The sequence below is a fragment of the Henckelia pumila genome, chromosome 1, assembly GCF_033568475.1.
Source record: "Henckelia pumila isolate YLH828 chromosome 1, ASM3356847v2, whole genome shotgun sequence".
NCBI classification, from domain to species: domain Eukaryota; kingdom Viridiplantae; phylum Streptophyta; class Magnoliopsida; order Lamiales; family Gesneriaceae; genus Henckelia; species Henckelia pumila.
In genome coordinates this window covers 114,747,351-114,819,439 of record NC_133120.1, presented here as the reverse complement: position 1 = coordinate 114,819,439, position 72,089 = coordinate 114,747,351, and the positions used below count along the sequence as shown (strand labels likewise).

Here is a 72,089-nt window from a genome sequence, read left to right as displayed (position 1 = left end):
AGCGATCACGCCTCTGGGATTTGGTTCAGTGTTACTTGGTAAAGCTCCAGCAGGCCGGGTTGATAATTGGGTTGCGATCTGACTCATCTGAATTTCCAGCTTCTGCAGCATGCTCTCCTGATTCTGCAAGCGAGCCTCAGTACCCGCCACATACTTCATCATGATCTCCTCAAAACTCTGCTTCTTCTCCTCTTGCTTAGGCTGCCAGTTCGGATCTCCCAGGCTTCAGCTGTCGTCTTCCTGAACAAGCATCCATTAGCCGCAGCATCCAGCATAGATCGCACTGAAGGATCTGCTCCATTATAGAACGTCTGGGTTTGCTGGCTTTGCGTGAGATTATGCTGAGGACACATCCTCAACATCTTTTTAAATCTAGTCCACGCCGCATGTATAGATTCTCCCTCCTTTTGCTTGAAAGATATAATATCTGAGAACAACTTCGCCATCTTAGTAGGAGGGAAATACTTATTCAGAAAAGTCTGAACAAGTTGGTTCCATGTAGTGATGGAACCCGCAGGTAAATCATCTAACCACTCAAAAGCTTCGCCTTGAAGAGAGAATGGGAATAACCGCAGTCGCACTGCATCAGATGTTACCCCATTAACTTTGAACGTGTCGCAGATCAACAGAAAACGCTTCAGATGAGCGTAGGGGTCTTCCACAGACGTACCCCCAAATCTAGCTTGCAATTGTATTAGCTGAATAGTAGAGGGTTTCAGCTCAAAATTGTTCGCCTCAACAGCGGGGCGAACGATGCTAGATCCATAACCTTCAATTGGCGGCCTAATAATATCCCAAACAGTACGGTTGTCCGCCATCTCTACTAGCACCTGCACCTGAAAGTTACAAAGAAAAGAGAGGAATTCAGAATTTAATAAAAAAAAATTAAAATAAAGTCTAATCTCAAGAGAAACAAAAATTCTGATATCAAAACAGTCCCCGGCAACGGCGCCAAAAACTTGACCGCGTTAATCGGTGTGAATAAATTCAACTGGCAAGCGTACCAGGTCAAGTAATAATATAGTGGACAAAGGTCCAAGTGTCGAACCCACATGGACTGTATAAAAATGATTACCAAAATATATTTATTTCTACCTAATCTAGACTAATTAAAAGGATGATTTCAGATTTTAACTAACAAATAAAATTGCAAATAAAATTAAATAAACTAAAACGGAGCTGGAAAATTTGGATTTAACTCAAATTTGGTAAAAGTTCGATCAAGGACTCACGTAGGTACCAGACAATTCATGTAACAAGAAGTCGATCTAAGACATCAGACTTAATCTTAATTCACGGGAATTTTCCTAATTTGTTCGAAGGACTATTTCTACAACAATCAAACATATTCAAATATTGATGAACTAATCTTTCGTAATTCTAATCAAATTTGAATGCATAACGAACTGTGAAAATTCAGTAAACACCTAAACCGCATAATGAAATCGAATTCTATTTCTAGTCAGTTTTACATTATGTTGAAAATCAAAGTGATCGAATTCGAGACCTCCTCTGTCGACTTGGAATCGATTAACAAGCAAACAAATAACTGGCCAAAAAATTTGTAAGACAAATATAAATTCGACTAACAATAAATTCAAATTAAGTCTGAAAATCTCAAATAAACAAACGAGTTTTATACATAAATTGTCTGGCCCAATCACGTGGCCTTGATCAAAAAAGAAAACTACTCAAGAATCAATTTCATAATTCAAACAAAGTTTTTGATCATGAATTGAAAATAAAAATAAGAAAAGAAGAAGAAATGAGAAATCTTCTCTCCCAAGGTGTAGTAGCCGCCTCCTACCTTCAAAGCTGATGTGTAACCTTTATTCTGCTGATAAGAATCATATTTATATGCCCAAGGGTCTTCAAAAGTTGGTATCCTTCCCGAGTAAGACTTTCCTTTTTTAAAAACTCTGCGCGCGATTCTCGCTCGAGCGAGCATAGGGTCTCGATCGAGCGAGCAGTCCTCTGTCCGGGAGATAAATTTTCCAACCTTTCTCACTCGAGCGGGCATATCCTCTCGCTCGAGCGAGCCATCTTCTATCTCGGAATCCTTTTTGCCCCGTCTAGCTCGCTTGAGCGGGCGTAGCCTCTCGCTCGAGCGAGCAACCTTCTGTCCAAAAATCTAAATAATGCCAAGTTTTCCTTCAAAACAGACCAGGAAGAGTATTTTGCAAATAAATGAATTAAAGATGCTAAAACTAACTAAAACAACCACAAAAACATATGAATGCATGCAAAATAAAAATAAAAATAACACAAACTAATGCATACAAAATGCACTTATCAGCCGAGCTCCGAGCTCCCGAGCTGATCTCCCGACCCGAGCTGGGAATTATGGTGGGGGAGCTTGGCCGAGCTCCGAGCTCCCGAGCTGAGCTCCCGACCCAAGCTGGGAAATATGGTGGGGGAGCTTGGCCGAGCTCTGAGCTCCCGAGCTGAGCTCCCGACCCGGTTCTGGTTGATTAGGGATGTTCCTTTTATATTAGGGTCATCGATGAGCTGAGGTGGTTTTCTCCTCCGGGTATCACAAGTCCCTCCCATAAAAGTCGAATTGAGGTCAAAGACTCGAAATTCGTTTTTATTTTGAGATGACCCTAAAAGAATGCCGAGCTGAGGTGCTCCGCCGAGCCCAGCTGTCACTCTGACAAGCACTAGGTAACGGTAACATTTCCAAAGAATATGAGCCGTACACCTGTCTAAATTCAACGGTTCGATTTAACCCGGGCTTTCTATAAATAGCCCCTTGCTGTGAAAACTTCATTTTCACTTTCTTCACTTCTTACTTCTGTAAATTCTCTCTCGAATTCCTTTTTTCAAGCTTCCTCGCTTTCCTACCTTTCTCCCAAGTTTCCGAGCTTCCTAAGTAAGTATTCCTTTCATGGCCACTTCTTCCCGAGCTCACTCTGGAAGCTCAGACGAAGTATTCCGTGAGGTGGATCAATTTGATTCCCTCGCTCTTACTCCCGCATGAGAGCCTATAGGCCAGGAACCTGCTCGCCCCTCGACCTCAGCTCAGGATGTTGACTCGGGCAATGACCCTGATGTCCCTGCGGCGCCGTGGTTTGAGCTGTATCCTTCCGAGCTAGATGCTTCGGACGAGGACAAAATAAGAGTTCTATCCCATGCTCCCAAGGAATATGAGTTAATTATTCCTGACCTTGATGACCGAGCTGACAATCCCCCAGAGGGATATTACACCTTTTATGTAGATCAATTAGAAGCTGGTCTTAGGTTTTCCCTGCCCCTCATCTTCCAGCAACTCAGCCGTTATTATGAGCTTCACTTAGGGCAGTTCACCCCTAACTCCTTCCGAACCTTGTGCAGCTTTATAGTTCTCTTCAGAACATTAGGCTTTGAAGTAACTTGTTTTACTATCTGTAACTTTTTGCTCCCCAAATGCTCTGAGGAGGGCCCTTTTTACTTCTCTTGCCGACCTAATTGTAAATTTTTTAAAGGCTCTCCCAGTTCAAACAAAAACTGGAAAAACTCTTTCTTTTTTGTTCATCCCTCCGATGCCTGGGACATATGATCAACTTGGAGGGAAACTCTCCCCCTCCTGCCTGTTCCTACCTCGGGATTTCTACAGGGGGAGTTGTTTACCAGAGCCCTAAGGGCTATAGGGGGAAGGTGCTTCGATACTTCTGCCCTTCTGGCAGAAGATCTGCTCTGTCACCATGGGCTCAGCTCGGCTATCTTTTTTTTTTCTTTTTTTTTTTTTTTACTGACCTCCTTTCTACTTTCTCAGAAAAAAGAGTCATGAATGCTGCCATGAAGAGGATGCTAGAGAAGAAGAAGACACCAGTTTAACCAGGGAGCAAGGCTGAAGCTACCTCGGGCAAATCCAAAGTTGCTTCGCCCCACGCTGCTGCTGCCTCCGAGCCATCCTCTGCCCCTTACAAAGGCTCTAAGAGGCGTGCTGTATCCAGCCCCCACCCCGAGGTAGTAGAGCTGGATTCGGGAAAATCTACCATTCCCGAGGTAGTGCCTCTTCGACAGTTCAGGTCGGAGAAGCCTCAAACCCCTGTGGTCCGATGCCGCTCCAATTTCTTTGACATGTACCATGATAAGCTTCGGATAGTGGGGGTAGGTCCTACCCCAGCAGCAGGCTCAGTCCTTCGGGACATGCTCTCTCAAGCCGATGCTGACTTTGTGAAGAACCTTGGCTGGGCTGAGCTCCTACAACGCTCCAACACCGCTTCCACTGAGGTGATTTATACTCTATTTACTTTAAGCTCAGCACTTTATACTCAGCTCAAAACGATCTCTGTCCTATGCCAGGCTACCGCACTGAACGCCGAGGTGTCCCTCCGAGCTTCCATTGCTCATAAGAAACTCATCAAGGACACCAGGAGTTTTGATACTCATCTTGCTGAGCTGAACCAAGAGCTTGAGGTTCTAAAGCTGCTCATAACAAGGAGGTGGCCACTCTCCGAGCTCAAATGGAGGAGATGCGGATGGGCTTCCATGCCGACCGGCTGAAGCAGTTGAATGACCTCCGAGTCTCTGAGGTGCAGAAGGAAGCCCTGTAGGGTGAACTTAAAGGTTCCCAGGATCAGCTTTCTCAAGCCCTCCAAGAGCTAGAGCTGTCCCGAACCGAGCTGGCCAAGGGAGCTGAAGGCTTCAAAGAAGGATTCCTAAAGTCGGACAAGTTCATGGATGAGGTTGCTGTCCAAGCCTATGGCTACTTATCGAAAGGGTTCGAGGGCTGTACCCAGCAGTTCAGGGCGGCAGGTTACCCTCCTGAAGGGTTTCCTGTAGATTTTCTGGATTTGGATGGGTTTGCCCTCTCCCTCACCTCAGGAGAGCCAGTTAAGGAAGGTGAGGGCGAGGCTGAGCAGGGTGAAGGGGAGGGAGAGAATGAGCATTGATTTTTGTTATGAGGGATGTAAACATTTAACTTCTCGCTTTACTATGCAAACTCATTTATTACATTGTTTCTCTTTTATTTATCTGAATTGACCTACAAATGGGAAATAAGAGCTGAGCTAAACTAACACCCAAAGGTGCTAAGTTCAACTAACACCCAAAAGTGTTGAGATGAGTTGAGCTCCTTGAATGGAGATAAGATTAACATTTAAAAATAAACTAACACCCAAAAGTGTCGAGCTCCCTAAATGGAGGTGAGATTATCACCTAAAAATAAACTAACACCCGGAGGCATTGAACTGAGCTTAGCTCCCTAAGGGGAGCAAAGTACGTATTTAAAAATAAACTAACACCCGAAGGCATTGAACTGAGCTGAGCTCCCTAAGGGGAGCAAAGTACTTATTTAAAAATAAACCAACACCCGGAGGTGTTGAACTGAGCTGAGCCCCTTAAGGGGAGCAAAGTACTTATTTAAAAATTAACAAACACCCGGAGGTGTTGAACTAAGCTAAGCTCCCTAAGGGGAGCAAAATACTGATTTAAAAATAAACCAACACCCGAAGGTGTTGAACTGAGCTGAGCTCCCTAAGGGGAGCAAAGTACTTATTTAAAAATTAACCAACACCCGGAGGTGTTGAAGTGAGCTGAGCTCCCTAAGGGGAGCAAAGTACTGATTTTAAAATAAGCCAACACCCGGAGGTGTTGAACTGAGCTGAGCTCCCTAAGGGGAGCAAAGTACTGATTTAAAAATAAACCAACACCCGGAGGTGTTGAACTGAGCTGAGCTCCCTAAGGGGAGCAAAGTACTGATTTAAAAATAAACCAACATCCGGAGGTGTTGAACTGAGCTGAGCTCCCTAAGGGGAGCAAAATACTTATTTAAAAATAAACCAACACCCGGAGGTGTTGGACTGAGCTGAGCTTCAGGAGCCGAGCTGAGCTCCCAGAGCCGAGCTGAGCTGCCGTAGCCAAACTTCCGACCTGACCTGACATATGTTATCAGATCGCCTAAATGGGCTCCCGAGCTCCCGAACTCCCAAACCAAATTTCCTTGACTCCCAGCTCATCTAAATGAGAGCAATGTGAAGTGACCCCTCATAATTACCAAGTGCGTGTTTAATTAACCTGCTAACACCATATGTACTTGAGTATCTAAAATGGGCTAAGGCCTGAAATCAAAGTGTTGTAACTGAGCTGAGCCCAAAAATCAGGGTCGAGGTGACGTGACTAAGGTAGGGAGCTGAACCAAAGTCGGGCCTAAGAGGCGTGAAAAAGGTAGTGAGCTGAGCCAAAGTCAGGGGCCTAAGAGGCGTGACTAAGGCGATGAGCTGAACCAAAGTTAAGGGCCTAAGAGGCATGACTAAGGTGATGAGCTGAACCAAAGTCAGGGGCCTAAGAGGCGTGACTAAGGTGATGAGCTGAACCAAAGTCAGGGGCCTAAGAGGCGTGACTAAGGCGATGAGCTGAACCAAAGTCAGGGTCCTAAGAGACGTGACTAAAGGGATGAGCTGAACCAAATTTAGGGGCCTAAGAGGCGTGACTAAGGTGATGAGCTGAACCAAAGTCAGGGGCCTAAGAGGCGTGACTAAGGCGATGAGCTGAACCAAAGTCAGGGGCCTAAGAGGCGTGACTAAGGTGATGAGCTGAACAAAATTCAGGGGCCTAAGAGGCGTGACTAAGGTGATGAGCTAAACCAAAGTCAGGGGCCTAAGAGGCGTGACTAAGGTGTGTTTTCATCAATATTTCTGAAAGAATAACTGCTTATAGATAAAAGTAAAATGCAACTTGCATGAATTACAACTTAAAGGAAAATTGTTCTTGCAACATTTAAGAATAATATTTGCGTAAATTGTAAGCACTCCATGGTCTCTTCAGCATCTTTCCCTTTGAATATTCTAAGTAGTAAGCATCCGAACTGAGCCTCATCACCACCTTGTACGGTCCTTCCCATTTAGGGTCGAGCTTCCCTACAACCGCATCTTGAACTCTTCTGAGTACCAAATTCCTACCTGGAATCCCTTCCTACGCACCCGACGATTATAGAATTGAGCTATCCTGCTCTTGTATGCCTCCATTCTGATGGCAGCAGCTTCTCTCTTTTCATCCAAAAAATCTAAGTCTTCCATTCTCCTTTCTCCATTTTTCTCATCATAGAAAATGATCCGAGCTGACTCTTCTCCAATCTCTGCCGGTAGGACTGCCTCATTTCCATACACCAGACTAAATGGGGTCTCTCTTGTCCCAATTCTAGGCGTAGTACGATACGACCATAACACACTGAGAAGCTCTTCCACCCAATTTCCTTGGGCTTTTCCCAAGTGCGTCTTCAAGCTTTTCACCAAAGACCGGTTAGTCACCTCCACTTGACCATTGCTTTGAGGATAATGGACAGATGTGAAGTGTTGTTGAATTTTCATCTCTTTACACCATGCTTGCACCCGAGCTCCTTGAAATTGTCTCCCATTATCAGAAATGAGCTTCCTAGGTACCCCAAATCTGCATACTATATTCTTCCATAGAAATTTCAGCACTTCCCCTTCAGTAATTCGAGCCAGGGCCTCCGCCTCCACCCACTTAGAAAATTAATCAATAGCGACCAACAAGAATTTCTTATCGGCTAGGGCCGGAGGGAAGGGACCCACAATATCCATTCCCCACTGATCGAAAGGACACTCTGCCACGATTCCTTTCATTAACGCTGCTGACTGATGCTGAAGTCTGCTATGTCGCTGACAACTGTCACAAGAAGTCACCAAAGCTATGGCACCTTTCAAAATAGTAGGCCAAAAATATCCCGCTAAGAGAACCTTACGGGCTAGAGAATAAGACCCCAAGTGATTGCCACAACACCCCTCGTGTATCTCCTTCAAGATATAATGAGCTTCCTTAGGGCCTAAACACTTGAGAAGAGGTCCAGAAAATGACCTCTTATAAAGAACTCCCTCTACCATCACAAAGCGGAGACTCATCTGCTTCAACCGATATGCCTTCTTTGGATCCTTTGGTAACTCGCCCTTCTCCATGTATTCCAAGAGCTCTCTTCTCCAGTCACTCTCTTCCTGAGCTAATGGTGTGAGCTCAGTAGAAGGTGTTAATTCCACTTGCACGACTACGTCTCTGTTCTTCCAGTTATGAAGTGAGCTAGCCATCTTGGCAAGATAATCTGCTTTTTCATTGCTCTCCCTCGGAATTTGTTCAAACATTACCTCATCAAAGAGGCCCCGAGATTCCTCTATCGCCCTCATGTATTCCTTCAACTTCTCATTTTTCACTTCATACGTTCCATTAAACTGCTGAGCTACTAACTGTGAATCAGAGTAGAGATGCACCCGAGCTGCCCCAGCCTGCTTAGCTACTCGGAGGCCGATTAACACAACCTCATACTCTGCCTCGTTATTAGAAGCTCGAAAATCCAACCTAACTGCCAATCTGATCTCATCTCCACGAGGAGAGATCAAAAACACCCCCACTCCACATCCTTCATTATTAGAAGAGCCATCAACATATACTTTCCACAAATCCTCTGCTTCCACATGTCTTGTTTCGGCCAGGAAATCTTCCAACGCCTAAGCCTTAATGGCTGACCTTGGTTCATACTGGATGTCATACTCACTGAGCTCCATAGTCCATTTCACCAATCTTCCCGAAATATCAACTCGCGTCAATATCCTCCCAATAGGGATGTTGGTCAGTACCACAATAGGATGTGATAGAAAGTAAGGTCTGAGCTTCCTTGCTGTCATAACCAAGGCCAACACTAGCTTTTCCACCTCCGAATACCGGAGTTCTGCACCCTTAAGGGCATGTGAAAAGAAATAGATAGGGTGTTGAGCTACTCCCTCCTGCCTAATAAGTACTGAGCTGACTGCCCCTTCTAAAGCTGATAAATAGATGTACAATGGTTCACCAGGAATTGCCTTAGCCAACACAGGGAGTTCAGCTAAATAGCTTTTTAGGTCATCAAATGCCTTCCCGCATTCATCATCCCATTCAAATTTATTGGCTTTACGAAGCACTTTGAAGAAAGGTAGACTTCTATGAGCTGATCTTGATATAAATCGAGACAAGGCTGCTATCCTTCCTGCCAACCTCTGAACTTCTTGCAGATTATGAGGAGCAGACATGGATCGGATAGCCTGCACCTTCTCAGGATTGGCCTCTATGCCCCTCTCAGTAACCATGTACCCCAAAAACTTACCTCCCCTAACTCCAAATACACACTTCTCCGGATTAAGTTTCACCTGATAAGCTCTTAAAGTCGAGAAAGTCTCCTCAAGGTCGGCCAACAATCCCACATCATCCTGAGACTTCACCAGAATATCATCCACATAAACTTCCACATTTCTTCCAATTTGGGAGGCGAACACTCTGTCCATGAGCCTTTGATAAGTGGCCCCTGCATTCTTCAAACCAAAAGGCATCACTCTGTAACAAAAAGTTCCATAAGAGGTAGTGAAGCTTACTTTGTCCTGATCTTCCTCCGCCAAAGGAATTTGGTGATACCCCTGATATGCATCCATGAAGCATAAGTACTGATGACCTGCCGTAGAGTCAACCAACTGACCGATTCGAGGCAGTGGATAACAATCTTTGGGGCATGCCTTATTCAAGTCTCTAAAATCGACACACATCCTCCACTTGCTTGAACTCTTAGGGACCAAGACCACATTTGATAACCAAGTAGGGAACTGCACTTCCCTAATGTGTCCTGCCTCAAGGAGCTCATCCACTTCTTTTTTAATAACCTTATCCTTTTCCAGTCCAAAGTGTCTCTTCTTCTGTTTTATCGGCCTCACTCCCGCAAGAGTGTTGAGTCGATGAACCATAATTTCCGCACTAACCCCTTTGAGCTCTGACACAGACCAAGAAAAAACATCCTTGTTCTTCTTCAAGTAGTCAACCAATCTTTGCTTCATTGATGGGACGAGATCAACAGCTAATTTAACAATATGAGCTCCCGGGCTTAATTCCACCTTCTCATTACCTTCTTCAGACATCAGAAGCACCTTCTGACCCCAACACCCTCGATGTCCGACCTACTGAAACTATTCCTACTTCCCTCCTCTTCTTCTTTGCATCAATCTTCACCTCATTCACATAACACAACCGAGCTGCCTTCTGATCACCCCGAACAACCCCCACTTCTCTTCCACTTGGGAACTTTAACTTCTAATGATAGGTGGATGCCACGGCTCAGAAATCACTCAGGGCAGGGCGCCCCAATATTCCATTGAAAGAGGATGGTGCATCCACCACGGTGAAGCAAGCCATTTTGATTACTCTCTGCTCTTCATTTCCAAGAGATAATGGGAGCACTATTTGTCCCAACGGTTGCAAAGCATGACCCGTGAACCCATACAACTCCGTGGTGATTGGGTCCAACTCAAATCCTTCCAACTTCATTTGATCAAGGGTTTCTTTGAAGATAATGTTTACTGAGCTACCAGTATCAACAAAGATGCGAGCCACATCATAATTGGCTATGGTCAAGGTGACCAATAAGGGATCATTATGAGGTACCACCACATCCTTTAAATCTTCCCTTTCGAAACTAATGTTCGGATTAGTAGGACAGCTAAGCTGAGAATTTACCTCAAAATTTTCCAATCTGTGCCCGTGAGCTTTGCGAGCCCTTCCTGAATCTCCATCTGTAGTGCCTCCTAAAATCATATTGATCATGCCCCTATGAGGGTGATTTTCAATTTGCTCAACCCTATCTTCCTGACCATTTCGTGGAGCTCTTCTTTGATGATCAGGTTGGTTTCCCCTTACTTCATTTCCCTGATCCCTCCATTGAGGAGCTCGGCCTTGACGAGGAGGATTTTCCCTCCGAGTCAGCTCAGCCCTGAGTCGAGCATCCTCAGAAATAATTCTCTGCACCTCCTCGCCTAGCCTCTGGAAGTCATTAGTGATATGCCCATACTCCTGATGAAAGTTGCAAAACTTGTCGGATGGCGGTAACCGTGGGCCTTTCTCAGCATTTCGAGGCCTCACAAGAGCTAACCTATCCTCACAGACTTGCATTGCCTTCTCTAGGCTTACCGAGAGTGGTACGTAAGGGTAGGGTCCCTTAGCCCTGTTCATCTCTTCCGCAACCCTTTTTATTCCAACTTCTGCCTTCCCTTCTACCTTTGCTCCTATCTTGGTACTTGGATTACTCCCAGACGTTCCTTCATGTCTCCTTTGCCTCTATGCATCCTCCAAATTCACATACTTCTCAGCTCGACTAAGGAGCTCATCATAAGTCAAAGGAGGCTTCTTGACCAAAGATTTGAAAAACTCTCCTCCCCTCAACCCTTGAGTGAAAGAGTTTACCAAGGTATCAGCAGTGGCCGTAGGTACTTCCAAATCTGCTGTATTGAAGCACTGAACATACTCCCTCAAAGGTTCCACCTCAGATTGCTTCAGATTAAACAAACTAAGAGAGGTCTTCAAATATTTTTTTGCTACTCGCAAATTGGTGTAAAAAGGCTGAGCTGAAGTCATTGAAACTTCGAATGCTACCAGGCTGTAAAAGGTTGAACCATTGCTGATCTGATCTCACCAGAGTGGTGAGGAATACTCGGCATTTAATTGCATCCGTATATCTGTGCAACAGGGCTGCATTTTCAAACCTTCCCAAATGTTCCTCTGGATCTGAGCTCCCATCATACTCCCCTAAGGTGGGTTGCTTAAAATTCGCAGGGAGTTCTTCATCTAAAATAGCCCGAGCAAAAGGGCTTTCCCTCTGTATCGGCCCAGTCCGACCTCCGACTTGCCGACCCAATCTCCTGATCTCTTCCCACATCGCATCCATTTGGTTTGGCTGACCTCCAGGTGGAGGGGGAGGAGGTGGTGGATTCTGACCCATGGCTATTTGCACCGTTTGAGTGATGAACTAGCTGAGCTGGTCTACAGTCATGTCTGCCACATTTCCTCCTCCCCTCCCTCTTCCTCTTCCTCTTCCCGCCATATCTACGCCTTAGCTTAAATTTTCCACAGACGGCGCCAATTGATATACCTCAATAAAGTGATCTTCTTGGATGAGCTAATTAGCCGCGCTAACAAAACTCCTCCAATAAATGATGACCTGTTGCTGACCTGAAACCACAAACAAGAGTGTTAAAGGGGGGCCGGAAGGTGTTCCGGCGTATCCCCTCCGACGCTCAAGTCAGATGCTAGGATAGCGAAATATAGAGAGTGGTGTGTGTACACGAGTGAAAATTAGGATCCAAATAATGAAGGTGAACCTGGAATTTATAGGAGAGGACTCCGAATCTTACCCTTATCTTCCTTATCAGGAACCCGAGAATCCCGAGATTGCAATCCCGAATATATAGGCAGATATCTCGTCTGAATCTAGCTTGACCGTGAAAATATCGACATGTACATTTTATCCAAGCTGACCTGTCATCACTAAGACACTATATTGCTGCTCCCCCAGGGGTCATATGTGTAGTGACCCTTACCCGGATCACCTACTAAACAGAACTTAGGCATGCAATTAACTTAATAAACAGATATCAGAATAAACTGCGGAAACATTACTAAAATTACAATCCCAAGTCAAGGAATCTGTAAATATCCAAAATAGATTATACAACCAAATAGAAAGCTGTATCAACCCAAAACAATAGAAATAAACCTAGACGAAGCTCCAGCTGACCAACCACTGCCTAGCCCCTCTTGGAACCACCCGCCTCGTCCAATCGCAAACCTGCCCCATGGAATAGGGTGTTCAAAAACACAGAATACGAGACGTGAGCATAAAACGCTCAGTACGAGAGTATGAGTATACATGCATGGAAAGTGAACTCCCTATAAACTCGAGGTCAAGGATCAGATAACAGAGACAGACCGGGCCCTGGTATGTAGCACGTGAAAGAGTGGGTGCCCAGTGAGCCAACTTGTGGCTATGGGCTTTGATGACTCTTTGTACAAACGATCTTTTGTTTAATGTAATTTACACTTTTATTAATGGCAATGACTTTATCTTTCTTTATATTGTTATATTATGATATACTATTGTTGTTTTGATAAAGACCTTGAATATACTATAGTGTATGTAAGATGTGGTAGAACATGGGGATGTCTATCATGAAATACATCTTATAGTCACTGTATATTCTAAACTGTTCCTAGTCGATTGAGCCGTCCGATAATAAGGATAAGGATCGCTCGAGTTTGAGACTAGCATTTGCGATGCGGAGTACCACGTTTCATTGGTAGGGAACATGGAGATGTTCGAAGCATGCAAATGGATATTCATAGGATGAATAATCGAACTACCCTATCCGGACTTTCCAAGTGGTTATCACTTATCGAGTGGATAAAGTCCGCGGTTTTGGTTGTACACCATTAGTCCTTACTACTTGAAACATCATGGAGACTCTATATGCTAGTACTGTGCTTTGACTCGTTTACCGACTCTATGGGGGTCATCAGGTGTCGGGATTGGGTACAGTTACAACACATATAGGAGTCGATGCATTGTTGTCAAGGATTCACCACATACTTGCGAGTGTGGATATCCTATGCGATCTGAGGAGATATTAGTGTGACGAATCTCTGGCCAGAGTACTTGATGTGATTTAAGAAATGGTTTCTTAGTAGCACATGCGATGTCACTAATTTGATCTTCAAGATGTATTGCATAGTTATCGAATCTTGAGCGACTCTCGATATACCAATGGTTGTTGATTCGATCGGGATATATGGATGAAGGGACCGTACTGTACGCTAACCAAAATCTACTGGTTCTTGTAGGCACTATCAGTGATACCTAGGGAATCATGGGGCGATGTTGCTAGGCGCTTTACCATGATTCGTTGGGCAAGTCGGAAATCGTTGTTCCGAGTCACAAGGAGTTGTGAGCCCACGGCTAGCTGTATCCCTGAACCATTGAGGGTCACACAGTGTAATGGAGTTTTAATCCCCGTTGAGATAGTTAAATTTAAAGAGTTAAATTTAATGAATAAAGAAGTTGGACTTCTTAAATAAGAGTAAGGGAGTAGGATTTCCTAAAATGACATAGGGATGTACATTTTTGGAAACCACTGAATTCGGATTCAGGAAAATTTATCTTGACTTTAAAATGTGCAGAAATGGTTTCTGTGCACATTGGTAAAATCGGTTTATCAATCGGAGTCACGATGAATTTTATATTAATTTCTGAACATGCGGGCTTTGCTTGTCGGGCCTCAACTTATGACTAATGGGCCCTAAGGTGTTAGTGGCCTGCATTATAAATAAGTTATTGCAGTACAGAAATTATATACAACAGGTCATAATTTTGAGAGAAAAATTTCGAAACCCTAGCCTCTCTCTCAAATATTTCGGCCGAACACCCTCCCTCTCTCTGTCTGAGAAATTCCGGTCTGTGATTTTGAATTGCAGTCTGGAATAGCGAATCAAATTCGTTTATTCTCTTCGCAGAAAACTTCTGATAGATTTTCTAGTGCAATCTATCAGAGGGATTAAACCTCCATTCGTGGACCTGATTGAAGGAGTTCATCAGTTCCTGGGAGAGACAACAAGAGCAGAGAAATCTGTTGGAGTCCAATAATCTCGCTTCGAGATTGAAGGTAAAATTTAATAATTGTTATTTAATTTTACACACACTTATAATTTAATCTTTAAACGGTTGATACCCACACTATGGAATTGTTCCATAATAAAATTTTTAAACTTCCGCTGCACCGGGTATCAATCGTGATTGATCTGAACGCCAGTTTTCCAACAGTGGTATCAGAGCCAGGTTGCTCAGATCAAACGATTAAATTAATCGATTGTACAAAAATTTTTGAGTCTTGGTTTTTTAAAACAAAATAAATATTTTAAATAAAAAAATTTTTTTTTTTCGGGCAAAACGGGCAGCGATCCAATCGCTGCCCGGGCGGCGCACGGCGCCGCCCAAAGGGGGCGCACAGCGCCGCCCACGGCGGCGCACGTCACCGCCCAGGGGCGGCGCTCAGCGCCGCCAGGGCAGCGCTCGGCGCTGCCCAGCGCAGCGCAGCGCAGAGCGCTGCGCAGGGCAGCGCTCGGCGCTGCCCAGGGCGGCGCACGGCGCCGCCCAGGGCAGCGCACGGCGCCGCCCTGGGCAGCGCCGAGCGCTGCCCCGGCCCGCGCCCACGGGTGCGGGCCGGCCCGGGAGTGTCCTGGGCGGCCCGCGGGAAAAATTATTTTTTTTTATTTAAATTAATTTTAATGTGTTAAAATTTTATTTTTGGTCCGGTCAAAAATTGTTTTTGATTGGTTCACGAGGCATCGGATCGAATTGTTCGAGTCCGAAAATTTTAAAATTGATTTTTGGATAAATTTGAATTTTTGGAAAATTTTAATATTTTATCCTTAAATTGAATTTTGAAATCAATTATTTTTGGTACAATTGATGATAAGATTTGATCTTATGTATATATTAAGTAAAATATGATTTTATCTATAAAATTAGATTCTGTAGATAAAATATGATTTTATTTAATAAAAGGTAAAATATGATTTTATATGTAAAATATGATTTTATATATAAAATATGATTTTATCCTGTTTAAATTTAAATTGCCATATGCATGATATCCAATAAATTAATTTTGAATTAAATGTTATTGGATAAGGATGATCGATTGCCATGACCAATTTTGTAGGTGTATGTTAGGAATTTACATTTGTTTTATTGTTGTTGGTTTTATTAATGGGCGTGGTTTATGGCCCAATATGAATGTCATATGTAATAAAAGTGGGCTTGGTTTATGGCCCGTTCCCACCCCTAAAATGTATCCCCTACTTGTCATTGCTATTTATTGTAAATACATTAGATTTAGTGGGAGATCAAGATTTGAAGATGGTGGGCCCAGCAGACAATAAAGACGAAGAAATGTAAATTGGAAGCTAATGTAATAGGATTGCATTGCATACTGCATATTACCTAGGATTGGACTAAGACTCGTGATTGGCAACCACGAGTCAATTAGAAATGGAATCGATCATCCTATATATAATATATGATATTATGATTGTATGCATGTTTTAGACATAATTGTATGAATCCGGCAAGCATACAATAAATTGAAAAATGATGAGACAAATTTTCATAATTAAAAATCCCTCATTTTAAATATGATTTAAAATTGATATCAAGATAAATAAAGGAAATTTAAATTTGTTTAAATGTTCCTACCTTCCATCAACGGTCAATGTATGTGATGCTACCCGCGGATACGGTCCGGCTCATATTATTGGGGGGGCCCGTCCGTCGGAAAGCTGTACATTGGATCGACACATGTTGTAAGTTGGGTGGAACTCCCATGGGATCGGCTCATATTATTGGGGGATCCACATGGCGACCGTCCATCACAACTTAATATTGATGGGTCATCTTGACATGTCACTATAAACGGCGTCATATTATTGGGCCCTTATTGGACATGAGGTAAATACATGGGGGTTGCTTTGGAAGCAATTGGGCTCTACCTTTTGAGAATTATGGTTGGCTGATATTATTCGGGACCATAAGTTTGTCAATTGGACTCCATGTTCTCACTAAGGAAAAAGTTTCCCGTTTTCACTAGAGGGTAGTGAAATCGTTAAAATAGTGGGAGTGAGATTCATAAAATTAAATTCGCCTATTTTATGTCTTAGTAAATTGCTTAAACAATCATTGATATATGTCTGTTTTTTCATTTCAGTATTTCATACAATGAATTCGCGTAATCCATTATTCTCGATCCTCGAACAAAACAAGTTGACTGGCGCAAACTATACGGAATGGTTCCGGAAGTTGAAGATTGTCTTGACTTCGGAGAAGATGCTCTACGTGTTAGAGAAATCACCTCCGAAGGAAGCACCAGCTGACGTAAGTCCGGAGGAATTGGCCAAACTTGATGCATGGTGGGACCATGACATCAAGACCAAATGCTATATGCAAGCCTCGATGTCTGATGAACTCCAGAGGCGATTTGAGGACACCGTGAATGCTGCTGACATTCACGCTCAACTCAAGGAACTTTTTGGGGCTCAATCGAGGGCTGAAAGGTTCGCTACTGTTAAGGAGCTAATGACGTGTCGCATGCGTGAAGGGACTTCGGTCCGTGATCATGGGGTACGAGTGATTTGGCTCATACAGAAGTTAGCAACTCTTGATTTGGTGTTGGAGCATGAACTCAACGTGGATTTACTGCTTCTGTCTCTTCCTTCTTCGTTTTAACGGATTTGTGGTAAATTTTAATATGAACAAGATAGAGGCCACCCTTGAAGAGATGGTCAATATGCTTGTGACATATGAATCCACACTAAAGAAGGATAAACCAGCTTTCTTGGTGGGCTCCTCATCTTCTGCTAAGAAGGGGCCAAGTACAAAGGGTAAGAAACGTTCTGCCCCACCCAAGAAAGTCGAACCCGAGAAGAAGCACAAGACAAAGGCTTCAAACAATGGAAAATCCAAGGATGTTTGCCATTACTGCAAGAAGCCCGGTCATTGGAAGCGCAACTGCAAGGAATATCTAGAGCAGTTGGGAACTGCAAAGGGTATGTTCTATATTGAAATAAACATTTCACTTAATACTACTTCTTGGGTATTGGATACCGGATGTGGATCTCACATTTGCAATGATTTGCAGGTGATGACAAGAAGTCGCAGGCTTAGAATGGGTGAGACCCAGCTGAGGCTCGGGAATGGTTCCAGAGTTGAAGCTACAGCCATTGGAGATGTTTGTTTAATTTTGCAGAACGGTTTTAAGTTATTTTTAAGAGATGTTTTATTTGTTCCGGATTTAATTAAAAACATTATTTCTGTTTCTATGCTAGATAGAGATGATTATTCTTGCAATTTTGTGAATGAGATTTGCAATATTTACAAGAATGAATGTTTGATTGGAAATGGACAACTTGAAAACGATCTATACAACTTAAAACTAAAAGACGTTCCAATAAATTATGTTGATAAACCGGCGACAACAAACAAAAGGAAAATCGATAGTCAAAACCCGGCAAACCTTTGGCACGCTAGACTAGGTCATATTTCCTCAAGGAGGATGAACAAGCTAGTGGGAGAGGGCATGTTTGATATGTCTGATATTAACTCTCTACCTACTTGTGAATCCTGCCTAAAAGGGAAAATGACTAAATCTCCTTTTAAGGGGAAACCTGAGCGTAGTCAAAATCTGTTGGATTTGATCCATACAGATGTTTGTAGTCCATTTAGAGTTGGGACTCAACATGGCCACACCTACTTCATTACCTTTACTGATGATTATTCAAGGTATGGGTATTTATTTAATGAAATATAAGTATGAAGCATTTGAAAAGTTCAAAGAATTCAAGGCTGAAGTAGAAAATAAGCTAGGTAAAAGTATTAAAGCACTTCGATCGGATCGAGGTGGAGAATACTTAAGTACCGATTTTTTGGACTATCTAAAAGAGAATGAGATTCTCTCTCAGTGGACTCCTCCTATGACACCACAGCTTAATGGTGTATCGGAGCGTCGTAATCGAACTTTGTTGGACATGGTTCGATCCATGATGAGCTTCACTGAGCTTCCACCTTCGTTTTGGGGCTATGCGCTTGAAACGGCGGTATTGTTGTTGAACAACGTCCACACTAAAGCAGTGGACAAAACACCATACGAGTTATGGAATGGCAAAGCTCCTAAGTATTCGTACTTAAGGATTTGGGGATGTCCTGCTTACGTGAAGCAGACAGTGGGAGATAAGTTGGATAGTCGATCCAGCTTATGTTATTTTGTAGGGTATCCGAAGAATTCAATCGGATATTATTTCTATTATCCTGCTGAAACAAAGGTGTTTGTTTCTAGGAATGCCACCTTCTTGGAGAAGGAGTTCTTATTGGATAAGAAAGGCGAGATGATGGAACTCGAAGAAGTCCGAGAAGAACCCGAAATACAAAATAACGATCCTACGCCTCAGGAACCATTACTGGACACGCCTGAACCTAGAAGATCCGAGAGGACTTCTAGACCTCCTGTTCGATATGGTCTTCTTCTTGAAGGGGATCAAGATGAACCCGACATTGGATGTGATCCAAGAAACTTCAAGGAAGCAATTTCTGATGCGGATTCAAATTTATGGCTTGAAGCTATGCAGTCTGAATTGGATTCAATGCATACAAACCAAGTTTGGTCTTTAGTAGATCCTCCTGATGGAATTGTTCCAATAGGGTGTAAATGGATCTACAAGAGAAAGCTTGGGCCTGATGGTAAGGTATTGACCTACAAGGCGCGAGTGGTGGCGAAAGGTTACACTCAAAGACAAGGAGTTGACTATGATGAAACCTTTTCACCAGTTGCAATGTTCAAGTCCATAGGAATCCTTATTGCCATAGCTGCATGGTATGACTATGAGATATGGCAAATGGATGTGAAGACTGCTTTTCTTAATGGAGACATTAAGGAAGAAATCTATATGAAGCAGCCAGAGGGGTTCACATCCATGGGAAGCGAGCATAAGGTATGCAAGCTTCAGAGATCAATTTATGGTCTAAAACAAGCATCAAGAAGTTGGAACCAGAAATTTGATGAAACAATAAAAGATTTTGGTTTCATCAAGAACCCGGAGGAACCGTGCGTGTACAAGAAAGTAGTTAAGGATGCTGTGACATTCTTAGTACTTTATGTTGATGACATCCTACTCATTGGGAATGATGTAGGGATGTTGCAGTCAACAAAGATATGATTATCAGGTAGATTCTCGATGAAGGATTTGGGTGAGGCATCCTATTCTTGGGATACAGATCTATAGAGATAGATCTAAGAGAATGATAGGACTCACTCAATCAACCTACATCGACACCATATTGAAACGGTTTTCAATGGATGGGTCCAAGAGAGGACATCTACCCATGTGTCATGGAGTTTCTTTATCCAAGTCTATGTGTCCCAAGACTGATGCAGAGATAGAGAATATGACACATGTACCATATGCGTCAGCTATAGGTAGTATCATGTATGGGATGATATCTACCAGACCGGATGTAGCATTTGCTCTGAGTGTCACGAGCAGATATCAGGCTAATCCTGGTCAAATGCATTGGAAAGCCGTGAAGGACATTCTTAAGTACTTACGAAGGACTAAGAATATGTTCATGGTATATGGAGGACGAGATCTGAAATTGGAAGGCTATACCGACTCTAGCTTCCAAAGTGACGTGGATGACTCGAAGTCAACCTCTGGATTTGTGTTCATGCTCAATGGCGGTGCTGTCTCTTGGAAGAGTTCCAAGCAGGACACCACAGCGGATTCCACCACTGAGGCTGAATACATTGCAGCATCAGCTGCTGCTAAGGAGGCCGTTTGGATGAGGAAGTTCGTCCAAGAGTTGGGCGTCATTCCTGAATTTGTTGGTCCAGTCCCGGTGTACTGTGACAACACGGGTGCCGTTGCTCAAGCAAAGGAACCAAGGTCTCATCAAAGATCCAAACACGTACTGAGGAAATACCACATCATCCGGGAGATTGTGGAAAGAGGAGACATCACTGTCGAACGAGTGGCCTCTGCAGACAATATCACTGATCCGCTTACTAAGCCCTTGCCAGGACCATTGTTTGACAAACATCGCGAAGCAATGGGTCTACGTAGTATGACTAGTTGGCTATAGGGCAAGTGGAAGATTGAAAGAGTGGGTGCCCAGTGAGCCAACTTGTGGCTATGGGCTTTGATGACTCTTTGTACAAACGATCTTTTGTTTAATGTAATTTACACTTTTATTAATGGCAATGACTTTATCTTTCTTCATATTGTTATATTATGATATACTATTGTTGTTTTGATAAAGACCTTGAATATACTATAGTGTATGTAAGATGTGGTAGAACATGGGGATGTCTATCATGAAATACATCTTATAGTCACTGTATATTCTAAACTGTTCCTAGTCGATTGAGCCGTCCGATAATAAGGATAAGATCGCTCGAGTTTGAGACTAGCATTTGCGATGCGGAGTACCACGTTTCATTGGTAGGGAACATGGAGATGTTCGAAGCATGCAAATGGATATTCATAGGATGAATAATCGAACTACCCTATCCGGACTTTCCAAGTGGTTATCACTTATCGAGTGGATAAAGTCCGCTGTTTTGGTTGTACACCATTAGTCCTTACTACTTGAAACATCATGGAGACTCTATATGCTAGTACTGTGCTTTGACTCATTTACCGACTCTATGGGGGTCATCAGGTGTCGGGATTGGGTACAGTTACAACACATATAGGAGTCGATGCATTGTTGTCAAGGATTCACCACATACTTGCGAGTGTGGATATCCTATGCGATCTGAGGAGATATTAGTGTGACGAATCTCTGGCCAGAGTACTTGATGTGATTTAAGAAATGGTTTCTTAGTAGCACATGCGATGTCACTAATTTGATCTTCAAGATGTATTGCATAGTTATCGAATCTTGAGCGACTCTCGATATACCAATGGTTGTTGATTCGATCGGGATATATGGATGAAGGGACCGTACTGTACGCTAACCAAAATCTACTGGTTCTTGTAGGCACTATCAGTGATACCTAGGGAATCATGGGGCGATGTTGCTAGGCGCTTTACCATGATTCGTTGGGCAAGTCGGAAATCGTTGTTCCGAGTCACAAGGAGTTGTGAGCCCACGGCTAGCTGTATCCCTGAACCATTGAGGGTCACACAGTGTAATGGAGTTTTAATCCCCGTTGAGATAGTTAAATTTAAAGAGTTAAATTTAATGAATAAAGAAGTTGGACTTCTTAAATAAGAGTAAGGGAGTAGGATTTCCTAAAATGACATAGGGATGTACATTTTTGGAAACCACTGAATTCGGATTCAGGAAAATTTATCTTGACTTTAAAATGTGCAGAAATGGTTTCTGTGCACATTGGTAAAATCGGTTTATCAATCGGAGTCACGATGAATTTTATATTAATTTCTGAACATGCGGGCTTTGCTTGTCGGGCCTCAACTTATGACTAATGGGCCCTAAGGTGTTAGTGGCCTGCATTATAAATAAGTTATTGCAGTACAGAAATTATATACAACAGGTCATAATTTTGAGAGAAAAATTTCGAAACCCTAGCCTCTCTCTCAAATATTTCGGCCGAACACCCTCCCTCTCTCTGTCTGAGAAATTCCGGTCTGTGATTTTGAATTGCAGTCTGGAATAGCGAATCAAATTCGTTTATTCTCTTCGCAGAAAACTTCTGATAGATTTTCTAGTGCAATCTATCAGAGGGATTAAACCTCCATTCGTGGACCTGATTGAAGGAGTTCATCAGTTCCTGGGAGAGACAACAAGAGCAGAGAAATCTGTTGGAGTCCAATAATCTCGCTTCGAGATTGAAGGTAAAATTTAATAATTGTTATTTAATTTTACACACACTTATAATTTAATCGTTAAACGGTTGATACCCACACTATGGAATTGTTCCATAATAAAATTTTTAAACTTTCGCTGCACCGGGTATCAATCGTGATTGATCTGAACGCCAGTTTTCCAACAGCACGCTGTGCCGTCGCTTCAGGAGGTGGCTCCCATACCATAATACCAGTGGATATGCTGGACCCAAATCGATGGAAGTCCAACCACTAACAGGATAGGGAAAAACCCTACTAACAGATATCTCGAAGGAGATAGCTCAGTATGCAAATGAATGCAGCATAAATCAATGACATATAAACCATGCAGTCACATAATACATGCATACTCAGTCAGGATATCTCGAACATTACTTTCGTACCTCAAATCAGTGCAAGCTCTACCAACTCTAGGTCCACGCCTATAGTCTGCTCTACACTGCCAAATGATACTACTATCATTATAGTGCTCTAAAATCCTTAAATAAGCTATTGCATACTCCTAAATATTTATAGGAAGCAAAAGCTATACCTTCGTCCGTCGTTAGCCCTTTGATGTCGATGCCTCCAGAACTTGGGCACAACTCCGCTACGACTATCGAACGCCTCGACGACTCCCGGGTCAAGCCTAAGAAGGCTAGAACAACTCGAATACGACTAAAGTAGAGAGGAAATCCGGAATTGGCAATTGAAAATGAATTCTTGGCCTTTTATTTTTAGACAACGATCAGAGCCTCCGATCCTCGATCGGAACATCCGAACCTCGATCGGAACGTCCGATCCTGCCATTGGAGCTTCGAAAGATCCTGATCTGCCATGTGTCAAAATATCACTTGTTGACTTCGGATAGGGGTGATCGGAGCTTCCGATCCAACCACACGTCATGAATGACGTAATATCATTGGTGCCTCCGATCGCTCATCGGAGCTTCCGATCCGTCCGATACCCAATTTATTTAATTAGCATTAATCCTTTAATTACTCAATTAGGGTACGGCCTACTACATTTTCCCCTATTTAAGATATTTCGTCCTCGAAATCAGATCTTAAGTACTGAATGTAATACAGAAATCAGAAATATTCTTTATTCAAATCAAACGTTTACAGAGTTTGCAACTGAATACAACTCAAGAATGAAATCAAAACAACTCAGGATGTTCTGTACGCATCCTGTCCTCAAGTTCCCAAGTAGCTTCCTCAGTGCCTCGGTGCTGCCACTGAACTAAAACTAGAGGAATGACTTTGTTCCGTAAAACCTTATCCTTATAATCCAGGATACGAATAGGTTTCTCAACATAAGTCAAATCCTTGCTCACCTGAACCTCAGACCGCTGCAGAATATGAGACTCATCTGCCACATACCGTCGCAACAGAGATACGTGAAACACGTCGTGAATACTGGAAAAATGCGGTGGCAAAGCTAGTCGATAAGCCAAATCACCAATGCTCTCCAAGATCTCAAACGGACCGATAAATCTGGGAGACAACTTGCCTTTAAGGCCAAATCTGAGAATCTTGCAGAAAGGTGACACTCTCAGAAACACTTTCTCCCCGACATCGAACTGCAAAGGCCTATACTTGGTATTAGCATAGCTGGCCTGACGATCCTGTGCAGTCTTAATCCGTTTCTTGATCTGATCAACAATGTCTACCGCCTGCTGGATAAACTCCGGTCCCTCAGCCTATCTCTCCCCCACTTCTTCCCAGAAGAGTGGAGTACGACAACGTCGCCCGTACAACGCCTCAAAAGGTGTCATCCCAATGCTAGTATGATAGCTGTTGTTGTACGCGAACTCGATCAATGGCAAATGATCTTGCCAGGCTGAATCAAAATCCATGACGCACGCTCTAAGCATATCCTCCAAAGTACGGATAGTGCGCTCTGACTGACCATCAGTCTCCGGATGATAGGCAGTACTCAAACTGAAAGTAGTACCCATCGCACGCTGAACACTCCCCCAAAATCTAGAAGTAAACCTGGGGTCTCAATTGCTGACAATGCTCACAGGCACTCCATGAAGTCGAACGATCTCCTGAATGTACAACCGAGCCATACGATCCACATTGTACTCCCGGCTATAGGCAACGAAATGCACTGACTTGGTGAGTCGGTCCACCACAACCCAGATAGCATCACAGTTCCTCGGGGATACCGGCAAACGTGTCACAAAGTCCATTGTGATAAACTCCCATTTCCATTCAGGAATAGGCAGACTGTGAAGCAATCCTCTAGGTCGTCGGTGCTCTGCCTTGACCTGTTGACACACCAAACATCTCGAAACAAATTGGTAAACACTGCGTTTCATTTCCTTCCACCAGAAACGAGTACGTAGATCCTTGTACATCTTGTTGCTTACAGGATGAATACTCAACTTAGTGCGATGCGCCTGAGACAAAATCTCTTCTCGCAACTCTTCATCCTGCGGAATCACAAGCCTACCAGACAAACACAGAAAGCCATCTGACTGATAATGAAATCCAGACGAGCTACCCTCGTTAGCTAGACGATCTAAACGCTGGGTCTTTGAATCAGACATCTGAGCATCTCGAATCCACAAAAAACAAAGCTGGCTCAGATAATATCGCAAACATCTGGATACTCTGCATACCTTTCTTATGCTTGAAGGTATATCCTGAAGTACAACAGTCACTAATCGCACTAGACATCGAACAAGTCTGAAGTGCGGACAGTCGCACTTTGCGACTCAATGCATCAGCAGTGAGATTAGCAGCTCCCGGATGGTACTTAATCTTGCAATCATAGTCCTTAAGCAAGTCCATCCAACGTCTCTGCCTCATGTTCAACTCCACCTGAGTGAATAAATACTTGAGACTCTTATGGTCGGTGAAGATCTCAAATTTCTTGCCATACAGATAATGACGCCAGATCTTCAAAGCGAACACAATGGCTGCTAACTCCAAATCATGGACTGGGTAGTTGTCCTCGTGAAGCTTTAGCTGTCTAGAAGCTTATGCAATCACATGCCCATTTTGAGTCAGGACACAACCTAACCCCTGAAGAGAAGCATCAGTGTATACCATATACCCTCCAGATCCTGACGGTAATGCCAACACCGGCGCACAAGTCAACCGCCGTCGAAGCTCACAGAAATTCTCCTCACACTCGGAGGACCACTCGAAATCCACACCCTTGCGGGTAAGCTGCGTCAAAAGTCGAGCTAGCTGAGAGAAGTTCAGAATGAAACGACGATAATACCCTGCTAGACCCAGAAAACTACGGATCTCAGCAACCGTCGTCGGTCGCGACCAATTAAGAACAGCTTCAATCTTGTTTGGGTCAACAGAAATCCCCTCCCTGGATATGATATGGCCAAAAAAGACTACTCGATCCATCCAGAACTCACACTTGCTCAGCTTGGCGTATAACTGCTCATCTCGAAGAGTCTGCAGTACCAACCGCAAGTGAGAAACATGATCTTCCTTATTACGCGAATACACCAAGATGTCGTCAATGAAGACCACGAAAAACTTGTCCAAATACTCCCTGAAGACACGGTCATCAGATCCATGAATATAGCCGGCGCATTAGTCAAACCAAATGGCATAACTAGAAACTCGTAATGCCCATAGCGAGTACGGAATGCAGTCTTGGCTACGTCCTGATCACGGACTCTCAACTGATGATACCCAGATCTCAAGTAAATCTTGGAGTAAACTGAAGTGCCCTGCAGCTGATCAAACAAGTCATCAATACGAGGTAATGAATACTTGTTCTTCACAGTGACTCAATTCAGCTGCCGATAGTCAATGCACAGCCGCATCGACCCATCCTTCTTCTTCACGAAGAGAACAGGAGCTCCCCAAGGAGATACACTAGGACGAATGTACCTCTAGTCCAAAAGATCATGTAGCTAATTCTTCAACTCACGCATCTCTGACGGAGCCAGACAATACGGTGCTCGAGAAATAGGTGAAGTACCCGGCATCAACTCTATGCCAAACTCGACTTCCCTAACAGGAGGAAAACCCGGAATCTCATCAGGAAATACATCTGGAAATTCATCTACAACAGGAATACTCTCTATCCCAATACTCTCAGCGGACAAATCAACTGCATAGATAAGGTAGCCTTCCCCGCCAGACTCTAGAGCTCGACAGGCTCTCAAAGCTGATACCAAAGGCATTGGGGGTCGTGCTACCTCTCCATAGAAAAACCAGCTCTCACTCCCTTCCGGATGAAAGCGTACTAATCTCTGATAGCAGTCCACTGAAGCTCGATAGGTAGTCAGCATGTCTATCCCCAGAATGCAATCGAAGTCGTCCATCGCCAGGACCATGAGATTCGCAATCAAAATGTTACACTCGAACTCTAAAGGGCAACCTATCACTAGACGCTTAGCCAAAGCAGATTGGCCCGTCGGAGTAGAAACAGACATCACTACGTCTAGTGCAATGCATGGTAACTTATGCCTCTTAACAAAATGTGCAGAAATGAAGGAATGAGATGCACCAATGTCAATAAGTACAAGAGCAGGTATACCATAAAGCAGAAATGTACCTGCGATGACTTTCTCATTCTCCTCCACTGCCTGATCATGTCTCAGGGCAAACACCTGGCCAGAAGCTCGTGGCCTCAAATGAGAACTCCCAGCAGGCTGTCCCTGTGACCTCTGCTGAACGGTGGCTTGAGAACCAGATCCTGAACCAGAACCAGAACCACCTCCCCCAGATAGTGGGCAATCCCTCCGGATATGACCAGTCTTTCCACAACGGAAACAAGCTCCAGAAGCTCTACGACACTTGTCGGATGGATGGTTCTTCCCACAGTGATCACACTTGTCCTTCTTACCGAAACGGACAACACCAGCAGAGCTAGAGGAAGAAGAAGTAGATCCAGACTTCTTGAAAGATTGGGCACGGGGACCCAAAGAACTAGCAGGTCTTGACTGAGAGAAAGACCTGTTCTGCCGAATGCTGTCCTCCGCCTGGTGACAACGGCTCACCAAACCCTCGTAGGACATGTCGTCGCCAACCGCCACACGGTCATGGATCTCAGGGTTAAGGCCGTGAAGGAACAGATTATACTTCATCCCAGAGCTGTCAGCAATCTCGGGGCAATAGGATAGCAGATCAAAGAACTTCTGCTGATACTCATCAATAGACATGGCTCCCTATCGCAGACTCAGTAGCTCGCCCGCCTTTGACTGACGGAGTGCAGGAGGAAAATACAGCTTCTGAAAAGCTGTGCGGAACTCGGCTAAGGTGGCCACTCCTCTCACCGCAAAAAAAAGGTGCAGAAGTAAACGTCCACCACCTGCGCGCACGTCCATTCAGAAGATAACCCAAGGTCTCCATCTTCTGCTCCTCGGTGCATTGGAAAGTCTGAAAAGTCATCTCCATGCGGTCTAACCAGTTCTCCGCATCCTCCGGAGACTTACCCCCAACCAAGGGCTTAGGCCCTGTCTGCAAGAATCGACGTACACTGAAACGGTCCTTATCTCGATGACGATGGCGGCGTTCCCGACGAGGCTCCCGGTCGGCATCACCCCAACGCCCACCGATACTGCCATGAGAACTCTGGTCGTCATGATCTGCTATCTACAAAATTAACCTAACGGTTATCTTTATATAGAATCTAAATCCCAAGAATACTTTGCATGATCTGATACCATAAATGTAGTGACCCTTACCCGGATCACCTACTAAACAGAACTTAGGCATGCAATTAACTTAATAAACAGATATCAGAATAAACTGCGGAAACATCACTAAAATTACAATCCCAAGTCAAGGAATCTGTAAATATACAAAATAGATTATACAACCAAATCGAAAGCTGTATCAACCCAAAACAACAAAAATAAACCTAGACGAAGCTCCAACTGGCCAACCACTGCCTAGCCCCTCTTGGAACCACCCGCCTCGTCCAATCGCAAACCTGCCCCATGGAATAGGGTGTCCAGAAACACAGAGTACGAGACGTGAGCATAAAATGCTCAGTACGAGAGTATGAGTATACATGCATGCAAAGTGAACTCCCTATAAACTCGAGGTCAAGGATCAGATAACAGAGACAGACCGGGCCCTGGTATGTAGCACGTTGTGCCGTCGCTTCAGGAGGTGGCTCCCATACCATAATACCAGTGGATATGCCGGACCCAAATCGATGGAAGTCCAACCACTAACAGGATAGGGAAAAACCCTACTAACAGACATCTCGAAGGAGATAGCTCAGTATGCAAATGAATGCAGCATAAATCAATGACATATAAACCATGCAGTCACATAATACATGCATACTCAGTCAGGATATCTCGAACAGTACTTCCGTACCTCAAATCAGTGCAAGCTCTACCAACTCTAGGTTCACGCCTATAGTCTGCTCTACACTGCCAAATGATATTACTATCATTATAGTGCTCTAAAAGCCTTAACTAAGCAATTGCATACTCCTAAATATTTATAGGAAGCAAAAGCTATACCTTCGTCCGTCGTTAGCCCTTTGATGTCGATGCCTCCAGAACTTGGGCACAACTCCGCTACTACTATCGAACGCCTCGACGACTCCCGGGTCAAGCCTAGGAAGGCTAGAACAACTCGAATACGACTAGAGTAGAGAGCAAATCCAGAATTGGCAATTGAAAATGAATTCTCGGCCTTCTAATTATAGACAACGATCGAAGCCTCCGATCCTCGATCGGAACGTTCGAACCTCGATCAGAACGTCCGATCCTGCCATCGGAGCTTCCGAAGATCCTGATCTTCCACGTGTCAAAATATCACTTGTTGACTTCGGATAGGGGTGATCGGAGCTTCCGATCCTGATCGGAGCTTCCGATCCAACCACACTCATCGGAGCTTCCGATCCGTTCGATACCCAATTTATTTAATTATCATTAATCCTTTAATTACTCAATTAGGGTACGGGCTACTACATTCTCCCCCACTTAAGATATTTCGTCCTCTAAATCAGATCTTAAGTACTGAATGTAATTTAGAAATCAGAAACATTCTTTATTCAAATCAAATGTTTACAGAGTTTGCAACTGAATACAACTCAAGAATGAAATCAAAACAACTCAAGATGTTCTGTACGCATCCTGTCCTCAAGTTCCCAAGTAGCTTTCTCAGTGCCTCGGCGCTGCCACTGAACTAAAACTAGAGGAATGAATTTATTCCGCAAAACCTTATCCTTATAATCCAGGATACGAATAGGTTTCTCAACATAAGTCAAATCCTTGCTCACCTGAACCTCAGACCGCTGCAGAATATGAGACTCATCCGCCACATACCGTCGCAACAGAGATACGTGGAACACGTCGTAAATACTGGAAAGATGCGGTGGCAAAGCTAGTCGATATGCCAAATCGCCAATGCTCTCCAAGATCTCAAACGGACCGATAAATCTGGGAGACAACTTGACTTTAAGGCTAAATCTGAGAATCTTGCGGAAAGGTGACACTCTCAGAAACACTTTCTCCCCGACATCGAACTGCAAAGGCCTACGCTTGATATTAGCATAGCTGGCCTGACAACCTGTGCAGTCTTAATCCGTTTCTTGATCTGATCAACAATGTCTACCGCCTGCTTGATGAACTCCGGTCCCTCAGCCTATCTCTCCCCCACTTCTTCCCAGAAGAGTGGAGTACGACAACGTCGCCCGTACAACGCCTCAAAAGGTGTTATCCCAATGCTAGTATGATAGCTGTTGTTGTACGCGAACTCGATCAATGGCAAATGATCTTGCCAGGCTGAACCAAAATCCATGACGCACGCTCTAAGCATATCCTCCAAAGTACAGATAGTGCGCTCTGACTTACCATCAGTCTCCGGATGATAGGCAGTACTCAAACTGAGCGTAGTACCCATCGCACGCAGAACACTCCCCCAAAATCTAGAAGTAAACCTGGGGTCTCTGAAACGACCCTAACTACTCGCTACTAGACTATAATTAAAATAAAGGAAAATTACGGATTTTTAAAAAATTTTGCCATGACTTATTTGTAAAACAAATAAGCCATCAAGACTCAAACAGCAATTTAAATAAGGAAAGAAAATTGACTTCAAAACTTAAGTGCGTTAAACATAAACATGCAATCCTAGTAACCACCTCCCGGTTACAGCATAAAGTAAACTAAAGCATTTAAAATTAATTCCAACGATAATCATAAACTTGCAAAAGCGGAAAACGTACTTCAAAACATAAGCTGTAGCACAGGGAATGCACATCCTGGCTATAAATACTACAAGATCTCAAATAATACTTCATTATTACAAATTCGATAACTGTGCGGAAAAACATAAACTAAAAGGAAGCAACGGTCACTGGGCCTTGCACTACCGATGGCCTCATCCCAGTAGATCACGCCCCTCCGTCTCCTCCACAAAATCCTCACCTGCAAACATTCAAGCATAGTGAGTCTAAAGACTCAACAAGCATAACTAGGATAATAACAAGGGTTTAAAATACGTGATGCAAAAACTCAACTTAAACTGTAATATGCATGAAACTAGAAAGATATAGAAATCATGCATTAATGAACTCACACTATGATAAACTTTAACTTTCATAACATTCAACTTAGACTCATGCATAACTGAAAGACTGACATCAATGCAAAACGAGTCAACTAAAATTGTGAAACTTTAACTTTTAAACTTTTCTTTACTTTTTCCTCTTAGAAATCCGATCCCTGATTTGTGACCCTCTGTTTCGATCATGATCATGGCTGCAGTGCACTATGCCGGCAAGACGACGAGATTTCTCCCGACGAACTTAACCCCTCTATGGCAAGGAGACCGAGATGCCTCCCGATCCCACATTGCCCCTCTGTGGCAAGGGTAAACAAGATGTCTCTTGCTCCTTGCCTAACCTCTATAACCTCTTGGTGAGTAGACCGAGGCATCCCCCGGCCTAGCAACACCCCTCTTGTCACAACCAGATCACTTCATTCAAAAATATTTGCTTTCTTTTCCCTTTTCATTTATAAAGACTCAACTCATACATTAAATGGCATGCAAACAAGTAAACTTCCTTTTTCTTTATTAAACTCAAGAACACGTCAAATGCACACGAATAAGAAATCTTTAAGATATGAGACTCGACTCGAAAATGTGAGTTTAAGGTGGATGAGTGGCTGCCCCTAAGTCCAAATAAGACAACTTACCCAACAAAAATCCTCAAACTTGACTTAACTCGAGCAAGTAAACCGAAAAGCCCTTAACTTTGTCATGCCTTATCCAAAAACCCGTCCCGCTTGAACCGACACTCAACAAACACTCCAAATCATCCCAAGGAATAGGTGGTATCATCAAAAGATCAAAAGAGCAAATTTACAAAACACAAAAATCGGACAGCCCCTATTCAAAGGAAAAAAATCTGCACTTGCACCCAATTTTGAAAAATCCATAACTCACTCAATTCTTATCCGAATCGAGCCCATTTTATATCGACGCGACCACAACGTCATGAAATTTACCATGGAATAGCCTAACCCTGCCCAGACCTCAGCCACGACCCTGCCCTGCCCCGTGAACAGTGCTGCCCTGCACACTCACACACCTCCAATTCCAACAATTCAAACACTTAGCCCACTTTCCTCAACTTATCTCCACACCAAACACCCAAACACCTCAAATAACCTCTCTTAGGAATTTTCCCAAACACTTGGGCTACACTCACTCCACACTTTCACAACACATATCAAGAACATCAAGAATTAACCATCAAAACTCCAAAATGTTGAACAATCAATCAAGACCAATGCAAGACCATTAAATACTTCAACATCAATTAAATTTCAGCCCCTACACATGCAAAATTTCGAAACTAGGTCCATATACAATCTGAAATTTCGAATTTTGGCAAGGACACTCAATTAATTCCATGTCAATGCACATATACTCAACATTAATCCACATAAACTCAACTCCCTAACATATTTAGAAAAAATCAGCCCCTAAACATGAAAAATTCGAAACCCTAACCTTCTAACAACATGCATTCTCGAAAATATTGCAAGAAATCATAAAGGTGGGGGTAGATATTGCTTGAATGTGAGCCCAAAGGAGTAGCTACACTTGCCTTTCAACCTTTTACCCAATAATTTCGAAAATAAGGGGAGATGGAGGGAAGAACTCTAGGTCAAACTCCAAGCTAAGCTCCTTGTGGAGCTCCTCCGGCAGTGGGGACGGCGGTGGATGGCGGCAGGCGGCGGCGGACGGGTGGCTGGCGGCGGCGAGCGGTCTTCCTCAAGGGAGAGGGGAGGAGGCGGCTAGGGCTAGGGTTTGGGAGTTAGGGTTGTGTCTTGATTTTTTTTTAATTGAAATGTTTTAATGATAGTGTAAATTAAAAGTGTAGTGTATTGTGTGTAGTGTTTTAAAATTTCACTTGTACTAGCAAAAGTACTACTTGTACTATTAAAACTTTATACCTCAAACTTTTTGCTATTTTCAAACTTCTAAATTTAAAATTTCAACTCACAACATTTTGATTGAAATTCCACTAACCCGGATTTAATAAAATCATATTTTATGAAAAATTTAGGAAATAACCCAAGAAAATGATAAAATTGCTTTTTGACCCCTAAAAATTCAAAATTTGCATTTTTGGCCAAAACCCCCCCCTTTTACCTCTAACTTAAAATCTTAAAATTAAAAATCTTGAAAATAAACACCGAAGCCCACCGTCGTCGCCTGTCTGGATAAAAATTACTAACTAAACAGTTCAAGGCATTTAATTCAAATAAGTCAAGCAAGGCTAACTTTAACTGAAACTTAAACAATTAACTTCAAGAAATTTAAAATATAAATACTGAAAATAATTTTAGGCATGATTTTCAAATTTTAGAAGTTCTTGGTGCTACAATTCCTCCCTCCCTAATAAGAAATTTCGTCCTCGAAATTAAAACTTACCAAAAAGCTTCGGATATCGAACTTTGATATCTGCTTCTGCTTCCCAAGTGGCCTCTTCAACCGAATGGTTCTGCCATCTCACCTTGATCATTGGAATCGACTTGTTACGGAGTCTTCTCTCCTGTCTATCCAAAATCCGGATGGGCTTCTCCTCATAGGTCAAGTGAGGAGATAGCTGAAGCGGTTCCGAACTAAGCACATAGGATGGGTTCGAGATGTACTTCCTCAACATCGACACATGGAAGACATTATGGATCTTATCAAGGTTAGGCGGCAAGGCCACTCTATAAGCCAGTACCCCTACCCTATCCAAAATTTCGAAGGGCCCTATGAACCTCGGTGCCAACTTCCCTTTCTTTCCAAACCTCATCACACCCTTCATGGGTGCAATACGGATAAAAACATGATCACCCACCGAGAACTCCAAGTCTCTCCTCCGGTGATCAGCATAGCTCTTCTGCCTACTCTGGGCAGTCCTCATCCTATCACGGATCTTAGCCACTACCTCGGTGGTCAACTGAACAATCTCCGGACCAAAGTCTGATCTCTCACCTATCTCATCCCACATCACTGGAGATCTACACTTCCTCCCATATAGTGCCTCGTAGGAAGCCATGCCAATAGTGGACTGAAAACTGTTATTATACGCGAATTCCACTAGTGGTAGTCTCGACTCCCAACTACCTTGAAAATCAATAGCACATGCCCTCAAAAGATCCTCCAAAATCTGAATCACCCTCTCTGACTGACCATCAGTCTGCGGGTGAAAGGTGGTGCTAAAAAGTAGCTTCGTACCCATAGCAGAATGAAGACTCTTCCAAAAAGACGAAGTAAACCGTGGATCTCTATCAGACACTATGGAGACTGGAATACCATGTAGTCTGACTATCTCCCGGATATACAACTCCGCGAACTGAGTCATCGTGAAATTCATCTTCACCGGTAAAAAGTGAGCCGACTTAGTGAGACGGTCTACAATCACCCAAATGGCATTCGAACCTCTCAATGTCTTCGGCAATCCCACGACAAAATCCATGGAGATATTCTCCCACTTCCACTCCGGAATAGGGAGAGGCTTAAGCAAACCGGCGGGTCTCTGATGCTCCGCCTTAACCTGCTGGCATGTCAGGCATTCTGACACGAATCGGGCAATGTCACTTTTCATGCCTGTCCACCAATAAAGCTGCTGAAGATCCCGATACATCTTCGTACTACCAGGGTGGATTGAGTACGGCGATGTATGTGCCTCTGCCATGATAGTAACTCGCAGAGAATCACCTGCGGGAACCCAAAATCTACCTCTGTACCTCACAATCCCATCTACCACAGCATACAAACCGCTGCCTTTCTCCTCATCTCTCTGCCTCCACTTCCTGATCTGCTCATCAACTGACTGCGCTGCATGGATACGATCAAAAAGTGTAGTCTGCACACTAAGGGAAGACAAACGGGGAGCTCTACCACTCGCATAAAACTCAAGACCATACCTCTGAATCTCAACCTGCAACGGTCTAGACACTGACAAGGAGGTAATCACTGCAGTCTTCCTGCTCAAAGCATCTGCAACCACATTAGCTTTACCAGGGTGGTAGCTAATATTGCAGTCATAGTCCTTCACCAACTCTAACCACCTACGCTGCCTCATATTCAACTCCTTCTGGGTGAAGAAGTACTTGAGGCTTTTGTGGTCTGTGAAGATCTGACTCTTCTCTCCGTAAAGATAGTGTCTCCAAATCTTAAGAGCAAACACTACCGCTGCCAACTCTAAGTCATGAGTAGGGTAGTTCTTCTCGTGCTCCTTCAATTGCCTAGAAGCATAGGCAATAACTCTGTCTCGCTGCATCAGAACTGCTCCCAATCCCAACTTGGAAGCATCAGTATACACCACAAAATCACCTTGCCCGGATGGCATGGTCAACACTGGCGCTGTCGTAAGAGCTTCCTTCAAAGTATCAAAGCTCCTTTGACACTCGGCACTCCAAACAAACTTGGCGTTCTTCTTAGTCAACGCTGTCATAGGCACAGCAATGGAGGAAAAACCCTTGATAAATTTTCGGTAATAACCGGCTAATCCAAGAAAACTGCGAATCTCAGACGCGCTCCTCGGTATAGACCACTCCTTCACTGCTTGAACCTTTGAAGGGTCTACTTCCACACCGCTCTTAGAAATAATATGACCCAAGAAAGCAACTTTCTCCAACCAGAATTCACACTTATCAAACTTGGCCAACAACTTGTGCTCTCGAAGCACCTCAAGAACGGTCCTCAAATGTTGTTCATGCTCCACTCTATCCTTCGAATAAATGAGGATGTCATCGATGAAAACAATGACAAAGCGGTCCAAGTAAGGCTGAAACACGCGGTTCATAAGATCCATGAAAACCGCGGGCGCATTAGTCATCCCAAACGGCATCACAAGGAACTCGTAATGACCGTAACGAGTCCTAAAAGCTGTCTTCGCCACATCTGACTCCTTCACCTTCAACTGGTGATAACCTGAACGAAGATCAATCTTCGAAAAGATGGATGCACCTTGCAATTGATCGAAGAGGTCCTCGATCCTAGGTAATGGGTACTTGTTCTTCACCGTCACTCCGTTCAAACCTCGGTAGTCTATGCACAATCTTAGACTACCGTCCTTCTTCTTAACGAAGAGAACTGGTGCGCCCCATGGGGAGAAACTAGGGCGTATGAATCCCTTGTCAAGCAACTCTTGAATCTGCTCTTTTAACTCCTTCATTTCGGTAGGAGCCAATCTGTACGGTGCCTTGGAGATAGGCACAGTACCGGGAATCAAATCTATAGAGAACTCCACTTCTCTATCGGGCGGAATTCCCACAACATCGCTAGGGAACACATCCTCAAACTCCCTGACGATAGCCACATCAGAAATAACTGGTCGCTCTGGCAGCTCTGTTAAAGATAAACTGGCTAGAAATGACTCGCACCCACTAAGTACAAGCCTCTGAGCTTGCAAAGTAGAAATGACTCGAGTCTTCCTCAAGTTCTTAGCAGCCTCAAACCAAAACGGTTCCTCGCCCTCAGGCCTGACTAGTACTGACCTCTTCTGAAAATCTATCATCACCGCATTCTTCGTCATCCAATCCATCCCAAGAATCAGGTCAAACTCTGGCAAAGGTAGCACTATGAGGTCTGCTACCACTGACTGACCCTGCAAAAGCAATACAAGGTCTCTCACCAAGCTCCTGGTGGATAGCTCTTCCCCTGAGGGGATAGTAACTGAGAATCCAACCTCCAATTCCTCGCTCTGAATGCCCCTCTCAAGGGCAAAAGACTCCGATATAAAGGAATGGGTAGCCCCTGAGTCTAATAAGGCCCTCGTGGCTACGCCTGCCACAACAATCCTACCTGCATAGCAGTAGTTACAACGACGAAAGGTTGAAGTTAAAACCACGAGTTCTACTTAGGCTCATTCTAATTCAACAATTCCCAAACAAGATACTATTCATGCTAAACAGTCAAAGGTCCTAAGGCATGCAACAAGTTACTAGAGTAAAACCTCAAACAAGCAAAGATTTAGAGTCACATGCATCAACAAATCTTTAACTGCTCTAACCCAAAAGTTAAGATATTACCTGTGAGAAGAGTAGTGTCTGGGTCGGCCTGCTCGGCCTCCATCACGAACACTCTGCCCTGCACGGGCCTCCTCAGCTCTGGACAATGGGTAGACATATGTCCTGGCTTCTTGCACTTGAAGCAAACTCCAGCATCCTTCAAACACTTCCCAAAATGCGGACGATGGCAAAACTGACAAATAGGCTTCTCCCCAGCCTTGGGAGGAACCTGTCTCTGGGCCTGACGCCCCTGCGGTGCCTGCTGTCCCTGCTGTCTCGGGGGCCCATGATACGGCTTCTTGCCGTGCTGCTGCTGCTGAGAGTGGCCCTGATGAGGGAAGGGCCTCTTGCCATGCGCCTCCGCGCTAATATCTCTCAGCGTCTGCTCGGACCTCAAGGCACGCCTCAGTGCTGAAGCATAATCAGATGGCTCAGCCATCAGCACATCCCTACGGATGGTAGGTCGAAGCCCTACAAGAAAGTGCTCCAGCTTCTCTTTCTCATCATCTCCAATCAACGGCACGAAATGGCAGCCTCTCTCAAACTTCACCACGAACTGGGCTACCGACAGATCACCCTGCCTCAAGCTCATAAACTCCGTCTTCAAACGGGCTCTCACATCAGCAGTAAAGTACTTCTCAAAGAACAACTTCTTGAACTCAGCCCATGGTAGAGTAGCTGGGTTCACAATCTTCTCCATACCCTCCCACCAGAGGGCGGCATCATCCTGGAGGAGAAACACAGCACATCTCACTCTATCTGGATCTCCCATCTGCATATAGCGAAAGATCACCTCAAGGGAGCGGATCCAACCCTCCGCTATCAACGGATCAGTGGTGCCAGCGAAGTCCTTCGGATTCATCTTCCGAAACTGCTCACAAGTAGTCTCCGATCTAGCAACAGGAGCATCCACATGACGCTCGAGGATACGGGCCAATCCTGCTAGCACCTGCCCTCCTATATCCACCTGCGGCGCCGGTGGAGGCGGTGGAGGCGTAACTGCGCGCGGATCATGACGACGAGCCATCTAAACGCATTGAGAAAATCCAACATTCAAATTTCATGCCTTAGAAAATATTTTTACTTCAAATTTAAACTTCTCAATAACTCAAGAAACTAATACATCAAAACTTAAACAGATAGAGACATTAAACTTAAATCTTACAGACTTTGAGGCGAGATCCCCTGAGTTTCAGCAACCGGCAGTAGGCTCAGCCCAAACCAAGACCGTGCTCTGATACCAACTGAAACGACCCTAACTACTCGCTACTAGACTATAATTAAAATAAAGGAAAATTACGGATTTTTAAAAAATTTTGCCATGACTTATTTGTAAAACAAATAAGCCATCAAGACTCAAACAACAATTTAAATAAGGAAAGAAAATTGACTTCAAAACTTAAGTGCGTTAAACATAAACATGCAATCCTAGTAACCACCTCCCGGTTACAGCATAAAGTAAACTAAAGCATTTAAAATTAATTACAACGATAATCATAAACTTGCAAAAGCGGAAAACGTACTTCAAAACATAAGCTGTAGCACAGGGAATGCACATCCTGGCTATAAATACTACAAGATCTCAAATAATACTTCATTATTACAAATTCGATAACTGTGCGGAAAAACATAAACTAAAAGGAAGCAACGGTCACTGGGCCTTGCACTACCGATGGCCTCATCCCAGTAGATCACGCCCCTCCGTCTCCTCCACAAAATCCTCACCTGCAAACATTCAAGCATAGTGAGCCTAAAGACTCAACAAGCATAACTAGGATAATAACAAGGGTTTAAAATACGTGATGCAAAAACTCAACTTAAACTGTAATATGCATGAAACTAGAAAGATATAGAAATCATGCATTAATGAACTCACACTATGATAAACTTTAACTTTCATAACATTCAACTTAGACTCATGCATAACTGAAAGACTGACATCAATGCAAAACGAGTCAACTAAAATTGTGAAACTTTAACTTTTAAACTTTTCTTTACTTTTTCCTCTTAGAAATCCGATCCCTGATTTGTGACCCTCTGTTTCGATCATGATCATGGCTGCAGTGCACTATGCCGGCAAGACGACGAGATTTCTCCCGACGAACTTAACCCCTCTATGGCAAGGAGACCGAGATGCCTCCCGATCCCACATTGCCCCTCTGTGGCAAGGGTAAACAAGATGTCTCTTGCTCCTTGCCTAACCTCTATAACCTCTTGGTGAGTAGACCGAGGCATCCCCCGGCCTAGCAACACCCCTCTTGTCACAACCAGATCACTTCATTCAAAAATATTTGCTTTCTTTTCCCTTTTCATTTATAAAGACTCAACTCATACATTAAATGGCATGCAAACAAGTAAACTTCCTTTTTCTTTATTAAACTCAAGAACACGTCAAATGCACACGAATAAGCAATCTTTAAGACATGAGACTCGACTCGAAAATGTGAGTTTAAGGTGGATGAGTGGCTGCCCCTAAGTCCAAAGAAGACAACTTACCCAACAAAAATCCTCAAACTTGACTTAACTCGAGCAAGTAAACCGAAAAGCCCTTAACTTTGTCATGCCTTATCCAAAACCCGTCCCGCTTGAACCGACACTCAACAAACACTCCAAATCATCCCAAGGAATAGGTGGTATCATCAAAAGATCAAAAGAGCAAATTTACAAAACACAAAAATCGGACAGCCCCTATTCAAAGGAAAAAAATCTGCACTTGCACCCAATTTTGAAAAATCCATAACTCACTCAATTCTTATCCGAATCAAGCCCATTTTATATCGACGCGACCACAACGTCATGAACTTTACCATGGAATAGCCTAACCCTGCCCAGACCTCAGCCACGACCCTGCCCTGCCCCGTGAACAGTGCTGCCCTGCACACTCACACACCTCCAATTCCAACAATTCAAACACTTAGCCCACTTTCCTCAACTTATCTCCACACCAAACACCCAAACACCTCAAATAACCTCTCTTAGGACTTTTCCCAAACACTTGGGCTACACTCACTCCACACTTTCACAACACATATCAAGAACATCAAGAATTAACCATCAAAACTCCAAAATGTTGAACAATCAATCAAGACCAATGCAAGATCATTAAATACTTCAACATCAATTAAATTTCAGCCCCTACACATGCAAAATTTCGAAATTAGGTCCATATACAATCTGAAATTTCGAATTTTGGCAAGGACACTCAATTAATTCCATGTCAATGCACATATACTCAACATTAATCCACATAAACTCAACTCCCTAACATATTTAGAAAAAATCAGCCCCTAAACATGAAAAATTCGAAACCCTAACCTTCTAACAACATGCATTCTCGAAAATATTGCAAGAAATCATAAGGGTGGGGGTAGATATTGCTTGAATGTGAGCCCAAAGGAGTAGCTACACTTGCCTTTCAACCTTTTACCCAATAATTTCGAAAATAAGGGGAGATGGAGGGAAGAACTCTAGGTCAAACTCCAAGCTAAGCTCCTTGTGGAGCTCCTCCGGCAGTGGGGACGGCGGTGGACGGCGGCAGGCGGCGGCGGACGGGTGGCTGGCGGCGGCGAGCGGTCTTCCTCAAGGGAGAGGGGAGGAGGCGGCTAGGGCTAGGGTTTGGGAGTTAGGGTTGTGTCTTGATTTTTTTTTAATTGAAATGTTTTAATGATAGTGGAAATTAAAAGTGTAGTGTATTGTGTGTAGTGTTTTAAAATTTCACTTGTACTAGCAAAAGTACTACTTGTACTATTAAAACTTTATACCTCAAACTTTTTGCTATTTTCAAACTTCTAAATTTAAAATTTCAACTCACAACATTTTGATTGAAATTCCACTAACCCGGATTTAATAAAATCATATTTTATGAAAAATTTAGGAAATAACCCAAGAAAATGATAAAATTGCTTTTTGACCCCTAAAAATTCAAAATTTGCATTTTTGGCCAAACCCCCCCCCCCCCCCCCCTTTTTTACCTCTAACTTAAAATCTTAAAATTAAAAATCTTGAAAATAAACCACCGAAGCCCACCGTCGTCGCCTGCCTGGATAAAAATTACTAACTAAACAGTTCAAGGCATTTAATTCAAATAAGTCAAGCAAGGCTAACTTTAACTGAAACTTAAACAATTAACTTCAAGAAATTTAAAATATAAATACTGAAAATAATTTTAGGCATGATTTTCAAATTTTAGAAGTTCTTGGTGCTACAGTCTCGATCGCTGACAATGCTCACAGGCACTCCATGAAGTCGAACGATCTCCTGAATGTACAACCGAGCCATACGATCCACATTGTACTCCCGGCTATAGGCAATGAAATGCACTGACTTGGTGAGTCGGTCTACCACAACCCAGATAGCATCACAGTTCCTCGGGGATATCGGCAAATGGGTCACAAAGTCCATTGTGATAAACTCCCATTTCCATTCAGGAATAGGCAGACTGTGAAGCAATCCTCCAGGTCGTCGGTGCTCTGCCTTGACCTATTGACACACCAAACATCTCGAAACAAACTGATAAACACTGCGTTTCATTCCCTTCCACCAAAAAAGAGTACGTAGATCCTTGTACATCTTGTTGCTCCCAGGATGAATACTCAACTTAGTACGATGCGCCTGAGACAAAATCTCTTCTCGCAACTCTTCATCCTGCGGAATCACAAGCCTACCAGACAAACACAGAAAGCCATCTGACTGATAATGAAATCCAGACGAGCTACCCTCGTTAGCTAGACGAGCTAAATGTTGGGTCTTTGAATCAGACATCTGAGCATCTCGAATCCGCGAATACAAAGCTGGCTCAGATAATATCGCAAACATCTGGATACTCTGCATACCTTTCTTATGCTTGAAGTTATATTCTGAAGTACAACAGTCACTGATCGCACTAGACATCGAACAAGTCTGAAGTGCGGACAGTCGCACTTTGTGACTCAATGCATCAGCAGTGAGATTAGTAGCTCCCGGATGGTACTTAATCTCGCAATTATAGTCCTTAAACAAGTCCATCCAACGTCTCTGCCTCATGTTAAACTCTGCCTGAGTGAACAAATACTTGAGACTCTTATGGTCGGTGAAGATCTCAAATTTCTCGCCATACAGATAATGACGCCAGATCTTCAAAACGAACACAATGGCTGCTAACTCCAAATCATGGACTGGGTAGTTGTCCTCGTGAAGCTTCAGCTGTCTAGAAGCGTATGCGATCAGATGCCCATTCTGAGTCAGGACACAACCTAACCCCTGAAGAGAAAAATCAGTGTATACCATATACCCTCCAGATCCTGACGGTAATGCCAACACCGGCGCAGAAGTCAACCGCCGTCGAAGCTCACAGAAATTCTCCTAACACTCGAAGGACCACTCGAAATCCACACCCTTGCGGGTAAGCTGCGTCAAAGGTCGAGCTAGCTGAGAGAAGTTCAGAATGAAATGATGATAATACCCTGATAGACCCAGAAAACTACGGATCTCAGCAACCGTCGTCGGTCGCGACCAATTAAGAACAGCTTCAATCTTGTTTGGGTCAACAGAATCCCCTCCCTAGATATGATATGGCCAAGAAAGACCACTCGATCCATCCAAAACTCACACTTTCTCAGCTTGACGTACAACTGCTCATCTCGAAGAGTCTGCAGTACCAACTGCAAGTGAGAAACATGCTCTTCCATATTACGCGAATACACCAAGATGTCGTCAATGAAGACCACGACAAACTTTTCCAAATACTCCCTGAAGACACGGTTCATCAGATCCATGAATATAGCCGGCACATTAGTCAAATCAAATGGCATCACTAGAAACTTGTAATGCCCATAGCGAGTACGGAATGCAGTCTTGGCTACGTCCTGATCACGGACTCTCAACTGATGATACCCAGATCTCAAGTCAATCTTGGAGTAAACTGAAGTGCCCTGCAGCTGATCAAACAATTCATCAATACGAGGCAACGGATACTTGTTCTTCACAGTGACTCAATTCAGCTGCCGATAGTCAATGCACAGCCGCATCGACCCATCCTTCTTCTTCACAAAGAGAACAGGAGCTCCCCAAGGAGATATACTAGGATGAATGTACCCCTTGTCCAAAAGATCCTGTAGCTGATTCTTAAACTCACGCATCTCTGATGGAGCCAGACGATACGGTGCTCGAGAAATAGGTGAAGTACCCGACATCAACTCTATGCCAAACTTGACTTCTCTAACAGGAGGAAAACCCAGAATCTCATCAGGAAATACATCTGGAAATTCATTTACAACAGGAATACTCTCTATCCCAATACTCTCAGCGGACAAATCAACTGCATAGATAAGGTAGCCTTCCCCGCCAGACTCTAGAGCTCGACAGGCTCTCAAAGCTGATACCAAAGGCATCGGGGGTCGTGCTCCCTCTCCATAGAAAAACCAGCTCTCACTCCCTTCTGGATGAAAGCGTACTAATCTTTGATAGCAGTCCACTGAAGCTCGATAGGTAGTCAGCATGTCTATCCCCAAAATGCAATCGAAGTCGTCCATCGCCAGGACCATGAGATTCGCAATCAAAATGTTACCCTTGAACTCTAAAGGGTAACCTATCACTAGACACTTAGCCAAATCAGATTGGCCCGTCGGAGCAGAAACAAACATCACTACGTCTAATGCAATGCATGGTAACTTATGCCTCTTAACAAAACATGCAGAAATGAAGGAATGAGATGCACCAGTGTCAATAAGTACAAGAGCAGGTATACCATAAAGCAAAAATATACCTGCGATGACTTTCTCATTCTCCTCCACTGTCTGATCATGTCTCAGGGCAAACACCTGGCCAGAAGCTCGTGGCCTCAAATGAGAACTCCCAACAGGCTGTCCCTGCGACCTCTGCTGAACGGTGGCCTGAGAACCAGATCCTGAACCAGAACCAGAACCGCCTCCCCCAGATAGTGGACAATTCCTCTGGATATGACCAGTCTCTCCACAATGGAAACAAGCTCCAGAAGCTCTACGGCACTTGTCGGATGGATGGTTCTTCCCACAGTGATCACACTTGTCCTTCTTACCGAAACGAACAACACCAGCAGAGCCAGAGGAAGAAAAATTAGATCCAGACTTCTTGAAAGATTGGGCACGGGGACCCAAAGAACTAGCAGGTCTCGACTGAGAGAAAGACCTGTTCCGCCGAATGTTGTCCTCCGCCTGGTGACAACGGCTCACCAAACCCTCGTAGGACATGTCGTCGCCAACCGCCACACGGTCATGGATCTCAGGGTTAAGGCCCTGAAGGAACAGATTATACTTCATCTCAGAGCTGTCAGCAATCCGGGGCAATAGGATAGCATATCAAAGAACTTTTGCTGATACTCATCAATAGACATGGCTCCCTGTCGCAGACTCAGTAGCTCACCCGCCTTCGACTGACGGAGTGCAGGAGGAAAATACAGCTTCTGAAAAGCTGTGCGGAACTCGGCTCAGGTGGCCACTCCTCTCACTGCAACAAAAGGTGCAGAAGTAAACCTCCACCACCTGCGCGCACGTCCATCCAGAAGATAACCCAGGGTCTCCATCTTCTGCTCCTCGGTGCATTGGAAAGTCTGAAAAGTCATCTCCATGCGGTATAACCAGTTCTCCGCATCCTCCGGAGACTCACCCCCAACCAAGGGCTTAGGCCCTGTCTGCAAGAATCGACGTACACTGAAACGGTCATCATCTCGATGACTGACCGGCTAAATCGGTTTGATAAAAATCTACTGGCAAGCGCACCAGGTCAAGTAATAGTAAAGTGGACTGAGAGTCCAAGTATCGATCCCACAGGGACTGTTGTCAATTCTCAAGATTTAATTATTTTAATTAATCTAGACAAAATAATAGAAAATATTTTGAATTAAATAAAATAAGAATATAAAATAAAAACTGCTTAAGAAATACGAATAAAAATAACTAAAGATAAAAATAATTAAAATAAAGACAACCAAGACACACGTAGGTACCGAACAAATCTTGTAACATGTAGTCGATTCAGGACTCAGATTTAATCTTAATTCACGGGAATTCTCCTAATTTGTTCAAAGGACTATTTTTAGAACAATCAAACATATTCAAATATTGATGAACTAATCTTACGTAATTCTAATCAAATTTGAAAGCATTAAATATTTGTGAAAATTCAGTTTACACCCAAACCGCACACTGAAAGCAAATTCTATTTCTAGCCGATTTTACAATATGTTAATTATCAGAGTGATCAAAATCAATACCTCCTCTGTCGACTTGGAATCGATTAACATGCAAGCAAACAGTTGATCAGACTATTCACAAGATAAATATAAATCTAACAATCAATAAAATAAAATCAACTCTGAAAAATCCCAAACAAACATCCAAGTTTTCTACATGAATTTGTTCGGCCCAATCACGCCGTCTTGGTTGAAAATAAACTACTCAATAATTAAAAACAATAATTCAAAAATAAAAATAAAAAGAAGAAAAGAAAGAAGAAATCTTCTCTCCCAAGCCTTGTAGCCGCCTCCTCTGTGTTGTGCGCGTTCTGGAACTTCGAAACCCTCAAAAATATTTTATATCTTATATCTATATGGTCCGTAACGCCTACCAGTTAATTTCCTTCACAAAATAGAACTTTTCGAAGCACATATGACCCCCAAACACGCGCGCGCGTGGCATAGGCCTCGCACGCGCGCAGCACATAAAAACAGAAGGCTAGACACGAAACTCGCGCGCGCGCGCAGTACAAAAATTCTGCACCGAGCGACGATTTTCAAAAATTCATATCTTGAGATCTAGCCGTCGGATTGAGCTGAAATTTGGACAGCAGCTTCAAACATCTTGAAATATAATCTGAACGGTGAAGATCGGATTTGGAGCTCTCTAAAATTAAATTTGAGTTTTTGAACAAAACTGGTCCGGAATTCATTCTTCAAAAATATATTTTCCTACAAAATTAACTCAAGGAGTGAAATACACACACATGCACTAAAATACATAAAAACACATAAAAATAATATGAATGCACACAAAATAGACATAAAAATAACATGAAATAATGCATACAAAATGCACTTATCAATGACGATGGCGGCGTTCCCGACGAGGCTCCCGGTCGGCATCACCCTAACGCCCACCGATACTGCCATGAGAACTCTGGTCGTCACGATCTGCCATCTAAAAAATTAACCTAACGGTTATCTTTATGTAGAATCTAAATCCCAAGAATAATTTGCATGCTCTAATACCATAAATGTAGTGAACCTTACCCGGATCACCTACTAAACAAAACTTAGGCATGCAATTAACTTAATAAACAGATATCAGAATAAACTGCGGAAACATTACTAAAATTACAATCCCAAGTCAAGGAATCTGTAAATATCCAAAATAGATTATACAACTAAATCGAAAGCTGTATCAACCCAAAACAACAGAAATAAACCTAGACGAAGCTCCAACTGGCCAACCACTGCCTAGCCCCTCTTGGAACCACCCGCCTCGTCCAATCGCAAACCTGCCCCATGGAATAGGGTGTCCAGAAACACAGAGTACGAGACGTGAGCATAAAACGCTCAGTACGAGAGTATGAGTATACATGCATGCAAAGTGAACTCCCTATAAACTCGAGGTCAAGGATCAGATAACAGAGACAGACTGGGCCCTGGTATGTAGCACGTTGTGCCGTCGCTTCAGGAGGTGGCTCCCATACCATAATACCAGTGGATATGCCGGACCCAAATCGATGGAAGTCCAACCACTAACAGGATAGGAAAAAACCCTACTAATAGACATCTCGAAGGAGATATCTCAGTATGCAAATGAATGCAGCATAAATCAATGACATATAAACCATGCAGTCACATAATACATGCATACTCAGTCAGGATATCTCGAACAGTACTTCCGTACCTCAAATCAGTGCAAGCTCTACCAACTCTAGGTCCACGCCTATAGTCTGATCTACACTGCCAAATGATACTACTATCATTATAGTTCTCTAAAAGCCTTAACTAAGCTATTGCATACTCCTAAATATTTATAGGAAGCAAAAGCTATACCTTTGTCCGTCGTTAGCCCTTTGATGTCGATGCCTCCAGAACTTGGGCACAACTCCGCTACGACTATCGAACACCTCGACGACTCCCGGGTCAAGCCTAAAAAGGCTAGAACAACTCGAATACGACTAGAGTAGAGAGGAAATCCGGAATTGGCAATTGAAAATGAATTATCGGCATTCTATTTATAGACAACGATCGGAGCCTCCGATCCTCGATCGGAATGTCTGAACCTCGATCGTAACGTCCGATCCTGCCATCGAAGCTTCCGAAGATCCTGATCTGCCACGTGTCAAAATATCACTTGTTGACTTCGGATAGGGGTGATCGGAGCTTCCGATCCAACCACATGTCATGAATGACGTAATATCATCGGTGCCTCCGATCGCTCATCGGAGCTTCCGATCGTGCCTTCGGAGCTTCCGATCCGTCCGATATCCAATTTATTTAATTAGCATTAATCCTTTAATTACTCAATTAGGGTACGGGCTACTACAATATGAAAAGGGGTGAGTGAGTTATTATTGAACTCCTGAACTCGCCCTAAACATTGATCCTAACATCTTAACTTGCTTACCAAGGTTGTCGAACCCATTTACTAAGCTAACTCCCTACTAATATTGGGGTTGAGCTGAGCCCCAATCTCCCGAGCTGAGCTCCCGACCCGAGCTGGAAATTATGGTGGGGGAGCTTGGCCGAGCTCCGAGCTCCCGAGCTGATCTCCCGACCCGAGCTGAGAGTTATGGTGGGGGAGCTTGGCCGAGCTCCGAGCTCCCGAGCTGAGCTCCCGACCCGAGCTGGGAAATATGGTGGGGGGAGCTTGGCCGAGCTCCGAGCTCCCGAGCTAAGCTCCCGACCCGGTTCTGGTTGATTAGGGATGTTCCTTTTATATTAGGGTCATCGATGAGCTGAAGTGGTTTCCTCCTCCGGGTATCAAGTATTTTAATTATGAATTAGAATCGGTTGCGGTGATAAAACTTCATTCTTGTATTTCTCTGTGTATGAAACTTTCTTCTTTTTTTTTAAGAAAAAAAACCCACACGTTATTTAATTTATATTTTAGCAAGTCCAAAAATAATAGTAGTAAACTAAAAATCCTCTTGATTTATGAATGGTATAATTTTTAAGCTCACGTATATATGGAATAGATTCAAATGAATTAACGGATAGAAAACGTAGCTACTCAAGTCTTTTCTACGGGATATAGATACACCACCCTAAAGAAAACTCGAGACTCTTGAAATCCACCAAAGAAATAAAGAGTTGAGAAGAACCTCAATTTATTATAACTTCGGTAATATTTTTTCAGTCCCCCTTTTTTTTTCCAAAAATACAAAAAATATAGCTAAAACAAAGTCTATTACGTTAACCTTCAAACTACTTATAATTATTATAATAATGATTTATTATTTCCAAGACTTGAGAATTAGCTTAGGGGAGAGAGAAATTTGATGGCTTTGATTTCTCTTGGTTCAAGAATTGTGACTGATGACACTCCAGTGTCATAAGATTTATAACCTAAAATTTTCAAAAGTGTGTAATTTAATGGAGCAAACATTGTCAACATCCCTTGAAAAATTAAAAAAACGCCAAAAGTTCACCTAAAAGGTCCAAGTTGGTAGAGTAAGTCAGCGTATGACCTGATATTAGAAATTCGATTCTCACTATCAGCATCTTGGACAACATGTCGCACAAGACTTGCTTAATATGATTTCACCTAAAAGGAATGTCCAAGTTAGTAGAGCAAGTCAGCGTATGACCAGATATCAGGAATTCGATTATCACTATCAGCATCTTGGACAGTATGTCGCACAAGACTTGCTTAATATGATTTACTTGACTAATATAGTTTGTAGGTTGTTGCGTTAATTCAAGAATTTACCCAATGCACACCTAAAAGTAGCGGTTGCAGGATCTCACTTCACAAAAATAAAAAAAATAAACGCGAAAAATCACATTGTCTATATAAAAGTAGTTATATATTTTTTTTAAAAAAATCTCAAAAAGTATTTATATCTAAAAATCTAAAACCACTTTTTTTTTTGTTTTTTTTTTCAAAACCAGACGTAAAACACCTTATAAAAATTGTGTAGATTAGGTAAAGTACGTTTTGTTTAAGACATGATAATTTAGTTGTATGTTTTCTTTATAAAAAAATTAAAGATATATATATATATATATATATATATATATATATATATATATATATATAATAATAATAATAATAATGTGTGTTAGCATCTTAATATTTTAAAGCTTTTTTAAGATTTAAATTTAAAATTTTGACAGACTTCATATTATAATTTTATGGGAAAACTAAAAATTTGGTCCGGTATATTTGTCACTTTGCGATTTTGGTCCTCTAAGTTTTCATATTTTAGTTTTAGTCTTGCATGTTCCGATTTTTGACAATTTCGATTCTTTTTATTCGAAAATTCTTATGTGGCACTGCACACGTCAACTCCAAATCAGCATTAAATTGGTGTCACGTCAGGGCCACGTCGGAAAAAGGACTAAAATTGCCAAAAAAAAAAATAAATAACAGACTAAAACTGAAATCTAAAAATATAAAAGATTGAAATCGCAAAATAACAAATACAGGACAAAAAAAACAATTTTCCCTAATTTTATTAAAACATCCAATTTTTCTTTATTTTATTACATCCAAATATGAAATTGCAGTACGATCCCTCCTGGAATTTGCCGAGGAGGTCGCAGAATTATTAGACAACAAGATAATGAACTGAAACAGAAACAGGAGCCACTCGAAAGCTATAAATATGGATGATTTATGCTTATTCAAACAAACGGCCCTTTATTCACGCCCGGCCATGCATTTATCCCATTCTCACTCCCTCTTCGCTCACTATATATAAATCACCTTCAACTTCGTTACTACTCACTCATTCTTAGGTTCGAAAATAGGAACTTTTGTAAATCAAAAAAATAAAAAAAAAATAGAAGAATAAAAGAGATTCAGAGGTCTCTCTCTCTGCTAGAAGAATAATACATATATATATATATATCTAAAAAAATTTGCATGTTAGGAGGAAAATGTACGTAAAAACATTGTTTAATTGTTTCGAGAGCCTCTCTATCTGGTAAAATTCTCTTCTTTTTTTTTAGTTTTGGTTTCATAAGCTATATATTCCGCGTTTTTTGTATCGAATAAAGGTGTACGTGTGAAAAAAACACAAAAGAAATTATATTAGTGAGTGAAAGATATGGCAGTGGGAGGTATTGAAATCGGGTCCGGAAACGGGGCGAATTATGAAGCCCGTGTCACGCCTTTCGTGGTCATCGCCTGCTTGGTCGCAGCCAGCGGTGGCCTGATTTTCGGTTACGACATTGGTATCTCAGGTTCGTCTCGTCTCGCTTCACAGATATTTGTTTTAAGAAATAAAATAAAATTGTAGAAATCATAGTTTTCTTTTTTTTTTTTTACATGGAAACCCGCAGGAGGAGTTACATCGATGGACGAGTTCTTGCAAAAGTTCTTCCCCAAAGTGTACGCAAAGCATCACTCTCCAGGCCGGATCTACAATCAGTACTGTACTTTCGAGAATCACTTGCTCACCTTATTCACTTCATCTCTCTACTTAGCAGCACTCATCGCCTCCTTCTTCGCCTCCGCCACGACCCGAGCATTCGGCCGGAAGATCTCGATGACCATCGGAGGTCTAGTCTTCCTCATCGGCGCCATACTCAACGGTGCGGCCGTGAACGTGGAGATGCTCATCATCGGCCGTATATTGCTAGGCGTGGGCATCGGTTACGGGAACCAGTCCGTCCCTGTTTACCTTTCGGAGATGGCTCCACCCAAACTAAGAGGAGCCCTCAACATGGGCTTCCAGATGGCCACCACCATCGGCATTTTCGCGGCCAATCTTGTTAACTACGGGACCGCGAAGATGAAGCACGAAGGATGGCGGGTTTCCCTTGCTCTGGCCGCTGTCCCTGCTGTGATCATGACCATTGGTGCTCTCTGCTTGCCCGATACTCCTAATTCGCTCATCGAAAGAGGCAAGAAAGAGGCGGCGCGAGAGATGTTGCAGAAGATCCGTGGCACGGCCAATGTAGACCTGGAGTACAGCGATCTTTTGGAAGCCAGTGAATCATCCAAGCGTGTGGAGAGGCCATGGAAGCAAATAACAGAGAGGAAATACAGGCCACAGTTGATAATCACTTGCTTGATCCCCTTCTTCCAGCAGATCACAGGCATCAACGTGATCATGTTCTACGCCCCTGTTCTTTTCAAGACACTGGGATTCGGAAACGAAGCCTCGCTCATGTCCGCAGTCGTGACGGGCCTTGTGAACGTGTTCGCGACGCTGGTGTCGATCTTCACGGTCGACAAGTTCGGGAGAAGGATTCTGTTCTTGGAAGGTGGAATACAGATGATCATCTGTCAAATAGCAGTGGGATCGGTGATCGGGTCGGTTTTCGGGGTTTCGGGAGAAGGGTCCTTCAGCAAAGGGATGGGGAACCTCACATTGGGGTTGATATGTGTTTATGTGGCTGGTTTCGCCTGGTCTTGGGGTCCGTTGGGTTGGCTCGTTCCCAGTGAAATCTTCCCGCTAGAAATCCGGTCGGCGGGGCAATCAGTGAACGTGTCTATCAACATGTTCTTCACATTTATCATCGGCCAGCTTTTCTTGACAATGCTGTGCCACATGAAGTTCGGTCTCTTCTACTTCTTTGGTGCTTGGGTGGTGGTGATGACGGTTTTCGTGTACTTTTTCGTGCCGGAGACTAAGAACGTGCCCATCGAAGAAATGAACAGAGTTTGGAAGGCTCACTGGTTCTGGGGGAAATACATCCCAGATGATGCAGTGGGTCTCGACCACCACCTTCCTAGCACTAGCTACAATAATCAGAACGTATAGAATAACAATTTGGTGATCGATCATAGTATATATATAACTTAGTAAATAAGCAACAAATATATCTTGTATTTATTTGTTCATGTCAGATCATCATGATGCATCGATCTTTTGTAGGTTGAGAAAGTTTTGATTTTCGCTTCATTTTCAGATGTTGTACGTATGTGGACGACTCACTTGTTTTGTCTTTAGGAAATAAATCATTCGAATGCAGTTTCCCATACAGTGTTTTGATCAGTTATTTTATTATAAGATTACACTTACTTTTGGAATTACAAAACTATCTAAACTATACTTTAATTTTAACCGAAAGATTTCTTCATTTAGTAGTTTTGTAGTTTTAAGATCCGTATGTAATAGCTTTTACATTCATGCACGACAATAAGACGAATATAAACTTGTAGAAATCTATAAGCAGCTTCATGATCTGCAAAAATTAAATGAACTGTTTGGATGTGGACCTCATATGTATTTAATATGACCCAAAAAAATTAGATAAACAACATCAGTTTTAAGCAGTGTATGAAACACTTTTTGGATGCTCAGTGACAAAGCGACCACCTTCCTTTTATCTCATTAAACGGCCGGGAGCGTCTGTACAATTCTTTCACGCCATTGTGTTATATCTTTTTATCATATATATCATCATTTATATTTACATAAATTAAAGCATATCATGTTTGATCGTTATCATACAAGTATTTTCTTGTTTGCATTTTCGTCTATGAATTAATATTGGTACTCGTCATGGTTTCATTCCTACGTACGAATTGGAGCTTGGCTGCAATCCTTATTATGTATGACGATCGTTACTTTGAATCATGATCTCATACAAAAAGGATTATGTTGGAGAGTAGGGGATGGACGATCTATATAAGTATTTTTCAGACCCGGCCCCTTGGATTCCAAGTATTCCAACACACAAATGTTGCTTAAATTCTGTGTCGGATGTTACTTTGAAAGTGGTGAATTTGATCACACTAGAGGGTGAATGGAATGACTTGGTGGTGAAACAATTATTCACAAAGTATGAGGCAGAAGCTATTCTTGATGTGCCTTTGAATCATAGGGAGGAGATGATATCAGATTTTGGAGCTAAGCTCCTCCACCTTTATCAATCAGTTCTGAAAGAACATGTTGTGCACATGTCTTTTAAATTATTTTCTTATTGCATTAAATTTCCATATTTAGAGTTTTGCCTTTCCTAGAACAAGTTTTAAAATTGTTAATATCAGTTATATTTTGATTCGAAATATTTGATTCTGATGATATATTGTTTTCATGCTTTGTAGGTTCTTATTTATGGAAACATATTGAAGATCTATTTATAGGAGTGCTTGGACCGATCAGAAAAGAGACAATCAAGAGAGAAGAGAGTGAAACGTAGAGAGCAAAATACATAGAGAATTACTGCAGAAATTCTAGAGCTTTGAAGATCGATTGTTGAAGAATTTCTGGAGTGTTCGTTACTGCTATTGTGTTGCCGAGTAGTGTTGGAAACACTGAAGAACACACGAGTGAAGTGTTGTTCAGAAAGTGTTTCTTTGGTTTTTATTTTTCGGCTTAGAACTTCCTATTGATGTTTTATTCTAGTTCTTACTAGTTTTTAGGAAGTCATTTATTTTCTCAATCTATTGAGAAAAATAGATTTTTCATAAACAATCACTAGTTGGTTTTTGTAAACTGATTTGATTTTCTAGTGATTATTTCGCCATGAGGCATCGTACAAGTACTTAGTACTTGTGCATAAATATTTGTGTGTTATTTACTTTTACTGTTAGTTAATTATTCTGCTGCATAGTGTTATCGTAAAGTGTTGACAACACTGAAAGATAACACACACTCGAAAAGTTTTCTGGTATTTCTGTGATTTCATACTGTCCAAACTTTACAATTGGCGTCAGAGACATTCACTTGACGATACTAAGTGTGATTCTATTTTTGTGTTTGACAGGATATCACAATGGATATACCTTACTCAGGAACTGCTCAACGTCCTCCAATCTTGGATGGATCCAACTATTCTATCTGGAAAGTTAGGATGCGTGTCTACATCAAATCGATTGATGAAAAGGCATGGCAGCGTGTGCTACAAGGATGGAATCCACCAAGAAGAACTTATGGAGAAGGAGATTTTCTCCTCAAACCAGAAACGGAATGGAATGCCGATGAAACTGCTGCTTCGAATATGAACAATAAAGCCCTTAATGCTATATTTACTTCTCTTGATTCCAATATGTTTTCACTAGTCACTAACTGTGTATGTGCTAAACAGGCTTGGAAAAAACTTCAAATGCACTGTAAAGGATCCGATAGTGTGCGTCGAACCAAAAGAAGAATTCTCACTACCCAGTTTGAAAATCTGAGAATGGAAGAAAGTGAGACAATCGATGAATATGAACGCCGTTTGAGGAAGATAGAAAATGAGGCAATTGATCTTGGTGATGCTATTTCAAACAAACATTTAGTAAGAAAAGTGTTAAGATCACTGCCTGAAAGATTTCAAATGAAGATTTGTGCAATTGATGAATCGAAAGACACGTCAATTCTGGGCTTGGATGAATTGATGAGTTCTCTTCAAACTTATGAGTTGGAGATGAATTTTGGAAAAAGGGACAAAGGTAAGTCTATTGCACTTCAAGTTTCTAATGACTCATACAATGATTTTGTTGATCTAACACATGGAGTGAACGAGTTTGACTTAGGAGATGATTCTATTTCCCTACTTACCAAACAATTTGGTAACTATTTGAAGAGAATGAGAGATTTTAAGAAACCTGGTTAGAAACCTAAAGTTTTGAATGCTCCTGCTGTTGGAAAACCATTGAGGATTTGCGGACCAGAACAGAATACCATTCCTTCAAAGAGTCAAAATCACTTTCAGAAAGAAGGAAAAACACTGAATATCTCAAAGAAGTTTGAATCTGTGAAATGTCATGAGTGCACAGGCTTCGGTCACTATGCTAATGAGTTCCCAACCAGACTTCGCAAAGGAATGTGTGCTTCCCTAAGTGATGATGAAGATGAGGAAGGAACAGAACAAGGAGACTTTCAGTTTTGGTGCTGCAGAAGAAACATAGTGTTATCACAGGTGTCACAACACTTGGTCACAACACTGACCAAAAGGTACTTTGTCTGAATGCATCTGTTTCTGAAGACTCAAATCAAGAAGCTGGTGAAGTAGAACTTTCTTGGGATAATGCTCAGAAGATGTATGAAGAATTGTATAATGACTGGATATTAAGGAACAAGTCAAATTCTGCTTTAACAAAGGAGAACAGTGAACTGAAAGCTTCAGTGGCTAGACTTGAAGTTGTTCTGAGCAAGAAGGATTTAGAACTAGGCAAGGTCAAAAAAGAGCTTGGAAGAGCCAATGCAACTCTCGCAAAGTTTAATTCGAGCAAGACCAAGCTGGATTCAATTTTGATGATGAGAAAAGATGATAGAGCTAGTCTAGGATTTCATAATAGCAAGTTTGAAGTTGGGGAGTCATCACAAACTATTTTTGTCAAAGAGAACAGTAACTCTGCTAGTGTTCCAATTGCAATTCCAAAGGAAAAACCAATTCCATTGAAGGCACAAGCTCTTGTTCAAAGGAAAAAGCAAAGGAAGCGTAGGTTTGTTTGTCATTACTGTCACAAGCAAGGTCATATCAAGCCTTACTGTTTCAAACTCAGGTATGACTATATGTACTGGAATTCCAGGCAAGAGCTGTCATCAGTGTTGCCAACACTGAACCAGAACACTGCCAGGAAGAAAAATTTTGAGAAAAAGGTTTGGGTACCAAAAGCTAAATCTAGTTGTAATGTCGTTTATACTTCCTTGAAAACTAATGTTGCAGGTCATTGGTACTTCGACAGTGGTAGTTCACGCCACATGACAGGATTGAAGAAGTATCTTTCTGACTATGTTGAACAGGATAAAGGAAAAGTGACATATAGAAGAGGAGCAAATGGAAAAATTGTTGGAAAAGGCACCTTGAATGTAGAGGGAATGCCGAAGCTTCACAATGTTCTACATGTTAAAGGATTAAATGCTAATCTTATTAGCATTAGCCAACTCTGTGATGATGATATTTATGTTAAATTTGATAAGAATTTATGTCAAGTTTTTGATAAAAGTAATTCGTGTGTTTTGACAGGGTCTAGATCATCGGACAACTGTTATCAACTTGGAGAGGAACTTGCTTGCAAATTCACCAAGGTTGATGAATTGAATTTATGGCATCAAAAGTTGGGACATGCCAACTTCAAAGCACTGAAGAAATTAAGCCAGTATGATGCTGTACGAGGAATGCCAAATCTAACTTCTGGAGTTCCATATGTGTGTGGAGACTGTAAAAAAGGTAAGCAAACTCGTGTGTCACATCCAGTGTTACAACACTCTGGGACAACACGATGTCTTGAATTCCTACACATGGACTTAATGGGACCTATGGAGGTTGAAAGCTGTGGAGATCTGAAGGGGAAAACAATTGAAGACAATATTGATGATCTGTTGGATACCGTTGCACCCCAGACTGATTCCAGTGTTGTCAATAGTGTTGTCCCACCTGAAAAATCACCCAGCACAAAACTGAGTCCAACACTGAATATGAATGAACATAGTACAGAAGATCAGGATGATTTTGAAAATGAAATACAAGATTCTGGACATAATGTACCTAGCAAAATTCAGAAAAACCATCCTACTTCACAAATCATAGGAGATGCGCAAGGAAGGATGCAGACCCAAAGAAAGGAAAAAGTTGATTATCGAAAGATGAGTGGGTTAGTGTGCATGACTTCCGCATACTCTCAGGTAAGACATTCTTGCTTTGTGTCTAGTATTGAACCAAAAAATGTTGGTGAGGCTTTAAAAGACGAGTTTTGGTTCAATGCTATGCATGATGAACTTGAACAATTTGTTAGGAATGATGTGTGGATCTTAATTCCTCCGCCTGATCATAGTAATATCATTGGAACAAAGTGGATTTTTAAGAACAAAACTGATGAATCAGGAAATATTGTAAGGAACAAGGCTAGGTTGGTAGCTCAAGGGTATACAAAAGTTGAGGGGGTGGACTTTGATGAAACTTTCGCTCCTGTAGCCCGAATAGAATCTGTTAGATTATTGTTGGCTATTGCATGTCACATGAAAATGAAACTTTTTCAAATGGATTGTTGTGAAATTTTCTCGCAAGCGTACGAGTGTCAAGTTTTAGTATAATGAAAGAGAGAGTGTCGATCCCACATGGAGTAAAATAAAAATATTCAATACTTGTAATTAAAATAGTCTTAATTTTATCTAGAAAATCAAACTTCGAGAATTTTGCAGAATAAATAAAATAAATAAAGAGAGATTATCAAGCTCACACACACACAAATTTTGAGGAATTATCAATCAGAGAAAAATAGTCCAGAGGTTTTGATTTTACTTGGTCTCGACAATATTCAATCCTAATTAATCAATTTTATGAATTTCCTTCGATTAATAACCAAGAACACTTAGATTATTCTATTTCCCTCTCCCGAGCAACAAATAGAGTGTATCAACTACAATTCGATTTCAATATCCCTATTAAAAATCTAGATGTAGTGATATGTGTAAAATGATGTTCCTTAAAGGTTCTATTAAAGCTATATACTCTCCCGAGCTATATAAACAATTAACAGTGTAGTTCCTATTGATCCTACTCAAAATCCCCTCTCCCGAGCAACGATTCTAAGTAAATATAACAACTCAATTTATGGCCAGTAAATTAAGAAGACATTCAATTCTAGAAACACAATTAATCTATAGAAATTCAATTTATTAAAATCAAAGATTCATGAATATGTCTCAACCAAGCTACGTCAACCTCTAGACTAGAAAAGTTTAGTTCATGCTCGAATTCAATAAAAACCAAATAATGTTTAATATCTCAAACATAATTCAACAATCAAAAGAAAATAAAAAGAAGAAACAAAGCCGTAGTTTTTCTTCCGTGTCCGGTCGAAAAGTCTTCGTCTTCGTTCCAAGCAATCTTCAATTCTTCAACTCCAAAAACTCACAGAAGTGCTCTCTCGAATATTGTGTGTATTGGCGGCTGATAGATAGTTCTTTTTGACTCAGAAAAATCCCCTAAATATGACCTAACAATCGTCCAAAAAAATACCAAAGATATCCCCCAAAGTTTCCATAAACAGTCGGACTCTAATATTCGAAACAGACGACGGCGCGGGCGCGCAGGAAACAGGGCGGGCGCGCTCTCAATTCGCAACACAAACTTTTGAACATTCTTCAACGGCGCGGGCGCGCCAGCTCGATTTTTCTTCTTGAGTTCTTCAGTAACAGCACGGGCGTGCCTAGGGATAGGGCGGGCGCGCCTCCAGCTCGAACTCAGCCTTTTTCTTCTCTTTTCCAACTCTTGAATTTCTTTGTAAACTTCCATCTTTTAAGCTTATTTCCACTTGAACACATTGAAGTCCATAACTTCCTACAAACACAAAAACAACAACAATTTCACGCAATATCTACCAATAAATTCCAAAAGTAAAGTAAAACCATATACAAATTAAGTGCACAAAATGCACTTATCAAATTCCCCCAAACTTGAACTTTTGTTCGTCTCGAGCAAAACTAACACAAACTACACTCAATTGCAAGAACAACAACCATCAAGAATGACTATGGATTAATGACCTCAGTATGGAATTCCAAAACAATTTAAATCCAATCATCTCTTCCCTACTAACACTTGAAAAATAAGTTAGCCAGAAAAGTAATTCAACCTCATAAACTCATAAACTCCGCAACTCACGTTTCAAAATACTCTTCTCTTAACTCAATTCAAACATTCACAAATCATGAGGACTTTCATGGTAGAACAGGATCAAATTCAAGGATATATCATCACAACCACACTCAATTGGTTTAATTCAAAGAACGTAGTGTGTGCGTGTTTCAATCAAGAATTCATAATCATTAAAGTTTCAATCAACAGTCCATAGGCTAAATTCTCGCAACCCCTCTCCACTAGTATATTGGGCAACTGTGACTCGGTCAATAGGACTTAATAAGCTTATAATGCAAGGCCTGGCTCATGGCTACAAATGAAGGAAAAGAATTCAAATAAGGAGTAATTCATATTTATGCTCAAACTCTAATGTCAACTCCTTTTCATTCACAACTTCACACTTATTTTACTTCATTGATTTTTTAATTTTTTCACAACTTTTCTTTTCACAACTTTTTCAACTCTTTTTTTTTTCTTTTCTACTACCTTCCTCATTTCCATTCATCAACCACACCATTCCATTTTTCACAAATAAAAACTAAGAGCATATAATAATTTAGCATTCAAATTACTCCCTTAAAGGTAGGAACTAGTATATAAGCTATTCAGGTAGTCAATGTAGGACCTTGAAATAATGACGAATGGGGGTTTCATCACACGTTTACACGCATGCCATTCGATTTTTAATAAAGTTCAAACAAGGTACTAGGGATAACATATATAATAGGTAGCTTGAAAGGCTCAAACGAATTCAGAAAAATCGCCTAAATCATTCATAATCACAGTTTTGCCCGTATTTTGCCTCGAGGGGTGTCCGAACTAGTTCTAGACAAGTCTCAATCCATAATTAAATCATACAAATCTCAATCAGTGCAGAAAGGAATAATCATCAGCAGTAAACGATGATTTTCACAAGTAGTTTCAGAATTCTCGTACCTCTAAGTACAAATATGCGTGTAAGATCAAATGGGCAACTAAGGATAAATTGATTCAATAAAATTCAAGGCCCAAAAAAAATCCAAACAATGTCTCAATCATTTTTATGTTTGTCTGTCTCAAGATTCAGATTCAAGCAAATTCACAGAATATATAGGAGTTCAATTGTTCACTTGGTTCCGTTTATTTCAAAATTTTGTCAGCTAGGCAGGTAGTCATGGACTTCAGTTACAAAACAAAAATTAACATCATTGGCCATCAATCCATTTCATTATGATTTCTCAACATCATTCACCAAAAAACCACAACTACATAAATTTCTCAAATTCAGCCACACACCAACACAACACAACTCCTAAAAACCAAACAACTAAAATAAAAACAAAACAAACCCAAAAGCAACTAAACAAAAACAATAAAAATCAGAACTGACACAACTCCCCCAAACTTAGTACATTCATTGTCCTCAAGGAATTAAAACAAAAAAGTATAAAGGACATGTACCACAAACGACGACCGTCAGTGGTCGTCGCCATCATCAGCGGCATCATCATGGGATGGACCAGAAGGGCCAAAAGTGGGCGGCCACTGTGGATACAGAGGAAATGGATGAGTCGAACTAGCAGCTTGTGGAAACTGATGTCTCAAAGCATCTGTAAAATCCATCATGTAGTCCATAAAGACACCAGTAGTCTGCTGAAATGTCCGAAACTCTTGACGGTGCGCTCTCAATTCATCCTCCAGAATAGCAACACGATCGGGCGCAATAGGGGGTGCTTGAGGTCGGGGTGCAGAGCCGCTTCGTGCAGTTGCTTGCTCATTAAAATCTCGCCTCTCAGCGCGAGTTCGGTGCTCAGAAGCCGGTATCATGCGAAAAGGAGTATGACAAGCAATAGGAGCAGTAGCTTTCAACAATTCTTCATTTTGGCCCACTCAACTCCAGCCTCTTCACAAAGATCAGTGATAAGTGCGGGCAATGCAAACCCGCCAGTCGTCTTACCTGCCGCCACACCCTGAATAGTTGCTTGACAAATCTGTCCCAAGTCGATTGCTTTGCCCTCCAAAATACAATAAACAAGAATCGCTCGTTCTCGTGTTACCTCATGCTCGTGGTCAGTCGGTTTAAGACGAGCACACACAAAGTTATACCACAGCTTAGCATCAGGAATTAGCTCGGTCTTCTTCAACTTAGAAGGCTGATGATCACGGCCCATGCACCATTCCGTGCCCGAAACACAAATACGGCTCAGAATCGCCGCGTAATCCACTTCATTCGCTCGGTACTCCGCATACTCATCGTGAAATACTGGCGGAAGGTTGTACAGGATGTTAATAGTGTGAGCATCAAAAGGCACCAGCTGGCCTCGAACAAGAACTTTCAACTGCATGTGCTTTACTTTCAAGTTCGCATAAAATTCAAGAACGACTGGGACGACTGCATCCTGAGGTGGCTTAACAAAATTTAACCATTGACGCCCATTCACAGCCCTACCAATTGTATGCAAAAACTCATCGTTCCCAAATCCCAATGTCGTATCAAACCCACGCTCCGGTAATATCGTTTTGCCTAGACAATTTTGATAATGCTGTTCGGCACTCTCATTCCAGAAGCGCTGCGGCTCAGGCTCCGGATTAGCATGAGAAGAGAATGCAACAGATTTTTGCTTCTTCTTTGGTGCCATGAATCAGACACTTAGTATGCACCACAAGTCACGCAACAATCAACCAATTTATCACAATCACAACTTCCCCAAACTTAAATCTAATTCACAATCCACACCCAACAACAACCGCGTCCGCAACAATCCAATAGAAATCACACTTCAAAGATCGATTAATCAATTAAGACTTCACGACCCACGAATCGCACGAGTAGAATTTCGAAATACTCACCACCCAAAACACTTTTAGAAGTACCAAAAGAACGACTTACTCCATATGAGTCCGAGAAGAGTAGATAATCAAAAGCTTCCCCAATGTACAATCCTCCAAAAATTAAATGAGGCATGCCCTGGATAAAAGTAGTTCGACCATCCCGCGTCAAATAGATGATGAAAGAAATTAGATTGTGGAGGGTGGAGATAAAGAGGTACACGAGTCGATTATAACAATAGAAGAGGGGCAAAAATCGTGAGGAAGAAAGTGGACAAGAAATTAGGGAAAAGTTTTGGGCGAAAGGAAAGAAAAGAGTAGGTTATATGGAAGAAATCGGTGACGGGGCGGGCGCGCGTATGGTAAGGGCGGGCGCGCCTTCATCTCAAAAAATTTGGCACAAATTTGGTACAGGGACGGCGCGGATGCGCCGAAGGAGGGGCGGGCGCGCCTTGAGCTCGAAAAAATTCACCATTTTAATGCTAGAGCGGCGCGGGCGCTCTAATTAATAGAGCGGGCGCCCCTTTGGTTCGATATTGGTATCCAAAATCCTGCAAAAATCATAGAAAAAACCAAATTACTTCCAAAACAACAAAATTAAAAGTAAAAATGAAAAAACAAAATTAAAACGAGAAAGCAAAGACAAAAACTAAAAAAAAATTTGGGTTTCCTCCCAAAAAGCGCTTGGTTTAAAGTCATCAGCCCGACGTGCACCAGTCTTTAGTTGGGATCATCAAGCAATGCACTGGATGCGGGTAGTACTTTGTTGCCAAAGTAGTGCTTGATTCTCTACCCATTAACCTTGAAAGTTCTTCCATCTGCACATCGCAATTCAATGGCACCATGTGGATAAACTCTCTATGAGAAACGACCCTGACCATCGCGATTTCAACTTCCCTGGAAATAATTTCAACCGAGAGTTAAATAGCAAAACTCTCTGACCCTTTTCGAATTCCCTATGCACAATGACTTTATCATGTCACTTCTTTGTTTGCTCTTTGTATATCTTGGCATTCTCATATGCTTCACTTCGGAATTCATCCAATTCATTCAACTGTAGTTTTCGCAACTCTCCGGATGCTTCGAGATCCATGTTTAGCTTCTTGATAGCCCAAAACGCCTTGTGCTCCAATTCCAACGGTAAATGACATGACTTACCAAAAACCAGCCTGTAGGGAGACATCCCAATGGGTGTTTTGAATGCAGTGCGGTAGGCCCAAATGGCGTCATCTAGCTTGATTGCCCAATCTTTCCGATTTGTCTTAACTGTTTTCTCCAAGATTTGTTTGATTTTCCGGTTAGAGATCTCCGCCTGGCCATTGGTTTGAGGATGGTATGCACACGCCACCTTATGCCTGACACCATACTTAGTGAGCAAGGTATTAAAAATCTTATTGCAGAAATGCGTACCTTCATCACTGATTATTGCTCGTGGAGTTCCAAACCGCGTGAAGATATTCTTTTGCAAAAATTTAACTACAACACGAGCGTCATTAGTCGAGGTGGCAATGGCTTCCACCCATTTCAAAACGTAATCAACTGCTAATAAAATATAAGTGTAACACCCGGAAATTTTTATTACGTAAATTTGCATGCATAATTAAGGAAAATAATTATTTAAAATTTATATTTGAGTTAAATGACATTTATGTGTTATTATGTGGATTATATGCATGATTTAAATTTATGAGATTATTTAACCCCCAATTATTGTATTTTTAGATTTTTGAGAATTTTATTGAGTTGATCGCGTAGACGGGACCGTGGACGGACGAGATACCAAAATTTTTTAGCCAAAAATATTTTATGAGTTTTATGAGTCTTAAAATAATATTTTAAGATATTTTTTCAAGAAAATTTTAGTATTTAGTTATATATTTATTTAATAATTGATTTTTGGCCAAAATAAGTCATTTTATGGACTTTTATTAAATTTTAAAAATCCCTTAATTTATAATTTCGGGATTTATGCTTTTACATCAGATTATTATTTTTATAAGAGATTTTTAATTATATTTTTTAGGTATATTATCTAGATACATATTATTTTTTAATTATTAACCTATTATTAAACCTAAACCTACCCCCAAACCCCACCACCATCTTCTTAGCCGACACCACCTCTTCCCACCCCCATTCTCACGTTCATCAGCCTCCTCCACCATTTTTGACAGAAAACTTCAAGCCCCATAGCCGATCAAGCTCTAGTTTTGAAGGTTTTGGTCCGTTCGTCGTCCCGGAGACCCGTAAACGCATCAACTCTCGTCAAATAAATTCAAGGCATGTTTAAATTCTTTCTTTGACCACCATATAAGCTAATTATTGTTCATGCCAGATTTTTAATGGTTGGATATTTGCTTCGTTCAAATTTATTGATATCCTCTCATGTTGGATCAAGAACCATGCATGAATGCTTACCTTCCATTACATGCTCACGTTTTTCATTGGCATGGGATGGCTCATGACTGCTGGGGCTCGGTACAGGGGTGGATTCTAGTCCTAGGGGTTGAACCATGGCAGGGTTAAGGGCTGAAGAAGGCTAGATCAAGACTTGGCTTGAGTTGATGATGGGGCGGCTCGGTTTGGGGTTTTGGGCAGGAAGGTCTCGGCTGGTTCATGCTAGGCCATGAAACAGCCGACCGATGGCAGGGTTAGGACCGGCAGGACCCTGGGAAGGTCTTGCCGGCGGCGCTCCGGCCGGCCATGGTCGGAGCATGGCGACAGCAGCCCTGGAAGGGCTGCTGCTCGCGCAGCCAAGAGGGTAGGGGAGGGGGGATCGGGTTTGGGTTGGGGGTGGGACTGGGTCGGGCCTTGGGGGTCCGAGTCGGGTCTGTAGTGTCTAGGGTTGGGTCAGGTGGTCCGTGTGGGTCCGGGTTAGGTGGGCCGGGCTCGGGTATTTTAATTTTTAAGTATTTAATGGTTTTAGTGTATTTTGGGCTTTAAAAAAAAATAAATTAGTTAGAAAATTATTTGGGCCTCCAAATAATTTTATTTGGGCCTTAAATAATTTATTTAAGTTAGCCCAATGATTTTTATGGGCTTGAGAGCCCATAGGAATTTTTAGGCCAGTCAGTGATTTTATTGGGCCAGGCCAGGAATTTTTATGAATTAATTATTTATTGGGCCCAAATATTTTTATTTAAGCCCAATAACATTTAAGTACTTTATTTTAGTGAAAATTATAATTTTTAAAATTATTTATTTTAATTATGGGCTTTAAGTCAGTTAAGGGGTTTAGTAGAGAGACCAGCAGTCTGGACCAACCCATGAAAAATAAATGAGTCCGAAATATATATTTAATTATTTTATGCATAAAGTTTATATTTTAAGTATAAGTATATTTATTATGAAAATAAATTAAATATATATTACGGACATATTTTCAGTGCATGCATTCATGAAATTTCTTATGTATATAATTATGTAAATGATGAGCAATAAAATATTTTGGTGGAAATTGAAGTATGTGTGACATAGAGGTGGTTTTCCACCATATGATTCGGTAGTTTTACTACCATAGGGGTGGTTATCCACCATATGATTCGGTAGTTTACTACCATAGGAGGTGATTTATCACCGCCATCGTACGTTGGTTTATGAGACTGATCAGTCGACACATGAGCGTCACACTTATGGATAGGACCATCTTCAGGTTTCAAAAGCATTGCTCAATTATGTTATATATGATAAAGAAATAATATGTTTATGATTATGGTTATGATTCAGTTTATGATTCAGCAGTTTTATTATGTGATGAAAATATTTCCATGCATGCTCATGCTCATGTACATGTATATGTATTAGTAATTATGTGATGCATTATTTTTAACCTTGTTATAAAGGATTAGACATGTTGAGCCCCTAGGCTCATTACGCTTATATGGTGCAGGTGAGACAGATGACTTTTATGTAGCTCCTACCGGTGGTGAGGACGTATGAGCTCACGGAGCAGTGGACCCCGTGACCGTCGCAGATTCTAGTTGATGTTTAAGAAACATTTATTTTATTATGCTGAGTTTTTAAACAAGTTCTTCTTTTTATTATTTTAATTATGGGAATGTTGAATTATCAAACTTAGTATTTTTATTTCTTGCATAAGGATATTTTCATCAATTGATTAAGTTATTTTTATGTAGTAAAATTATTTCTTTTATGTTTATACATATATGTATGGGCGTATATGTATAGTATTATTTATAGATTATTTAAAAAAAAATTCCGCATTTATTAGTAGTAGGCGTTTCATTTGGTATCAGAGCGTGGTCCTTGGAGGGTCTCCTACTGCCACGTGAAGCTCAGAAATCCTACTACCGGTCTGTAAGTTTTAAATTGTTTTCTTATGATTTATAAGGAGCATATGTAATGATTTAAGATTTTCATGTTAGAAAAGTTTTAGAACCCTTAAGTTATGCATTGAGATTTACGTAAAGAAATATGTGGTGGTGCAGAATGCCTCCGAGACAGATGAATAGGCGAGGGGGACCTCCACCTCCACCTCCACCTCCACCTCCGCAGAATCCGCTTGCAGCATTGGAGCAGGCCAATGCGAATATGATGGTTGGGATTACTGCTCTGTTGGAGCAGCAGGCGGCACGTCCTAGGCTCACCCATGATGAGGATGTTGCCGAGCGGTTCCAAAAGAAGGGACCTAAGGAGTTTGTCGGCACCACTGATCCACTCATTGCTGAGGGGTGGATTCGATCACTGGAGTCCATATTTGACTGCATGGGGATCACTAATGCTGACAGGGTAAAGTGTGCAGTGTATATGATGAGAGGTGATGCAGCCTCTTGGTGGGAAGGTGCGGTTCGAGGTGTGAATCTACCTACATTGACTTGGATAGAGTTCAGACGCATGTTCTATGCCAAGTATTTCACTGAGGATGTGCGCAGCCGCATGATCCGGGAGTTTATGAGTCTCCGCCAGGGAGACAAGTCTGTGGTGGATTACATCACCCAATTCGAGAGAGGGTGTCGTTTCGTGTCTCTTATTGCTGACAGTGCGCCGGATAAGTTGAGGCAATTTGTGGATGGTTTGCGGGCTGACATCAAACATGACGCTCGCATGTTGGATGTCACTACTTATGAGGCGGCAGTTAGCAGAGCATTACGTTCTGAGGAAGGGAGGCGAGAGATGCAACGAGAGCAGCAGAGTAAGAGGCAGTTTCAGCCAGGGTATCAGAGGGCGACTTCGTAGCCTCCTGCGAAGAAGCCGTATACTGGGCCGTCTAAGGGCCCGAATCAGCAGGGACAGCAGCAGAGGCCTCAGGGGCGTCAGCTACAGCAGCAGCAGAGGGGCGGGGCCCCTAATACTGGAGGAGTTCCGATCTGCCCACAGTGTCAGAAGCCGCACACCGGGAAGTGTTTAGTGTGGTCCAATGTATGCTATGTTTGCAAGGAGCCAGGGCATATTTCATATAACTGCCCGAAGAGGAAGAACATCACTGAGCGGGTGTTTGTCATGCAGGCTGAGGAGGCAGACCCAGATACCTCCTTAATCACCGGTATTTCCTAAACTTCTTCTTTTAAGAAATTTTTGGGAATTTACTTCATGATTTTAAATTGCATGAATTATCTGTTTGTTTGGTTAGAGTAGGATGCTCATTTTATTCGTGTTTAATTAAGAGAAATAATTTTGTAACTTGTATTGGGAGGAAAGTAAGTTTAGTATGCGATTGTTGGGATTTTCTACGTGCAGGGAGAATTCTAGTGAGAGGAAATTCCACGTTTGCGTTGCTAGATTCAGGAGCCACGCATTCGTTTATTTCCCTAGAGTATATCAGGCGGGTAGGCATCAAGCCTGAGGTTGCTGTTACAGGTTACGATGTCACTATGCCGTCTGGTCAGATTCTTACTACCACTAGCATCTGCAGAGATTTGGAGATGGAGTTACAGGGACATACTATCAGAGCAGATTTTGTGGTTTTACCGTTGACTGGATTCGATCTGATTTAGGGTATGGATTGGTTGTCAGTCAATGGAGCAGTGATTGATTTTCGGCAGAGGACAGTGGCAGTGAAACCAGTGGTAGGCGACCAGTTTGTTTTCTATGCATCTCCGAGCAGTGAGATCTTGTCTGTTATCTCTTATACATGTGCGAGGAAGTTATTGAGACGTGGTTGCCAGGGGTTTCTCGCCAGTGTAGTCACTTCATCAAAACCACCTAGCAGATCATTGTCAGACATAGAGGTGGTTTGTGACTTTTCAGATGTCTTTCCGGAGGACGTTTCGGGAGTCCCACCAGCTAGAGAGGTGGAGTTCAGTATTGATCTGATACCAGGTACTGTGCCTATCTCTAAGGCACCGTATCAACTTGCTCCTACTGAGATGAAAGAGTTGAAGGAGAAGATTCAAGAGTTGTTGGAGAAGGGCTTTATTCGTCCTAGATTTTCTCCTTGGGGAGCTCCAGTGTTGTTTGTGAAGAAAAAGGATGGTAGCATGAGACTTTGTATCGATTACCGAGAGCTCAACAGGGTCGCTGTGAAGAACAAGTATCCACTGCCGAGGATTGAGGATTTGTTCGATCAGTTGCAGGGAGCTTCGGTTTTCTCCAAGATCGATTTGCGATCTGGCTATCATCAGTTGAGGGTCATAGATGCAGATGTGACCAAGACTGCTTTCCGGACACGCTATGGGCATTACGAGTTCTTAGTAATGCCGTTTGGATTGACCAATGCTCCAGCGGTCTTCATGGATCTTATGAACTGCGTATTTCAGCCGTACTTAGATCAGTTTATCATAGTATTTATTGATGATATCTTGATCTACTCGAGGAGCATTGAGGAGCATAGACAGCACTTGCAGACAGCATTGCAGACTTTGAGGGAGCATCGACTGTATGCGAAATTCAGTAAGTGCGAGTTTTGGCTAGAGCAGGTGGCATTTCTTGGCCATATAGTTTCGAAAGATGGGATAGCGGTGGATCAGACGAAAGTGCAGGCATTGCAGGATTGGGGAATTCCGAAGAATGCTTCAGAGATTCGCAGTTTCTTGGGTTTAGCAGGCTACTACCAGAAGTTCATCAAGGGTTTTTCTTCTATTGCAGTACCCTTGACTTCCTTGACCAAGAAAAATGCAAAGTTTATATGGAGTTCAGACTGTCAGAGGAGCTTCAATCGGCTTAAGGAAGCACTCACATCTGCGCCAGTGTTGGCGATGCCTGTTCCACATGAGGAGTTAGTGGTTTACACGGACGCATATAAGCTAGGGCTGGGCGCCGTATTGATGCAGAGTGACCGAGTCATTGCCTATGCGTCAAGACAGTTGAAGATTCACGAGCAGAACTATCCGACGCATGACTTGGAGCTAGCAGGAGTGGTTTTTGCTTTGAAAATCTGGAGGCACTATCTGTATGGTGAGAAGTGCAAGATTTTCACAGACCACAAGAGTCTCAAGTACTTCTTCACACAGAAGGAGTTGAACATGAGACAGCGCCGATGGTTGGAATTAGTTAAGGATTATGACTGTGACATTAGCTACCATCCGGGTAAGGCTAATGTAGTGGCTGATGCGTTGAGTCGGAAGACTTCAGTGGTATCTTGTGTGACAGTTCAGTTGCCACTTCAGGAGGAGATTCAGATATTCGAGCTGGAGTTGTACTCGAGCGGTCAGGAACCGAGTTTGGCAGTGTTAGTGATACAGCCGAATCTTCGAAATCGTATCAGAGTTGGACAGCCTGCAGATGAGGAGTTGCAGTGATTGAGGCGGAGAGATGAAGCCAAGGGCGGGCTTCTCTATACAGTTGTTGATGGTATCGTTCAGTACCGTGGTCGTATATGGGTACCGAACGTTGATCAGTTGAGAATTGAGATCTTGACAGAGGCTCATACATCTTCGTATTTCATTCACCCCGGAAGTACGAAGATGTATAGAGATTTGCAGTTATTGTATTGGTGGCCCGGCATGAAGAGAGATATTGGCCGATTTGTATTAGAGTGCTTGACTTGTCAGCAGGTCAAGGCAGAGCATCAGCGTCCTGCAGGGTTACTTAAGCCTCTACCCATTCCGGAGTGGAAGTGGGAGAACATCACGATGGACTTTGTAGTTGGCCTTCCGAGGAGTACTAGAGGATGTACAACTATTTGGGTGATCGTGGATAGACTCACCAAGTCAGCTCATTTCTTGCCGGTGAGGACTACTTACTCATTGACGCAGTATGCAGAGCTTTACATCAAGGAGATTGTTAGACTGCATGGCATACCAGTGTCGATTGTATCGGACAGAGATCCGAGATTTACGTCTGCATTCTGGAAGAGTTTGCACATAGCTTTGGGGACTCGGCTATTATTCAGTACAGCGTTCCATCCCCAGACAGATGGTCAGTCGGAGAGGGTGATCCAGATTCTTGAGGATCTACTGAGAGTTTGTGTCATTGATTTTCAGGGCTCTTGGGAGACTAGACTGCCATTAGTGAAGTTTACCTATAACAACAGTTTTCAGTCGTCTATAGGTATGGCTCCTTATGCAGCTCTCTACGGGAGGAGATGTAGATCGCCAGTGCATTGGGATGAGGTTGGCGAGAGGATTTTACTTGGTCCCGAGATTGTACAACAGACTGCCGATATTGTGACACAGATACGGGATCGTATGAGGACGGCTCAGAGTCGTCAGAAGAGTTATGCTGATACTCGACGACGAGATCTTGGGTTTGTAGTAGGTGATCATGTGTTTCTGAAAGTATCACCTATGAAAGGGGTGATGAGATTTGGTCGCAGAGGCAAGTTGAATCCGAGATATATTGGGCCATTTGAGATCTTGGAGAGAGTTGGCACTTTGGCATACCGTTTAGCACTACCGCCAGGGCTTGCAGCAGTGCACAACGTTTTCCATGTATCCATGCTTCGGAGATACATCTCTAATCCGACGCATGTGTTGGATTACGAGCCTTTGCAGTTAGTACCAGATCTAGCATTTGAGGAGAGGCCTGTTCGTATCTTAGCCAGAGATGAACGGAGATTGAGGACGCGGGTCATACCGATGGTCAAAGTCCAGTGGCAGAATCATTCCGAGGAGGAAGCCACTTGGGAGACCGAGGCAGACATGAGGACTCGCTACCCGGAGTTATTCGAGTAAGCACTTTAATTTCGAGGACGAAATTCAATTTAAGGGGGGAGAATTGTAACACACGGAAATTTTTAATACGTAAATTTGCATGCATAATTAAGGAAAATAATTATTTAAAATTTATATTTGGGTTAAATGACATTTATGTGTTATTATGTGGATTATATGCATGATTTAAATTTATGAGATCATTTAACCCGCAGTTATTCTATTTTTAGATTTTTGAGAATTTTATTGAGTTGATCGCGTAGACGGGACCGTGGACGGACGAGTTACCAAAATTTTTTAGCCAAAAATATTTTATGAGTTTTATGGGTCTTAAAATAATATTTTAAGATATTTTGTCAAGAAAATTTTAGTATTTAGTTATATATTTATTTAATAATTGATTTTTGGCCAAAATAAGTCATTTTATGGACTTTTATTAAATTTTAAAAATCCCTTAATTTATAATTTCGGGATTTATGCTTTTACATCAGATTATTATTTTTATAAGAGAGTTTTAATTATATTTTTTAGGTATATTATCTAGATACATATTATTTTTTAATTATTAACCTATTATTAAACCTAAACCTACCCACAAACCCCACCACCATCTTCTTAGCCGACACCACCTCTTCCCACCCCCATTCTCACGTTCATCAGCCTCCTCCACCATTTTTGACAGAAAACTTCAAGCCCCATAGCCGATCAAGCTCTAGTTTTGAAGGTTTTGGTCCGTTCGTCGTTCCGAAGACCCGTAAACGCATCAACTCTCGTCAAATAAATTCAAGGCATGTTTAAATTCTTTCTTTGACCACCATATAAGCTAATTATTGTTCATGCCAGATTTTTAATGGTTGGAGATTTGCTTCGTTCAAATTTATTGATATCCTCTCATGTTGGATCAAGAACCATGCATGAATGCTTACCTTCCATTACATGCTCACGTTTTTCATTGGCATGGGATGGCTCATGACTGCTGGGGCTCGGTCCAGGGGTGGATTCTAGTCCTAAGGTTTGAACCATGGCAGGGTTAAGGGCTGGAGAAGGCTAGATCAAGGCTTGACTTGAGTTGATGATGGGGCGGCTCGGTTTGGGGTTTTGGGCAGGAAGGTCTCGGCTGGTTCATGCTAGGCCATGAACCAGCCGACCGATGGCAGGGTTAGGACCGACAGGACCCTGGGAAGGTCCTGCCGGAGGCGCTCCGGCCGGCCATGGCCGGAGCATGGAGGCAGCAGCCCTGGAAGGGCTGCTGCTCGCGCAGCCAAGAGGGTAGGGGAGGGGGATCGGATTTGGGTTGGGGGTGGGGCTGGGTCAGGCCTTGGGGGTCCGGGTTGGGTCCGTAGTGTCTAGGGTCGGGTCAGGTGGTTCGGGTCCAGGTTAGGTGGGCCGGGCTCGGGTATTTTAATTTTTAAGTATTTAATGGTTTTAGTGTATTTTGGGCTTTAAAAAAAAATTAATAAATTAGTTAGAAAATTATTTGGACCTCCAAATAATTTTATTTGGGTCTTAAATAATTTATTTAAGTTAGTCCAATGATTTTTACGGGCTTGGGAGCCCATAGGAATTTTTAGGCCAGTCAGTGATTTTATTGGGCCAGTCCAGGAATTTTTATGAATTAATTAGTTATTGGGCCCAAATATTTTTATTTAAGCCCAATAACATTTAAGTACTTTATTTTAGTGAAAATTATAATTTTTAAAATTATTTATTTTAATTATGGGCTTTAAGTCAGTTAAGGGGTTTAGTAGAGAGACCAGCAGTCTGGACCAACCCATGAAAAATAAATGAGTCCGAAATATATATTTAGTTATTTTATGCATAAAGTTTATATTTTAAGTATAAGTATATTTATTATTAAAATAAATTAAATATATATTACGGACATATTTTCAGTGCATGCATTCATGAAATTTCTTATGTA

At 42.2% G+C, this 72,089-nt stretch overlaps 3 protein-coding genes across 3 annotated transcripts; 2 read left to right on the top strand and 1 right to left on the bottom strand.

Moving 5' to 3' along the window:
* Positions 1 to 30,500: 30,500 nt before the first annotated feature.
* Positions 30,501 to 37,232, bottom strand: LOC140873161 (uncharacterized). The gene is made up of 2 exons (XM_073276167.1): positions 36,662 to 37,232; positions 30,501 to 30,547 (listed from the first exon to the last, which is right to left on the bottom strand). The coding sequence occupies exons 1-2, from the start codon at positions 37,230 to 37,232 to the stop codon at positions 30,501 to 30,503; spliced, it is 618 nt and encodes a 205-aa protein (XP_073132268.1).
* Positions 37,233 to 49,602: 12,370 nt separating this feature from the next.
* On the top strand, positions 49,603 to 51,757 carry LOC140889726 (sugar transport protein 10-like). Its single transcript, XM_073297450.1, has 2 exons — positions 49,603 to 50,030; positions 50,130 to 51,757. Exons 1-2 carry the CDS (start codon positions 49,895 to 49,897, stop codon positions 51,554 to 51,556), a joined length of 1,563 nt encoding a protein of 520 aa, XP_073153551.1. The 5' UTR covers positions 49,603 to 49,894; the 3' UTR covers positions 51,557 to 51,757.
* Positions 51,758 to 52,413: 656 nt separating this feature from the next.
* LOC140873156 (uncharacterized) lies at positions 52,414 to 56,469 on the top strand. The gene is made up of 5 exons (XM_073276154.1): positions 52,414 to 52,689; positions 53,508 to 54,174; positions 54,645 to 55,660; positions 55,787 to 56,299; positions 56,464 to 56,469. The coding sequence occupies exons 1-5, from the start codon at positions 52,414 to 52,416 to the stop codon at positions 56,467 to 56,469; spliced, it is 2,478 nt and encodes an 825-aa protein (XP_073132255.1).
* The last annotated feature ends 15,620 nt before the right edge of the window (positions 56,470 to 72,089 follow it).

What these genes read in the sequence shown, in the direction of transcription:
- LOC140873161 (XM_073276167.1), bottom strand. Translation starts at nt 37,232, where the DNA reads ATGAGCTTGAGGCAGGGTGATCTGTCGGTAGCCCAGTTCGTGGTGAAG. An exon ending in AGACACTACTCTTCTCACAG is followed by an intron (nt 30,548 to 36,661) that starts GTAATATCTTAA and finishes GAATGTTTGCAG; the next exon opens with GTGAGGATTTTGTGGAGGAG.
- LOC140889726 (XM_073297450.1), top strand. Translation starts at nt 49,895, where the DNA reads ATGGCAGTGGGAGGTATTGAAATCGGGTCCGGAAACGGGGCGAATTAT. An exon ending in TTACGACATTGGTATCTCAG is followed by an intron (nt 50,031 to 50,129) that starts GTTCGTCTCGTC and finishes GGAAACCCGCAG; the next exon opens with GAGGAGTTACATCGATGGAC.
- LOC140873156 (XM_073276154.1), top strand. Translation starts at nt 52,414, where the DNA reads ATGGACGATCTATATAAGTATTTTTCAGACCCGGCCCCTTGGATTCCA. An exon ending in AATCAGTTCTGAAAGAACAT is followed by an intron (nt 52,690 to 53,507) that starts GTTGTGCACATG and finishes TGTGTTTGACAG; the next exon opens with GATATCACAATGGATATACC. An exon ending in TTTTGGAAAAAGGGACAAAG is followed by an intron (nt 54,175 to 54,644) that starts GTAAGTCTATTG and finishes GTGTTATCACAG; the next exon opens with GTGTCACAACACTTGGTCAC.